The 65,608-nt window shown below is 33.5% G+C and overlaps 2 protein-coding genes and 2 long non-coding RNA genes across 4 annotated transcripts; 2 read left to right on the top strand and 2 right to left on the bottom strand.

Annotated features, from left to right (window-relative positions):
- Positions 1-14,064: 14,064 nt before the first annotated feature.
- On the bottom strand, positions 14,065-15,519 carry LOC136979961 (general transcription factor II-I repeat domain-containing protein 2A-like). The gene has a single exon (XM_067275989.1). It carries the CDS (start codon positions 15,517-15,519, stop codon positions 14,065-14,067), a length of 1,455 nt encoding a protein of 484 aa, XP_067132090.1.
- A 17,006-nt stretch (positions 15,520-32,525) lies between these two features.
- LOC136979960 (uncharacterized) lies at positions 32,526-33,300 on the top strand. The gene is made up of 3 exons (XM_067275988.1): positions 32,526-32,933; positions 33,023-33,101; positions 33,197-33,300. The coding sequence occupies exons 1-3, from the start codon at positions 32,526-32,528 to the stop codon at positions 33,298-33,300; spliced, it is 591 nt and encodes a 196-aa protein (XP_067132089.1).
- Positions 33,301-33,509: 209 nt separating this feature from the next.
- Positions 33,510-33,807, top strand: LOC136979962 (uncharacterized). The gene is made up of 2 exons (XR_010881468.1): positions 33,510-33,592; positions 33,692-33,807. It is a non-coding gene; the product is annotated as an uncharacterized lncRNA (long non-coding RNA).
- A 59-nt stretch (positions 33,808-33,866) lies between these two features.
- On the bottom strand, positions 33,867-34,276 carry LOC136979958 (uncharacterized). Its single transcript, XR_010881467.1, has 2 exons — positions 34,212-34,276; positions 33,867-34,126 (listed from the first exon to the last, which is right to left on the bottom strand). It is a non-coding gene; the product is annotated as an uncharacterized lncRNA (long non-coding RNA).
- Between the last annotated feature and the right edge of the window lie 31,332 nt (positions 34,277-65,608).

The following is a 65,608-nucleotide window of genomic DNA, read 5'->3' as shown; positions in this document are numbered from 1 at the left end:
AATGAACCTGTTTGTCTACGACCAAATACTATTATCACATCTTCTGTCAGTTGTTATAGAATAAGAGCGCACGAGTTGGTCCGTCGCTAGGTATTAGCGAATCCTATACGTGAGAAAAAAGTCAGAGATTTGCGTCGTCCAAATCTGGGGCAGCTTGCTTTATAAACCCGTCACAGACTCTCTTCAAGCTTGCCATAACTTTTTCTGTGCTAATCAGAAGAATCCCTCTGGCTGGTTCATAATATATATTTTTTCTTTGAGATTAGAACTGTGTAAGGTAAAGCTGGTCTTGAACGTCAAAAATCTGTTACCGTTCATATTTTACTAGAATGTTGCGTGATTGAGCACGGAGTTCTGAATAGATGCATGTCTGGCCACAGGACTAAAGGTATCCGAAATAATCGATGTTCTTGGTCTTCCGCTCGAATCCCCTTACACACAAGTCTTGCTCTTCATCCTGCCATTCCTGTTTACGACGTAAACATCCATCGTCATATAACAGGTTTTGCATATTTTGGAGGTTTCAACCAAGCTCAGTCTTCAATTTGATCAAGGCTGTTATACTCGTTTCGCGCATAGCTTTATAGCCATCCTTTGTCCTTCAAAAGCCTCTTTAACAGAAATATTCTCGGTTTCACCTATCATGGCATAGTTTGTGAATAAGTCCCATCTCATAATCGTTGAACCTGGTTGAAGCCTTTAGTTTTCGGCGAGCTCGTAAACTTTGTTGAATTTCCTCTAGTGGTTTTTGGTCCTTTATCGGTTTCTTTCTGGAGTGATGAGTCGTGAATGATTGTGTGAACCTCCATTATTTGAATTCTTCACGGTTTCGTCTTCAGTTTCAGGCTTCTATCTTTTCTCCTGTTCCGTTTTTCTTTCATGCAGGTCTCGACTTCGGCAGTGCTTCTTTTAGTTTCAGACTTTTCAATTGAAAATCACAGTTTGTCAGAGCAGACGATCTCCTTTCATTTCGGCAAGTAGATTATATAACAGGGTAAAATCAAGATATAATCCGATGAAGATCACTTTCACAGACTTTCTCTCCTTTCTATGATTTTCAATCAACACATAACACTCACAGCCAAAACTTCTTTGTTTTGAGATGTTTTATCATTACTATCCAAACCAAAAGCTCGGCAAGACTTTTATCATCTACAGAGTTCTTTCCGTGTTTGATTAATTGGTGAATACAGCGTAGTTAATAGCTTTCAGCCCCAAAGATTCCAGCTTAAATTCCTAGCATGTGAAACAGATCGAGCTGATTTCACTATTGGTGAGCATCTCCCTTTCTATTCGTCCATTTTGCTGTGTGTATGTGTGTTCGTTCTGGTTTGTAAAACTCCAAGCTCACTCCAATCTTCCTACTGGTAGTCGAATTTTTGACGTTCTGTCTCGTTGTCAGACCTTAGGCTCTTTTCTACTTTTCTTCCAAATTGGTTTTCAACTAGTTGTATTTACCCAATACTGGAAGGGGGCTTCATCCCAAAAAAGTACAGTCCTGAAATGAGAAATAGTCTTCCTTGAATAAGAGAAAATATCTTGCTTTTCCTAGCGATAAAATGTCCAATTCATCTAAGTCATATCATGTATCTAGATCCAAATAACTTCCTTCGCTTAGCCTTGTTTTTCTTGAGTGAGAGATATGAGGTTGTTTTGCCGTAGACACAACCAATACAAATGTTGTCTCAGTTATCAATATATTTTAATATTGTTGTCTGTCCAAAATACTTTTGCAATACTGTCACATTCTGATGTGGGCCGAGTCCTTTTGTGCCAGAACTTTGATTGAGTTGGTTATCATACATATTCCTGTGACCACTCTTTATGGAACATCATTTGTTATAATTCTTCACGTGAGTTATGTGTTACTGCTATTCGCTCCTTTCTATCAGCTGTTTCGATAATTGAAGTGTTGGCATTGGCAGTCTGAATAAATCCTTTATCCAACATTTGGGTAACGAAAATAGATTGAATGATATATTAGAAACATATAAATCGTCTTTCAGTGTTGCTGGATACCATTCCCTTCCATTAAAGATTTCGAGTTCGACATCACCTACTTCGATTCCATTGATTTCTGTGTTGTTCCCGAGTATCAGTATACTCCTCAGCGCTTTGTAGTTTGTCAGCCATTCTTTCCTGCAGGTCATGTGCTGTGTGGCAGCACTATCTTGATGCTAAATATCCTGGCGATCTCGTCTTGAGTTCTTGTCATTTATTTTCGTAGATGTCAATCCTAACAGTGATAAGATCTTGTCGTTTTCCTTTGGTCTTATCTCCTTTGTTGAATCGTCTGACGTTTCATTTTTACACTCTCTTGCGAAAATTGGCTTTTTTTGATTGCAGTTGTTTTGCCTGCAGTATTCCAAATATTTTCTGACAAGCGGCTTATTCTTGCAATATTTCTTTACGTGTCCCTTTTGTCCACATTTAAAACATTCGACTCCTGAACTTTCTGCTGACTTTTGTCTTTGTTAGTTTGCATTTTCCGCTTTGAAATGAGGGCATTCTGTGCAGTTGATTCCTTCTTGTCGTCTTCCTTCAATCTGTCTTCTTCCAGTCGAAGTCGCACAATAGAGAGGTTTCATGTCTACATCACGAGTGACGTCATGAGCATGCGCAATTGTCTCAGCGCCATCTTTGTGACTCTTTGTGACTTGTTTACGTTTTGTGTGTGTTCACGTGCGCTTTAACTGGAGTTTTTGTGTTGTTTTTTTCGTCGCGTATATCACTATGGTGATTTGTTGTGTAATTGGGTGTGATGCTAGTTCACTCAAGAACAAAGGAACATCATTTTTTAAAATTCCCGGCATTATTTGTCATCAAGGATCCCAAACTGAGGAGCTTTCACGAGGAAGGCAAACTGCATGGCTCTCGAGAATTAACCGGAAAAATTTCGATACGAATAAAGTGAATATCAATACAAGAGTTTGTCAGAAACATTTCATTTCAATATTTACATTAATAAACACTAAGTTATATTTTAAAACCTAAAAGAGTTTACTGATTTGCTTATATTAATTTATTTCGGTATAGTGCATTTATAAATGAATAACTAATGTAATTTCAAGCTTTAGCTAGTGCAAACTTATAAACGTTACACGTTAAAACTAAAAGCAAGTAGGCTTATTATATAGCTAATTTCAACTAGAAAATAAAGGAACAATTTGAATTAAAAAAATTGCCACAGCTGTTTTTAATTAGACTTTTTTACTTTCAGACATAAATTCTTAGTTAAGAAATACGTAAAAACACGAGTTTTACGTACAAACAAAAGAAAACATCTTTCTAAGCAATATTGTTTCGCTGATATTCATTACTTTTACTTTTATATCAGGAGAAACCCAGCCACTTGTTAAATAGTTATGGGCCTCTAAAGATTTATAAGCTTTCATTTGTGACAGGGTGTAGAAATTTGTTGTCAAAACCAAATAGTTTATAATGTCACCAAATTCTACTTTCGGCCACAACTCTTGATCTACGACTTAGTCTGATAAACTGGCTTCGTATGGATCGCCTTGACATAACGAAATTTTCTCTTCGTATAGAGCTGCATCTCGTCCTGTTAGACTGCTAGAATAGCCCGCAAGAAAAAATCTTTTTTAACTTAATCCATGATAATAGAACTGCAGTATTTTTGTACGTTTAAACTAAAAAAAGACGTCGAACAACAAACCACGTGCAAGCTAAGCGAGCGAAAACTACCACAAAAATGGCGAATGGGCGGAGCAAACGTGTGTTTTATCACGTGACATGCGACCGTTGAACCTCTCTATTAAAGTGTCGATGTTCTTGTCCGTTGGATTAGCATTATCCCATCACATCCTGAAGTGATATAGTTTTGGTGGCAGTATTCCAAGCATTTTTGTTATAATCCAGCTTTCCTTAATTGTTTCTCCTACAGCTTTTAAGTTTTCTGTATATTGTTGAACTGATAAGCAATTCTACACTACAGACTTGCTTAAATCATACTTATAATTTAAAAAAATTTTTCTGTAACCCTTCAATTGTGAGATCGGACCTTTTACCATACAAGGTTTCTAATTTGTGTACCATACTATATGCAGAGGTGCAATTTGCAATTTTCTTTGCGATATTACTGCTCACATTTAAACCTATACAAGTTTGAGCGTCTAAATCTCTTTTTAATCCATGCTGCGACATCTGCCGCATTACTCGCATCTTCAGATTTAAGAATAATTCCGTTCGCAACGTCATACAAATCCTTCGATCTCAACGTAAGATTTAGTTTAAATTTCCATGAAATATAATTAATATTTTCCTGCTAGTCTTCTGACAAAGTTTCCCTTTGAGATTTTACGACATCCATATTGACAGACTAAATAATTTTTTAAATTAGTTTTGTGTCTTATCTAAATACACTTACGGTGATGACGGGTAGCAATACACGATCATTTACGAACGCTGACAAGGTTGACCGACGATTGAAGCTCGTCAATGATGGCAATTGCGGACGATGAACGGAGATGTGGTTTACACGTGTCTTGAAGCGACTTGCGGTTCTCAGTTTATGCGTTTTCTTTTTTTTCAGACAAATTCGACTGTTGAGATTCGTTCACGGGACCTGGGCACATAACCTGTGGTGATTTCTTTGACCGTGAACGAATTAAAAGGCGGATAAAATTAACGAGAACGTTTATTATCTCACGTATGTCCGACTTGGATCTTACACAAAAAGCATCTACTTAACGTGAACAATCGACAAGAAAGGTGACAATGAACAAAGACTGCATTTGTAAACAATTTACCTTTTGTATATACATGTATAAACGACCGACAAGGTTATGTTTGAAGTTATAAACAGACGATCTTTCGATGGTTAGGCGCGCAAAACAAATGGACAGATAGCGCCTAACTAAAGCGCGGTTTACAATGACGAATATGATTAATCTTAACAAACAAGTCTATGATATGTTTATACTTGACTGATTTATATAAACTCTTTCTCTTGGTTTTTTAGAAGTTGAGTAGCTAGTTCCTCGATAGATTATGTCACTTTAAACCTAGTATTGGGTAAAGATATTAGTTATATGTAATCTAATTGTAATCATCTTCATGTAACTTAGTAGTTTTATAATTTAATTTGTTGGAGATACCTAAAACACTTAATCTTTCTTGTTTATGGCTGACTTTTGTTGATAAGTTCACCCATCCTTCTCACTCAGATTACATTAATTATACTTTTAAGTATTATGTGAACCATGAGACACACAAAGAATGTAGGAAGCAATCCAGTGATGAAGTGAGCAGACATCTCAGTTTTGATGCTGGAAACAGGGAGCTGAGCAACCGACCCCCGGTTTTTCACAAATGTGTATATCACTGTAGTTAACCGAATTGTGCTCTGGTGGTATTGGTGAATAAATAAAGAAAAAGAAAGTTACATACGCCTTGCAGATTCGGAGAGCAGCAATTTTTGGGAGAGATAACATCTCAAGTTTGTTTTATAATTTGGCAGGGCACATAACATAAGACATGTACGAAATAAATAAATGCAGGTTGAATGGCCACAGGTAAATGATTATGGCAGCACTGGTAGGACTCAGATCCCAAGTGTTCCTGGTAATAATAACAAAGGCACTGGTTATTTTTTAAGTTTTTTCTATAATGTATTTAATTTGTGATATGAAATTAAGCAACATCATTAACAAAAACACCTAGAATAATAATTGCCTGTGTTTGCTTTATACTGTGCTGAAAGACACATGTTCAGTTTCCTGACAACAGGATTGTGGCTATAAACAATCATGCTTTTGAATTTGTGTGTGTTAATGAGTTGTCTATCTGCAATGCACCATTGGTAAATGATTTTGAGAATGCTGTAGCATATGTCCTGTAAGTAATCACTGTTCCTGTGAAAAGCTACAAAGATAGTCTCACCTGCATTGTCATAAATGTATCAACCAGGAGCAGGGTGATGTTAATGTGGAGGATAGTGTAGTAGGCAAAATCTCAAAGTTCAGGACAAGGCCTGGATTCTTGTAAACACTTTCAAGTGATTGAGATGACAATGTTATGTTGAGTGGTTTAAGCACCTGCACTCCTGTCAGCAAAATAGGACTGAAGAAGTTTGTTAAGTATTTGAAGGCAATGAGGATTGTGTTAATATACGCAAGATAGAAGAGCACCAGGCATAATCGAAGGCACTTTTAATGTCAATTGTGATTACAGTGTTGTTCATTGTATTGCTTAACCTTGTAGATGTAACGAGTAATATGTTTAATAGTATCTACTGTGTTTTTTTCTTAGGGAAGCCAATCGGATTTTCATGCAAGCCTCTATGCTTGCATAGATACCAAGTGATCCTATTAATTATGAGACCGTCTAATGAAAATAAAAATAAATCAATAGTAAATATTTGAATTTTCTGAGATGATAAGTTTTTCATAAGTAATTGATATATAAAAAATTAATTATATTAATATTACTTTGTTTATTACTATATTCAATGACATTTTAATGAAAGTATGTAAATTAGAATTTTTTATTATAATTTTGTTAGTTTTATTACACTTTTTCTTTATATGTTATTTCTTTTTATTTTAAAAATAATTAAATTAATTTTTTGTAATATGGTGCCAATAGCTTATTCAGCTATCTGGCCCATCCATGTTGAATACTTTTTTTTATATTGCTTTTTTTCATTTATCAGTGTACTTCATGTTATATTAAAATTTGACTTTAAGTTCTATTTTATTAATCACGGAACTCTTTTCTAAGTTTAAAAATTATAATGTATTAAAAACTGGAAAATATTAATATTATTATTTATTTTCAGATGTTAATGCCTTTATCAGTTGTCTTTTAAAGTATTGTAATAACACAGGAATATACTATTTGGATGTTTTCATTTTGAAAGTAGCATTCCTTTTTAATCCAGAACATATAAAGGTATTGAATTTGTTATGCATATATTCTGTATATTTTAATAAATGTACAACTTTTCAGAAAGTGTTTTATTTGTGTATTGTAAAGTGTAAATAAACATGTAAATTAAGAGTTCCTTGCAGAGCTTTTAACCATATACTTCCAGGCCGAGAAGGACAACGTTGGCAAGGACCGCTGAGAAAATAGAGATTTACAAGAGCAAACTGGAAGGGGCGTGTATAAATGCGAGGGACACTGAGGGCCTTTCATCGGCCTGGAAGTATATGGTTAAAAACTCTGCAAGGAACTCTTAATTTACGTGTTTATCTTATGGTTCTGCATTAGTTTTAGTTGATGCTTGTATTTAGAAGTTTTTCTGAGTTTATTTTTAATTTTTATTTTGTTTTTTATTTTGTTTTTTAATTTTATACGATAATAGTTTATTATGTATTATCTTTTAATCCGTTGTTAATTTTTAAATTTAAATATTTGTATTCGTTCTTATGGAACGGAACTGTTCGATTTATTTAGCCTGATGATGGCCTATGGAATAGGTCGAAAACGTTTGTTTTAAATTAAACTTTTTCGGCAAAGATAAGGTGTTAGATTTTGTTTATATAATTTTTTTCTGAGCACGTTCTATTTAATGATATTACCTTGCTTGTAGACCTTGAATAATGTTGTCTAATTTGAAGAAGCAATATAGTTTCATGGCAGACAATAGTCAAGAAAAGGATGACAGAAACAAAGCCCAAACTGTTGCTTATAAACACAAAAAAATTTTCGAGAACTCCCTCAATTGATTGAAATTGCCAGTGGCGTGCCGTCATTGGAAGCGATGGAAGCACCGATTCCACCTTCCAATGACCTTCCCTTGTATTTTATAAAATATAAATTTTCATATTTTAACGTACAGCATTAATTAAAATTAATGTTTTATTATAACTGTATTATGTATCTTTTACAAATTTCTATACTACATGTGAGAAAAACGATAAGATTGCTATTGTATATTCGAATAATTCAGTGGCGGAAGGAATGTCGAAACCAGGTCAGTTTCCAATCAGCCAGATTATATAGGCATTGGAACATGCGGTTTACAGAGCACCAACCTCACCCGGTTTAGCTGGTAGAAGCGACACACGCGTAAAGCGTCCAATTTTATATCCCGGACCAGTTGTGGGCTGTTAGCCGCCTGCCTGATACATATTTGGCCGCCCTCGCCCGATTCTGTGAATCATGAGCAGACTAGATCAACGGCGGACAACCCCCGACCCGCGGATCAGCTACGGCTCGCGAAAAGTTTCTATCCGGCCCGCGAGATCTTTAATAGATTATTAAATTGGAAAAATAACTATTAATTAGTTATTTTTCCAATTCTTTGTAATTTTCGAAAACGATAAGAAAAATAAATGTAGTAATTAACTTTTTACTTATTTATTTCATATTTGCAGACTAAAAAAATTACAAGTCACAAAAAGGCGTCAATTGACTACTACGGCCCGCAAAAAAAAACGTAAAATTACTTCTCGCCCATGTTATAAAAAAAGTTGCCCACCGTAGACTAGATTTATAACTTAACCCAACCGATAGGAGTTTACTGGCACGTTTTTATGATAGTTCTGTATAGTTGACAAAAGTTTAAAAAAATCCATTAAAATATTTGATATATTTATTCTGCGTTTATTCCGCTCTCCCATCTTATATTACTTACGGATTTCAATGTTAAACCGGTGATATTACGATTTAGTATGTCTTATCTGTAAGGGGATGCAGAAAAACGTGTACAATTCTAGTAGTGTTAAAAAATTAACTGTTACTTTGGCTGCATCATTTACAACCAAATTTAATGAATGAGACGTACAATGGTACAAAAAAAGCTCTAGAATTTATTTTCCTTAAATTTACGATTTATGTATCGATTGTCATAAAAATTTCTTTCCACTTCTTTCCCAAGACTACAGATATTCAAGTACAAAGTAACCGGTTTCGACTTATTTCTACTTAAGTAGTAGTTAAATAATTAAGCGATTAGGGAATTAGAAACATATATAAAACCCTGATGAAAGAGCCGAAATTTTACTTAAACAGAAGCTTAACCGAACTAATCTCTTGCCGAGTACAGTGGGGTCTGTTCTCTTCATAATATTAGATGTAATAAAGACAGAAATTTTTCCAGTTCAACGAGAGTGACCGAAAAGTTGTAAATTTTGGAAATTTCCGCGAACACTTGGTCCTAAAACGAATTAGTTAGAAAACGAACGACAGACAATCTGTTAAGTTTAACATATTCAGATTTTTACAGCTATGGTGAGAAACGTTTAAAATCTACAACAACCCTGTCGCGTCCTTTGAGATATACTAGTGATGCGACAGAAGAGGCATTCGACATTGACCGGTATCGGCACCCTCGGGATTTGGCACGCACACACCTATTTGGACCGTCTCCGATTTCATTCATTAGCCACTCGTAAGGAGCTATTTCACTAAGTAGATTGTTTTAAGATTTAAAAAGTAAATAATATTTTGTTATTTTTATGTACAGTACGTTTCTTCACAAAGTTATATTTAATTATAAGTTTCTTTAAAAGTATATTTATACAATTGAAAAATTTTTTGTACTAGGTATGCATATCCATCACACGTTTTGTTTTACCGAGTAAGTTTTTCTGATAATTTTAATTTTAGCCCTTATATCGTGGCTAGTGATTGAAAAATTTATTTTAAAAAAGTTTTGGCTCGAGACCATATAACGAAAAATAAAACATTATTAAAAGAGAAAGACCGATGCCTAAATTAAATATAAATACGTCGACAAAAAAATTTCGACATTTTGACGATAAAATTCATGACGAATGACGATTCTTTCGTAAAATTGAAGCAATTTGGAAATCAAAGCGGAATAGAATTTAACATTGGTAGACAATATAAAATAAATATTGAAAATTATAACAAGATAATTACGATTAATAGATTAATATCTAATAATTAATATTAATATCTAAATTAATAGATGTTATATGTTTTTTCTCAAAGCGAGAATTGGCATTTAGAGGGCGTAGGGAATTTATTAAATCTAATAACGGAGGTAATTATATTGAACTTTCTTATTTATTAAGTACGTCAGATAATCTATTAAAAATACATTTAAAGAAGTATACTGTTTTTACTGGCTTATCGAACAAATGAATACGAACGAGTTTTGACGCGCAATTAATTGTTTGCCCCTGTAAGTCGGCTTCTTACAGAAACACAGCTTCCCTATCATCAAATGTCACGGCACGCCACTAGAAATTGCCTATTTTTGCCTAAGTCTTGTTTAATATAAATTATGGATTAGAAAACCTGTTTCTGTTCCTCACTGGCAGGAAAAGACGTTAGCGTTTTTAATGTTATTTTTGATGAAAACTATACATGATACACGTAAGCAGTTTTCACAATCATACACTTCTGTTTTTATTCTACATAGTTTTTTTTATTTATATTTTGTTTTTAAATAAATTTATCATTTCTGATTTTTTAAATAAAGAAACTTAAAGTCATCTGTAGCCTAAAGGTAGATGTAACTTTTTCTGTCTGTTTCTTTCATTTTTTTTTTTTTTTTTGCTATTTTCTGTGATATCACAAATTTATTTAGTTTATTTCATATTTCTATTATAGTGTTTGTAATTTCTGATGATTGTTTTTTTCTATCATAAATGCAATGTATAAAAGTCACTTCTATAAACTTTTTTTATTATTTTCTTCGTTTTTGTATTAATTTATCTTTTCATATATTTGTTCTTCATCTCTTTCTGTAATTTTTCACATTTTTATTCAACATTGTTAATTAATTTACAAAATATAACAGTGTAAAATATTGTAAACAACACCACATGTTGTTGCGGTCACGTGACATGTCATGTGACTGCAGAAACACCCAGTGACGCCATTCTATTTCCTGTGGTGACGTAGTAGCTATCTAAAAAATCTAAATAATTAAAAATATTAAATGTTTTCCATTATTTAACAGTATTATTTCAGTAAATGAATTTATTTCTTATTATTTAGAAATTTATGATAAAATAAATTTAAATATATTAAAATAATAAATAAACTTGATTATTATTGAATTAATAATAATAACGTTATTTCAATAAAAAATACAGATAACACATTATAATTATTGTTTCGTAATATATCGACAAATTAATTCTTCTTTATGATATATTATATATAATTCAGGGGTGGCCAACTTTTGTGTACATAAGATCTACTTTTTATCTTAAAAATGTGTTGCGATCGACTTGTTGTAGTAGACATAATTTAAGTGGCAAGGGGGAGATGTGAAATACATACTATGCTTATACACTGTTTAAGTACGATGTGCACTCCTGCAAGCTATGGGTAGATAAGCAAAAGGGTTAATGTTAATGTTACCTATGGTAGCCAAGATGGCGACGGGGAAATTCTGGACGCCGACGGGGAAATTCTAGACCGCGGTGGGGAAATTTTTTCACTCTCCGTTCGAGATGGCGACCGGGATTACGTCATGATTTCGTCATCAACTGAAGATATCCGTAGAGGGCGCTTTGATTATTCGAATTGCGTCTTATCGGAATTATGCAAATTTTTCTTCCGAGTATGAGTGGGCGTCTTGTCGTGCCGAGAGATTTCGTCGATTTTTTCTTACTTTTGGAATTTTTCTATTACGAGGTAATTTGTAATGTTCTTAATTTTTATTTGCGAATTTCGGCTGTTGGAAAAGTTGTTTATATCGAAAAGTAGGCTAAGCGTTTTCTGTGTTTTTTTTTGGAATAGATATTTCGCGACCGAGTCATGGCGGATTGTGATTTAGAATCGGACGGATTTTGGAAACAGTGTACTGGACGACGTTTTTATCAGTTAATCGAAGCGGAGTATTCCGAGTTGGGATTAGACGAGAGAATTGATGGCGGACTGAAATTCGCCGTGAAATTAGGCCTCCAACACGCCGAGGAAGTTTGCGAGGAATGCGGCCAAACATGCAAATTGATTTATCGCAGCGACCGGAATTCTTGCGCGATGCGTTGCCGAAAATGCAGGCGGAATAGTTCGGCTTTCGATGGAACGTTCAAAGGGAAATGCGGCAATGTTTCGTGGGCCAATCTGTTGGCATTCATATGGCACTATATTGGTTTAGAGTGCACGACGAGTAATTCGGCAATTTCCTCGGGCGTTTCTAAAAAGGCAGGAATAGACTGGGCTAACCACGTACGTTTCGTTATGTTAGTGTCCTTACACAATCTGACATCGTTTAAAATAGGAGGCGTCGGCAAAACAGTGGAAATAGACGAAACAGTGATATGTAAACGAAAATACGAGAAAGGAAGAAAGATGAAAAGCTCTAAATGGGTCGTCGGAGGTTTGTGCCGGGAGGACAAGACTTGTTTTATATGCCAGGTTAATGACAGATCTGAAATAACTCTCAATTGGATCATTTCGAAATACGTTAACTCCGGCAGCGCAGTGTTCACAGACGAATGGAAGGGATATAACCACATCGACGATTTAGAAGGTATAGAAATTTCTCATAAAACAGTAAACCACTCTGAAAATTTTGTCAACCCGATTACAGGCGTTCATACTCAGAATATCGAAAGATTGTGGGGTCACTTAAAAAACAAGAAGAATTTGCCGAAACATTACACAGAAGATTTGTCGGATTCGTATATGTACGCATTCATGTATAAGAAGTATCACAATTGGACGTTAAAAAATCCCGGCGAAAAATTCCACACCTTTATCAAACACGTAAGAATGATATTTCCCGGTCGCGGAAAAGTTCCTAGTTGGAAAGAACCGGAGACCATTCCGGCCGCTCCCGCACCTATTGCCAAGAAGAAAAAGGTGGAAAAAAACGAGAACATTGTTAAAAGAAAAGCGCAAAAGAGATCCTCTTCTCATGCCGGAGAATCAAGTTCAGTCGACGGGAAACGAAGAAAAAGAGGAAAGGCTCAGTAACAAAGTAAGTGCTCTTTTTTTTTCGGTCGTGTTTTTTAGTATTCTTAATATAGACCGTCGGGTAGAAATAACCTTCACGTCGCCGTTTAAATGTACGGTAGAAAGAAAAAAAATCGCGGTCGCCGCGTGCAATATACGGGCGGGGGGAAAAAATCCCTGCCGCCGTCTAGGTTGTAGGGTAGAAAAATTTCCCCGTCGCCATCTTGGCTACCATAGGTAACATTAACCCATTCTGTAATGATTTTCTGTCCTGGTAATGCGAAATGGGGGCAGGACATGTACAAATTTTCATTCATAAAGAAAATAAATTTCCAGACTCAACTTTTGATATTTGTAGGTACGAGTTCATTCATTTGCAGCTAATTCGATTTTTCGACACTTTTTCAAGATTATATTTTAAGTTACTAAAAATCTATTTAATTTTTTTATCAACTGCGATGTATAAGTTGTGGTACTGTTTGTTCTTAAATATGAAAAAGTTGTTATAAAAATGCACAAAATGGCAGATAATTTGATTTTAAGATTTCACTTTCGCGATTTTATTTTATTTTTTTTGCGCCAGGAAAATTTATCGTGGTAGAATGATATAAGATTTTTAGACTTATTTTTTGCCAATTTATCAATTGTTCGCGGGAGTGCACCTCGTTCTGAAACAGCCTGTATATCTACCTACGTAAAAAACAACATAATTATTTAACGAGCCAAAAAAATCACTTCCAAGAGAATTAAAACAACACGAGTAATTATTAACAATATTTATTAATTCAAATTAGCTACAGATAAAGACACATTTAGAATTTATTTTATTACCTTAACATTAATGAGAGGACTGAGTTTGCGTGTCTCTAACCAAGAAATCATAATTAGGTGTATATCCTGACAAAGATAATAATAATGAGTCTTCAGTATGGGAATCAGTCAGGACGGAACGTTGTTTAGTCTTCGTTAACTTTAAGTATGAAAATGCCGATTCACACAGATACGTAGATCCGAAACAAGAATAAATATATTCGCTACATTTGGTGATACTGGGATATTTTTCTCGTTTGACGTATTTCCAAAATTTTCTTCAAATTTTCTGGCTTGTAAGATTAAATCAGTTCGTAAAATTATAATTTCATTTTCTAATGCCTTTTGCTTCATATGAAATATGTCTGAAATTTTTTGGCTAATGCGTTTCACACTTAAATTTTTTTAAAAGGAAAAGAATAAATTCCACAATTTCTTTAATTTTTTCAAAATCTTGGAACAAATCTCAAAATTTTTAATTACTTTTTGGATTTCCGTGATGTATTTGTCGATCTTATAATTAATATTTTTATGTTTTTGTATATTATCCGCCATATTTGGAAAATGATTCAGATTATTTTGTTGCAGATCTTCTATTAGCAAAATAAATTTTGTTTTATATGCATCTATGCAGCTGATCATATCAATTACTGTTTTATTTTTACCTTGTAATTCTAAATTTAAATGACTTAATATTGAAGTAAAATCGGTAAGAAATGCTAAGTCACTAAGCCAAGTTTCATCATTTATATTTTCACATTTTCCACCTTGCTCATGAAGAAAATCTATTATTTCAGGCAATAAATCACGAAATCGTTGCAGAAATTTACCTCTGCTTAGCCATCTAACATCGGTATGTAGTAATAATTCAGGTTGACCTTCGTCAAGCTGCAGTTGGAAGAGACGCCGTTTGAGGGAACTTCCTCGAATTGAATTAACAATTTTAAACGCTATGTCCATTACCTCTTTTGTGTTTAGTCTCTTGCTGGCTAACACTTGCTGGTGAATTATGCAGTGGTAGCTCAAAAAGGCTGGGAATTTATCTTCATTTTGACATAGGGTTATAAATCCATTTATGCGACCTATCATTGCAGCTGCGCCATCCGTTGTTATTGAAACTAATTTAAAAAGTGGTACTTTCAAATCATTGAGCAAGTTTTTAAAGGCTTTGAATATATCTACACCTCTAGTCCTTTCTTTCAAAGAAATCATACCCAACAATTCTTCTTTACATGTAAAATCCTTAAAAACCATACGAATGAAAACAAGTAATTGTGCTGTATCACTTATATCTGTCGATTCATCACATTGAAGGGAAAAACAAGAACATCTATTAATATCGTTATATAACTGTTCTTTTACATTTCCACTCATCTTCTCAATTCGTCGCATCACAGTGTTTCGAGACAGTTGTAGATCTTGAATTGCAGCAATAATTTCACTCTTGTTCTTAAAATCATTAAAAAGTGAATCTGACATTTCCAAAAAAATTTCCTTTACAAATTCACCGTCAGAAAATGGTTTACAGTTTTTTGCTAAGAGGTAGCTTACTTTGAATGATGCAGTAGTTACTGCTTGTGACTTCAACATTGGCTTTTTGAAAACATTTTGTTGATTTGTTAATTGAGTTTTAAGACCCCTAACTTTATGTTTTCTCAGTTCGGAATTTGGTGGATAATCTGTTTGATACTTGTTATGTAAAGCTAAAAAATGTCTCTCCAGATTACCCTTTTTAGCGATGGCTATCGAAGTAAGGCATATTAAGCAACGACATTTATCATTCACCATTGTAAAAAAGTAATCGAGTTCCCATTCTTCATTGAAATGATAAGTTTTCGATTTTTTTGGTTTACTACTCATGTTCATGGGTATACTAAAATGCAAAAGAAATACGACAATAAGTATTGAATTAAATATTTTCCTAGAAAATTAAGAAAATAGTTTAGAGGTCTGTTGCGGAGAACGCTTACTTATCAAGTAAATAGATAGGTAAGAAAAGCCACAATTTAATTTAAAACATAAAGAAAAGGTACTTACATTTTAAACAGAAAAAAATTGAAACTCAACGTTATCACTTTCGGGGACCACCACTTCACCCTTCCTCTCTTTACCGTGTTTCGACCTACTCTCTCCGCCCCTCTTCCAGCCTTTCTTTATTTCGGTTTTATGACCCTTTGTCTACATTTCTTATTCCCTTTTTATAACTGTACTCAAATGGATTGCACATGGACCGACAAAACCACAACTCAGGGAGGACGCGGAGGGTCCGATATCACTACAGTTGCGTTTGCGCGTTATGTTCACGCGTTGCGTTCGGTTACAAGTGTAACACATTAAATCAAGACATCGCAAAAGATCGACCAAAATTGGCTTCGCGATCGACCGGTCGATCGCGATCAGACTTGTTGGCCACCCTGACCTAGAATATTTTGTATCATGATTCCGATCCCAGTCCTCAAATTCATTGTCTGTATCTGCTGTCATAGCCAGGGCTCCATGAGTTGGTCTCCCATCTTCATAAAGAAATCTTGCTGAAATATCGGATTTCTTTTGTTTCTAACGTTATTAGAGACCTAGGTGTAGACAACCACTTATGTTTATTTTTTCCATATAGAAATCAGATAGTTGCCTGGAGAATATGTGGATTGCTGTTACGAGTATTTGAGTTTTGAAACTTATTTATGCTGATATCCTGACCTCAAGAGTTATTTGATTCTATTATTTGAGTTCTTTGCTTTATACTAGCGTCACACTCTGAGGAGCTACTCTGAAAATTGGATTTGCTGCTAGTCTGCCAGTGTATTTCTTCCTCTAAATTATCCGCGACTTTCAAAAATGAGTTGTTAGATTCCTCTCCATACTTGTCTTTTGTTTTTGAATTAATGCATTGCCTTATTTCCTCCTCTTGTCTCCTCAAATTCATCTAACAATAAAAAAATATAGGCTATGATAATAATAAAAATATATTTAACAAAAACGAAAAAAAAAAACTATCATTGTATCAAAAGTACACATTATATCGCGGTCTTGAAGTATTTCATTAGACATATATTCAAATACACATAATTTATCCTGAATATAAAGAAAACATTCTGTATTAATCTATAAAACAATAAAGATAAAAAGAAATGTAATGTACATATTTTTGCAACAAAGTTATGTAGTAACTAAACTTTCATCGAGCAGACAACAGGTTAGCCATACATCAATCTCTAATTGAGATGTGAACACAGTTGCATCACACACTGCACTGTTTATTCAAATTATTAAGGTAGAAAAAGAATGACCAGCAAAGGGCACAAGAAAGTTTGTGAACTTCACTTTTGAGCAGAAGTGTACGTTGTTATCTAGGGTTAAATATTTAAAAATTACTCTTTAAACTTTTCCATAATGAATGATTATTAGCAGTGCTTATTTTTATGTTACTTGAGTCACTATCGATTCAGTTTATGATTAACGTTAATTCACTTACTTTTTTTCTTGTGGTGACAATTAAGTTTTCTCAAGAAATGAATTGTTTCAATTTTTCTATAATGGATAAAATAAAGTAAAGATAGTGAAAGTAATTTACTGGTCTTTCTTTGTCTTTCGACTCTGTCGAAATCGGAATAAAAAGGAGAATTCATTTGTAGTTCTTGGAATTTTTTTAAAAGAAAAATTTCTTAGAATTTATTAATTTCAATTTTTCTACTAATTCAGCTTCCTTTGGAAATGAAAATACTTGAAGTTTGAGTCGTGTAGGATTGTTGCCTTTATAACTGGTTTCACAGCAACTGTATGGCATTTTCCATTACCTTATCACATAAAAAATCCCTAATATTTATAGAATGCTTCTGTAATACAGTGAACAAGCAAACAAAAAAATCTATATATTCCAAAAAATTACCCAATATTTCAATTTAATTATGACAATTGAAAGCTCGAGCATTTAACGCGTTCAATCTCTAGCCCGAGTATACTTAGGTAATTCGCGTGCTTGCGTAGTTCTTTGCCCTTGTATACTCGGGCAACAATAACAAATTTCTCGTAAACGTTCTATGAGCTATATTGCTTGGGATAAGCTTATTTTGTATTCTATGGAATGAATTTTATGACCTCAGTAAATTTTAAAATTAAACATCCAATAGAAGTGGGTTTTTTTTACCAGTTTCTTTTGATACCTTCCTATAGAAACATTACAAATGACCAATAAATTCGTGACATATTTGAGTGTTTACAGTAGCTAATGAACATCTGTCTTGAAACCGTTTTTCCCCTCAGACCTTCATGGAAATAACCTGCTAACATCGACAAACAGCTTGTCTCAAGGACGTTTAGTTGTGTACACAAAACTGCGGCTCGTGTCACATGATCTGTCACGATTTTTTTGTTATGTGAAATAAAATTCGTTTCTAAATAATACATAGTAAAGAAAATAAAGTTTTATGCTGAAACCTTTTAGAAATGTATTTCATAAATTGGTGTATTATTAATTCTTTTAATTCTTTGTGGGTGTTTTACCTGTAAAGCAGAAAAAAAACAATGTTAGGTTAGTAAGATTATGCTTACCATATAATATAAGTAATACGAAGAAACTTCTTCTTAATGTGACATCTCCTGACGAAGGTAGGCGATCCATATAGCTAACGTTGTCCTCGATGTAGCAGCTCAGAATATCTCCATAGATGTTCTCCCGAACCACCTTGTGATGTCTTTCAACCAATGATTCTTTGGCCTCCCAACAGACCTTTTTCCTTGTATTTTCCCCTCTGATTTTAGTCTAAAAATTCGATATTTCTTTCCTCTCATTATATGACCAATGTATTGTGTTTTCATGATTTTGATGGTCAGCAGGAGTTCTTTTTGTTTGTTCATGTGGTTCAGGCCTTCAATATTAGTAATCTTTTGCACCTACGACATTCGAAGTATTCATCTGTACAAATACATTTCGAAAGTTTCAATTCTTTTCTCAGTTTGGGGGTCTAGAGTCCAACTTTCGCATCCATACAACAGGACAGAAAAGATGTAGCATTTTAACATTCGAATCCTCAGACATAAACTCAAATCGGATCTAATAAAAAAAATTTTCATATTCATAAACAATGTTCTGGCTTGTTCGATCCTTGATCTTATTTCTTTACGCTGGTCACATTGTTCGTTTATTATTGTGCCGAGGTATTTGAGAGATGATACCTGTTCGATAGTGTTCCTGTGAATGAGAAGCTTTGTATTTTTCCTTGTTTTTGAGAACACAAGAAGTTTGGTTTTGGTAAAATTCATAAAGAGAGCATGCAGTTCACTGTACTCGACAATACAGTCCATCAGTTCTTGTAATTCTTCAGGACTATTTGCCATAACTACTGTGTCATCCGTGTATCTAATGTTGTTAATTAATTTGCCATTTACCTTGATCCCACAATCACTGTCTTCCAATGCTTCCTTGAATATAGCCTCTGAGTATATATTAAAGAGGAGGGGGATAGCACACAACCTTGGTGCACACTCCTCTCTCTAATTAACGTAGGTTTCAGAAGTTTCTTTTTCAAGTCTGACCTCTGCTGTTTGATGCCAATAGTTTGCCGATGACACGCAGACTGCCTTTGTCAATGCCAATTGATGTTGAGATCTCCATCATCTTTTGGTGATTTACACAGTCAAAAGCTTTACGATAGTCTATAAAGCAGGCATAAACATCGGCGTTCATATCCCTGCATTTTTGAACTAATACATTTAAGCCAAAGAGTGCTTCTCGTGTACCAAGCCCATTACAAAATCCAAACTGTTTCATCAATATCTAGTTCACATTTCCGGTATATACGTCTATGGATGACTTTTAAGATTTTGAGCACTTAAGACATTAGACTTTTCAAGTGGTAGTCATCACACTGAGAAGAATCAATCTGTTTTAGTATAGGAATAAAGGTGGACTTTAGCCAATCTCTAGGTATTCTACCAGATTTATAAATGGTATTAAAGAAGTCTGTTAGTAATTTCAACCCTGTACCCTCTTGTTCTGCTATAGCTTTCAAAACTTCAAAATGAATCCTGTCATGTCCTGTAGCTTTGCCATTTTTTTCATATTTATGGCACAAACAACCTCCTGTTTTGTAATTTCAGGAATTTCTTCGTTAATGTCAATTGTAGGTGGTGGATCGTTGGTTTTCATCACAAAAAAGTTTTTTGAAAATATAGGAAAAAACTAGTATAAAAGTTATTAGAAAATAATGAAACATTTGAGTACTTACAGTAACTAGATCAGACATGTGAAAAAACCTACTCCCTCTCGAACGTTATTGGGAACATCCCGCGAAAGTTTACAATCAACTGATTTCAAGGACATTCAGCTGTGTATCATTACTGCAGCTGGTATAAGTGTCTTCTTGTCAGTTTTGTTTTACATGAAAAATAATAAGTTTCTAAATGACACATAATAAAATAAATGATGTTTTATACTAAAATTTTTTAAAATGTATTTTATTATTGTTTTTTTATATTCAGTTCATAAACACAGTACATTCAGGTTTGATTTTATAACATTGTATTTTGTAAATATTTTTTATTCTTCTTAATACTTTTAATAATTTAAATTATGTCTTTATGTCAATAAATTATTTTCATTTTTGTTTTGTCATGTTTTATTTTTTAAATTTTTTTTCACCTACTCTACCCACAAACGGCAGCTTCACAGCAAATAACGAACCTATAAGTAGAAGCTGACGTTGCAGATGGGATGCCCCAATAATGTTGGCTATCATGATGGAAAAGAACGATTTAGAGACCATCGAAAACACGAACACAAAAACTGTTTAGAACTTTTTTTTAATTAAAATAAAATATTTTTGTTTAATATTTAATAACAACATAGATTTTCAAGTGTTTTTCCCCCTGAAACAGGACGCTAAAAGGGATAACCACTTGCTGTCCAAACCCAAGTTATCTTGGGCAAGGTTTTTATTAGAAGCTGTCTGAACCCCAGATAACTCAGGCTAATTTAAATAATCGTACAGAAGAACTCCTTGCTCGAAATAATTCAATTAAAGCTTATTTACATTCTATTGGATGTTGTTTATGACCTCAGCAAATTTTTAAATTTTACACCCAATAGTAGTTTCTGTTTGGGACCATTTTCTTCGTTTTATCTACAGAGATATTATATTTGGATCGAAAATCTTGTAATGTATTTGAGTATTTACAATTATTAATGCAGGGCTATCTAGAAACCTGCATTTCCTGCGATCTGTATAAGAGTAGTCCACCAACATCAAAAAACAGCTTTTATCAAAGACATTTAGCTCTGTACTCCGAAATGCGGCGCGTGTCACGTGATCCGTTGCGATTTTTTTTCTCACGTTAAAGATTTGTGTTTCTAAATAATACATAATAAAGAAAAAAAGTTTCATAATAAAATGTTTTAGATAATACAATTAATAATTTGGTACATAAACTTTTAAAAATTTTATGTGGGAATTTTTTCTGTAAAGCACAAAAATCAATGTGAGATTATGCAAGTGTACTATAGATTACCACCTATGGAATTTCAGGACTTTGAATATATATTTGAACTTAGAGGACCGAGACGGAGTTCAACGGTACCCTACTTTTGGGCCAAAGGCAAAAAATAAGAAAGTTATTATACTTTTTTCGGCGACCGCATGATGATTGGGAGTCGCGTTGCTCTTTCCGCTAAGCCTATGGCGTCACAGGCAGTTTGGCAAGTCAGCCATATATACTTTCAACAAAGGCAAATGTTGATCCACGAGCCCACTGATTATCTACAGTTCAAGTTAAGTCTTTTTTGCACACCCTCGCGCTCATCGACCTCGGGGAGGCTACGGCTCCTCAGTCTCGCTATCGCTTGTGCTTGGCTAGTACTACGAGCACGAACAGTCGCACAAGCACGAACAAGCATCGCAATCGGGAGTCGTGATGCTTGAACAAAAGGAAAAAAAGGAACTGGTGTTCAACTGTTCGTGTTCCCAATGGACTCCCCCGGGAGGGGAGCCACCGGCAGGCCGCCGATTGTTTAACGTCATTAGTTATTGATTCATGGTAGTTCATGAACAAAAGAAACAAGTGGCATTCGGCTGTTCGTGCAATTTCTTTTTTTTTAATTTGTTTGCAGACTTTACCGCGGAGATGGCAGCACTAGCAACTATGGTGCCATCTGAAAGTATTAAAAAAGTATGATAACTTAAAAATATGGATAACTTTCTTATTTTTCGTCTCCAGTCCAAAAGTAGGGTATCGTTGAACTTGTCTCGGTCCCCTCAGTTCAGATATATACTCAAAGTCTCGAAATCCCATAGGTAGTAATTTATAGTATCCCTGATTATGCTTATAGTATAAGTAATAAGATGAAACTAATAAAAGATTTATTAGAAAACAACGAAATGCATTCGAGTATTTATACTAACTATTTCAGACATGTATAACAAACCCTACTCCCCCTTAAGCATAGTTTAGAATAACCCACGAAAATCAACAAGCAGCTCTTCTCAAGGTCAAGTAAATATTTATAGTGTACTGCAAGGTGTGGTATCTGGTTGCAAATTTGTGTTATATGAATAATGAGATGTATGTAAATAATACTTAATAAAATAATGTTTTATACTAAAACTTTTTAAAATGTATTTTATTATTCTTTTCTATATCTAGTACATATAAAATCAAAGGTTAATGTACTGTATATAACATTGCATTTTATGATTATTTTTATTTTTATTATTACTCGTAATCATTTAATATATGTCTTTATGTCAATAAATTTATTTTCATTTTGTTTTATCATGTTTTCGTTTTTAAATTATTTTTAATACTAACTTACAAATGGCAGCTTCTCAGCACAATAGAACACTTATGTAGTAAAGCCACCCGTTGCCCCTGTAAGCCCCTGTAAAGTTGGCGATTCAAAGAGAAGATGCCATTTACAAACCAATATTGCAAAATTAAAAATAATTGAATAAAACTTTTTTCCAATAATATACATGTTTACTATTAAATAATAATGAAAGATTTTTTTATTTGAATTCATTTCTTTAAATAATTAGTACTTCTAGAAAATAATATTGATATTTATGTTTTTATTGTTCCACTTATAGATTTTATTGAATGATTCTAAAAACATTGATAGACCTATGATAATGAGAGGATTAAAAGGGGCAGGAGATGAATCTCTTTTAATGAGGTTAGAAAAATTTTTATACACTGCTTGAAATTTTTATAATTTATGTTGTTTTTATTAACCTGTCGTCATGTGCGTGCACAGTGAAATAGAAATCACGCGCCCTCGGTCAATAAGGCACTAATTTATAAAAATTAATAAATAAAAATTTAGTGTCAAAAACAAGTATTTTTTCTCTAATTCAGTTGTCTGATATGTTTGTAGTCGAATTCAGTCAAAAAAGTTTTAATTTTATCATAATTTATTGATCATTTCTAATTTTTTAATATTAGAAGGTAAATAGCATAAATTACAAAGTGACCTGTTTCATTTTCGCTCCCCCGTTCGAGTTTTATTGCGCTAGACATGCGCCAATGTTTGTTTTACTTCTACTGGTGATTAGGCTTCTATTTCACCCTAACCGGCTTTGGTTATAGAAGGAAAGACAAGCGTCACGTGATCGCTTACCTCACATTTTACTACAGAAATTACCTTACCTTGAAAGTTTTATTTTTCTCTCTATTTTAATTATTACAAACTATCTTTTTTCGTTGGATTCTCATATTTATGTGTGTTACGAAGTTGCAGATATTTTTTAAATTAAGTTTTATGCATTTATGTTTTTTTTTATTTTTATATATAAAACATAATAAAATTCAAAAATTAATTAAATGTTATCGGAAATGCTAAACTGTCAGTACAGTTTGTTTTACAGTAGTATTGTGAACTGACATACTCAATTATTTTGTAAACATATTTATAATTTTAATTTTTATAAATTATTTAAATTGATGCAACGCGACGCTCAGAATCACTTTATTACTGTCGCATGTCACTTAAGAGAGGCGTGGGACTCGATTCAATTACTTGTTCATTTCAGATGTTAATTAGAGAGAGTTATTTTAATGTAATATTAGATAGTGTATGTTTATTATAATTGATAAATCTATATAAGAATAATATATATTAATTACTGACTGTATTTAAAAAATAAAAAACAGAACAAAAATATAAGTATAGAAAAATATGTTTACATAATACCAAAATGTTTTACATCGTATTCTACTTTTAATACAAGATTTATATAAATAATAATTAAGATAAACAGCATAAATTGGTAATACGAAAAAATTATATTTATTTTTTATTTATACATTTACATATTATTCATTTATATTATTTAATGCTTAAAACTTTATGTAATCTTGTATTGCAAAAATTATAATTAGCGTGTGCAAAAAAGTTAATTTTTTTATTTTCTGGGTTTGGCATACGAGGTTGCTTTCACTGATTCTGCAGACAGGACCTTTTGGATGCAGTATTTAACAAATGAACAACTTTTATTGATATATATATCAATAAATGTCGTTTATTTGTTGGATACTCTATCCAAAAGGTCCAGTTTGCAAGTCTGTAGAAAGCAAACCCCTTATGTCTAACCCAGAAAATAAAAAAAATACAGAAAAATAAGTAATATAAAAAATGAATACATTCGTATAGTGTTAACTTTCTTATTCTATTTACTGTACTTTCTAAACTTTCTACACATGACTTACATAAAGTATATGAGTGCTCACCACAAAATGTATTTATTACATCGAAAACACTGATTTGTCATCTTTCTGCCCTTTTTATAACTGCAATCAGAACAGGGTGATTGCTTCCGTGATGTTATGACGCGTAGCTGCAGATATGGATGCTACTGATGTTGATGCCAATGATGTCCCTGTTGATGCTGTTGTTGATTCCAATTCCGATTCCGATGTTTCATTTTGCAACATAGAGAATTGAAACGGCTGCCGTCCTAATGTTTCTGGGTAAATTTTCTTTTTGTGCACGTAATTTTTAATTGCAGAGTCGTTAGTTCGATCGATAGCAGTTTCATTAAGTGTCTTCTGCGTTGATTTTGTGGAAGTTTATTATTCAGATAATAAATGACATGAGAATTTACGGCCGAAAAAATTTAGCAAACTATAAAAAACAACAAGGGGCCAGCATCGGCAGTATCTTTTGCGCAATTATAACGTGACGGCAGTTCATCAAAAACGTCGACGCCTTCCTTCGTAAGATTGTAACACGTTACTATTTCGGGTTTGTTTTTTTAGTGGGTTGAAGAATCAATGGTATTGTTGTGGTGTAAAGTTGATAGTAAGACAGTTACTTTATTTTTCTTGGGAGAGTATGAAACGAAAGTACACTTTTTTGGAATCCAAAAATGCTACTGAATACAGTTCTGTTTCTCAAACTAATGAACTCTGGCAGTATTTCTTTTTATTTTTTCTTCAAGTACCGACTGACTTCAGCTTAATGTCTAATAATTTTAATGCAAGTTCGTAACTCGTAAACCAATTATCATATGTTATATTTCTTCTAGAGCCTGCTACAGGCTTACATAATCTTAACGCAACATCTTTAGGAGAATTACTTATAAAATATTGGCCCTGCGGTTGCACTCCCGCATATACTTCTAAGTTGCAACTATAAAAAGTCCTTGAACTGTTAATGCAAAAATTTTTATCCCATATTTTGACGGTTTGCTTGGAATATATTGCCGGAATTGGCATCTGCCCCTAAATGCCTCCAACATCTCGTCTATAGTTAAATATTCAGATGGGCGATAATTCTTTCGGCAAATTAGTAACAAATTTCTCAAAGAAATCTCACACCGCAGCGAGTTCATCAGTATTTCGAGAATTATTTTTAGTTGCTTTATCATCAAATTTTAATGCTCTTATTTAGAAAACTAAATCTTTTCTCCGACATCACAAGTTATATAATTTCTATTCTGACACCATCGGAAGTCCAAAAATCTCGTAAATTTACTTTATTTAATTTTATCACCGCACATGTAAACAATATTCCTACAAAAGCTGTTATTTCACAAACATTTGTTGAGATTGCATCACTCTCGCGGCTAAATTTTTCTTTTATTCTCTCTATATACTTATTTGTATTTTCGAACAATATGATTTAATATATCGTCATCAAAAAATAACTTCCAGCATTCCGAAGGTGTTTTGACGAACTTTGCTTTTTAATTTGGGCCAGGCAAATGAGTTATAATATTTTCTTTTCCTCTCCTCTGAGTTTAAAGAAATATTTTTTTATTCCATTTTGTTACACGGTTTTTACCCATAAAAAATGAACCAGAAGTGATAACCTTGTCTAGGTGTAAACAATCTTGTTCAGATTCAGAGTCCAATTTTCGCTGTTCCAAAATATCATCCTCTTTCTCTGAAAGAAAAACATTATTATCATTATCACTCATCTCTGCTATCTCCGAAGATGAAAGCAAGTAAAAATTAGTTTTATCCATAGCGCTGTTTTAACACAATCATAAAAAAAAGTACTATACTCGAAATATACAACAGCAGCAAAAATAATGACAATCTAATGCGGAAAACTGCACTTATATAGTATCAGAGTAACAAGTCACGTGACAGAAAAGGGAGAGGACCAAACTTTACTAAATGTGGAAATATGTAACTAGTGTTTTTTATTCGGTAAATTTTTTTCTAGGCTCTTTCTCTGTTCTAGTGACTTAATAATTACTGCTTTAGACCAAGTCGAACCTGGTTTGGGAATCGAAGTTTTAATTCAAAAAAAATACAATTTGACAGGAGATTAATTAATTTTTTTTTATTTGTAGTTTTCTATCATCTTACGAAGTTTTATGACAGTGCGTCAAATAAAATTTTCATTTATTTAAGTAGTATAATTATTATTATGTTACCTATCATTCAGCGTTTATACAGCAAAAATTAAAAATTTTAAAACATTCCTATTTCTGGATTCATCTGAAGACTGGTACTAGAGTTATGCCAGTTATTGAAAGTCTATTTAGAACAATAATACACATTTAAAAAGATGGCAGAGAAAAAAAGCTCGTAAAATCCATATGACCTATGTGTATTATAAAACAAACAGCAATAAAAAACATTACAATTAATGAAAGACAAAACATAGGGAGGAGAAATATATTTTTTAAAACTTAACAGTGGAACAGTCACACGTGGCGCTACCACTTAGTTGTAAAAAAAAAGCGTGGTAAATTTTTTAAAAATTTTTTCAATCGTTTTTTTGTTGTCGTTTAGGAAAATAATATTTTAAACAGTTACGTCTAGTAAAAATAATAATCTTTCTTCATTGTCACATAATTTTTTTTATGTGAATTTTTTCACAGTAATTTTTTGCTAAATTTTTTTTAAAATTTATATTAAATTCTTTTTTGATTTTCCATCTGTTACAATTTTTTCAAAAGTTTTAAACTTATTTTGAATTTTATATTATTTACTAAAATTTTAGGCATTTAAAGTCATGACGATTTTTTCAACGTGCAAATCAAATGCCAAAAAAATGTAACTGACAGTTGACAAATTTCATCCACAACAGCAAATAACGGAAACGTTCTTATGTTTACAACTACGATGCCTGGCGGCCTTTCCTCCAGACTTAAATGTGGGTAAAGGTTGTCTAATGTTCTACTTGCTGTAGAAGTGACGAAATCAATTTTACATATAAGAAAATTTCAGTATATTTTTTATAATTTTCAAATTCGTTGTTCAAATATAGGCTGAAATTTTAAAACGGTTTAAAATATTAGCATTTGGAAAATAAACTTACTTTACATATAATAAATTAAATAAATTAATCTATAAGAAACAACAAAACAATAAACAATTTAGAAATATTTTTATATTTATCTTTAGATTTATTACATATGTTATTGTCATTGACCGATATTTAATTTTAAAAACAATATTCATCATTGGCATGCATCAGAAAAAAAAGCATAACTTCAATAAAACACACTTCACTGAGCGAGTCTGCTTCACTCTGAAAAAGTGAAGTCGGCAATCCAATGTGTGACCTACTTTCTCTAACATAGTAAAACGAAGTAATTTACAGTAGCACGATACACATGAACGCTAACAATAATAATCAAAACAAATTGTTAAAGTATGGGTTCTTCTAAAATCCTCAAATCGGTTTTCGATCTGGTTCTACGTTTCATGACTAAATTAATAGACATGTCTAAATAAACGCTTTTAAACACTAAAAAACGTGATGTTTCGAAATCAGAAAGTAGATAATTATATGCACAAATAAATTAGTGAACCTATAATACATGCCTCATTTATATTTAAAGATCAGTTCTCGCTAATTGTTGAAAAAATAAATTATTTTTCAACTTATCATTTTGGAAAGTAGCATATTTAGAAAAACAAGTTGTAAATTAAAACTAAGAGTTCCACCTTTTATCCGTTAAAAACAACGCAAAATGTATGGATCCACATAATGAAAATTTATCGCAGTGAACTTCAAAAAACGAGAAAACACAAAAACACCAAACCACACTCTACAAAATTTGCAAACTGCTAATTCGTATAGGATGCTACTGTAAAAAATTAAATCACATAACAAAATGTTTTTGAATAAACGCTAAAAGTTTTAAAAAATTTTTTTATGAAACTTGATGAATTTAATTAATACACAATAACTAAATTTGTTTAATAAAGATTAATAATTTACCACTATAATTATGCAAATTAGATATAAAAAAGATCACTGCGCAAATTCGCCCGCAAACTATACATCATGGGTGAACTGACTGACCCATTTAAGCTTTTCTTGCTAAAACACTAAAGTTTTATATAACTATTCAATTAATCTAGTCAAATTTAAATAATATAAAATGTCTAGATTTGTTTAATAAAGATTATCATAATATTATTACAAATATGAAAACCCGATATGAGATAGGTCACTAGGAAATTTTCTGCGAAGATAAAAATAACTTTCGGTCATGTGTTCACCAAAAAAAATGAAGAAATATCTTTAAAATTTAATTTTTCAGCTTACATTAACTACAATAAATGATTATTTCTTCGAAAGAATTTCATATATACGAATAAATAATAATTATTTAATAATGCTTTTATGCATTTTAAGGCATCAATTAACTACTACAACCGCGGAAAAAACGTAAAATTTATTCTGGCCCATGTTATAAAAAAAGTTGCCTACCCTACACTAGATTTATAACTTAATCCAACCGATAGAAGTTTACTGCATGTTTTTATTGATAGTTCTGTTTTTATGATAGTTGACAGGAGTTAAAAAAACTCCATTAACCCTTCGGGAAACACGCTTTTCAGGAGCTCAGGAGAAGGTGCATCGCGGAAATTACACCGCATCTATATATATAATCGAGACGAGTTTGGTAATAATGATAATAATAATAATAATAATAACAACTCTCCTGTGGTCACCACCTGGTCGTGGTGGGAGAGCCCAGTAATTTTACTGATCCATAGGGCAATGCAGGCTGGAGCATAAGCTCCTGGTAGGGACACCCATGCCAGTAAGGTCTATGGGGAGAAATAAAGCTAAGAGTGACCACACCCACATTCTGTGGAGATATTTATTATGGTGATAACTAGATCAAAGTGTGATACCGGCTCGGACGTCGCCCGGGTTAACAAGGTCCGCGTTCGTGGGTTAGGCAGAGGCTCACGTTCGAAAAATAGGCCACAGTCTCCCTTGGTTACCGGTGGCAAAAGCAGCACCGGCCCAAGCATGGCTACTGCAATGCCCTCAACAGATGTGAGGAACCAACCTAGCCTTGGTGTTTCTGTGGCAATGCATCCACAGACCACAAAGGCTGGAAAACCACGCCAACGGATGAAATGGACAGTAGAAATGAACGAGTTTATCATCCGTACTTATTACACAATCACAAAACTTGAAACAAACATGACAGCATACAGACAACAACTACACCATAAATTCACACAACAATATCCTCACCTCACTGTCACTGAACAAAGGGTTGTTGATCAAAAAAGAACAATTATACACAACAACCTTATTCCACAAACAACACTTGAACTTATCAAACAACAGGTTGCTGATCAAATACATCAACAGACAGAAACATCTAACATTAATGAAGATCACGTAACCTGTCAGGATAATCCAGTAACAAGCATTGATAATAACACACATACAACAATTACCACTAATGATACTACAGACACTTCCTCGTCCATCACTGATAACATAGACATGGATTTAGTTAATACGCTCTCACTTATATTTCAGGAAACACTCACTAAATATACAGGCACAGATCCCACACAACGACCACGAATACCAAAAATCAACACGTCAAAGGAAGTAGGAAAAACACTAAATTATGTAAACACTCACTTAATACCACACTACATTCATTCAATTTCTACACTCGCAGACATTCATACATTAGTTTATGCTGGGGCAGTCACAGTAGTGACACACCATGGACTGAAAGTACAGTCACAGACAAATACACAGAAAACACAATTCTATCACAAGCCTGCCTGGCAGAGAAGAATAGAAAACAAATAAATGACATTAGACAGCAATTAGGCAGGCTGACACAATACACTAAAAACAACATAACACCCAAATTAAGGAAACAGCTCAAAAACATTTTCAAGAAAATAAAAACACACACAAAACATGAACATCACAACACACACATTACAGAATACATTGATACACTAAAACAAAAACTTGCTGCCAAAGCACGTAGACTCAAACGATACAAAACATGTACACTACGAAAACAACAAAATAAATTATTTACAAACAATGAAAAACTCTTTTACAGACAAATTAATAACAAAGCAAACACTGATACACAGCACAGTGGCACACCAACAGAAGAAGAACTCACAACATATTGGTCTTCTCTTTGGTCCAGTGCTGTCACGCACAATGCTGATGCAGGCTGGATCGAGGAGGAGAACAGAAACTTGCACAACATACCAACTATGCCCTGTGTTGAAATAAACATACATGATTCCAATACACTGTTAACAAAACACACAACTGGAAGACACCTGGTGTAGACAACATTCACAATTTCTGGTACAAAAAGTTTACATCACTGCACCAGGAACTAGCTAAACACCTAACACACATTATCATCAATCCACAAGACATGCCAAATTTTTTACTCAGGGCATCACCTACATGAAACCTAAAAACAACAATACCACAGACCCCACACAATACAGACCAATTACATGTCTTCCAACACTCTACAAATTCTTGACATCCTGTATTGCAAACAAAATATACAAACATATTGAAGAACACGACATTCTAACAGAACAACAAAAAGGTTGTCGTAGAAACCACAGGGGATGCAAAGAACAGTTACTCATAGATTCAGTCATTCTACGGCAAGCACACAAACAACACAGAAACATACACATGGCATATATAGACTACAGAAAAGCATTCGACAGTGTTCCACACAGTTGGCTGCTACATGTTCTACACATGTACAAAATACATCCATCACTCATTGCATTCTTTCAAAACACTATGCAGCACTGGAGAACAACACTACATCTCAGGTTAGTAACACTTCCATACAAACAAACCAAATTTTTATTAGGCGAGGAATTTTTCAAAGAGATTCCTTGAGTCCTCTCTGGTTCTGCTTAGCCCTGAACCCATTATCCAACATGTTAAACAACACGCAATATGGTTACAATATCAGACACGAAAAAACAACACAGTTTACACTATCACATCTCATGTACATGGATGACATAAAACTTTATGCATCCACACAAAAACAACTTCATTAACTCCTACAAATCACACATTCATACACCAAGGACATACAAATGGAATTTGGCCTTAGATAAATGCAAAACAGTTCACATAGAAAAAGGAATCCTGAAGAAAGAAGATTTTGCACTTAGAAATGGAGACATTATTGAATCCATGGAAGAGGGCGAGTTCTACAAGTATTTAGGATTCCAACAGGCCAAACTACAGAACATACACAAATAAAGCAAAGATTAATTAAAGAATACCAAAGTAGGTTAAATGCTATTCTCAGAACACAATTAAATGCAAAACACACAGTTAAAGCAATAAAACACATATGTCATCCCAGTACTCACATATTCTTTTGGAGTTATACATTGGACTCACACTGATCTTGAGCAACTCCAAAAGAAAACAAGAATAACACTTACTAAGCATAAACAACATCATCCTAAATCTGCCACAGAAAGATTAACCCTTCCACGTAAAGATGGCGGACGTGGCCTGATTGACATAGTTAACCTTCACTACAAAGAAATACAGTCACTGCGAGAGTTTTTCTACAAAAAACAAGAAACATCACAATTACATAAAGCAGTAACTCTAGCAGACTCGAATAACACACCATTAAACTTACACTCACATCATATGGACACAACACAACATATAAAAAGCATAGACACCATTAAGCAATCGTGGGCTCGAAAGGCACTCCATGGCAGGCATCCTTACGATCTGGCCCAGGATTTCGTTGACAAAACTGCGTCAAACAGCTGATTAGCTCGGGATGCCTCTTTGGGGAGAGGGAAGGATTCATGATTCGCTAAACAGGAATCAGGGGCCGTATTCTGGTCACTTATCTCTCGTCTCTTCTTTCACCGACGAATGACGTCAAAGCGAGAGACGAAATTCGTCTCTCATACAAAGTGGCGATTCTGGTCGTTCGTAACGATCTCGTCTTTGTCGTTGACGTCACGATTCTATTCGGTTGATTATACATGTTCGGGTTATCTGCGCGCGCAACGCGGTATAGAATTTTAACCAATGAAATTGTACAATTTTCGAAAGTGCAGAATACGAAAATATAGAGCACGTGGTACGGCACGAGGTAATCAAGATGTCTCGACTTATGTTATCATCGGAACAAATGGAAATGTTGGTAACCGAGTTGCAAAAGCGTCCATATTTAGCTAAAGGAAAATTGGACGGAAATATTTCCAAAAATACTTTACGAGATGGATGGCAAGAAATTAGGGATAAAGTGAACTGTCTAGCTGATGGTCCACTGATCGAAGTGGAACAATTAAAAAAAAGATGGAGTCAGTGGCGTTCCCCAACGAAAAGTAAAGCGGCTGCTTTAAGGAAAGATATACTTAGAACAGGTGGAGGGAAAAGAAGTACTCCACCATTAACAGATCTTGAAGAAAAGGTGTCATTAATTGGGAACGAAGAATTTGGATTGGAAGAAGAAAATTTATACGAGCTTGGAGCTTGCACTACAAGTTCCGTTGAACCTTTACATAATGTAAGTAATACCTTTTTATTTATAAATTCATTTTTTATATATTAAATATAGTCTATATATATATATATATTTATATTTATATATCGTAGATACAGAATATAGTTTCCGAAGGAAATGATGTGGAACCACATCGTGAAATAGTTGAGAGGGAAGATCTTGAATCTGCAAGTAAGTTATTTATTATGTCAAGTAATTATATTTCTTGACTTCAAGTTTATTTAGTTTTAAAATTAAATGTTTTAATCTTCCCGTTGTAATGCCAGATTCTGGATGTCGTCGTCGTCGTCACCGATCTTCAAATGAAGATACTGTAACTTCATTTATAGAGCAATCTGCATCTAATCAAAATTCATTATTAACAAGGTAAACCTTATAATCTTTTTGGAATTTATTTTACTTTGAAGTTGACTTCATTGATTAAAATATTAATATAGTTAGATAAAAATATTAAAACATTTCTCTTTGATTAAATGCTTTGTCTAGTTTCATTAAAAGTATCTAGTCATTTATGTGTATATATATATATATATACATTTTTTTTATGTAGGCTTTCATCTATAGATGAAAACCTAGCAGAAAATAATGAACTAATAAGACGACAAAATAATATAATGGAAGAGAAAAATATTCTCAAAGAAATCTTGCAAACTCTGCAAAGGGTATTTATTTTATATAATTGTTTAACATTTTAATACTTTTTAAAAAATTTATTGAGTAAACAATATTTTTATATTTACATGCGTGTCTTCTTTTTTCAGTTTGCGTGATGTGTTCGTACTGCTAGCCAATTTAAACAATTTTGTCTGTCTCTTTTTTTATTTTATAATGTACTTAGAAATGAAATAAATAATAAATAAATATTTCTAAATAATAACTTAGTGTGTTTACTTATTTATTTAGTCTCTAAAGAATAAAGACTGGAAACAAAATTAATTCACTTTTTTCATTCATGTTTATTTTAACAGAATCTCTGTAATATTAACTGTTGCCTGACATTTACAGCATTCTGATTTGCAGAATGTTCCATTTTATTTATGCTATCATCATCATCATCATTTCCACAGATTTCTTCTGAAGGAATGTTAAATGCTACACAAATGTTATGTAAAATAGCACAAGCCATCACTATTTTTGCTGATTTTTCTGGAACATATTGTAATCCTCCAGCTGACTTCAAGTCAAGGCATCTGAATCTAATAATTAAAAATAAGAATTTTAATATATAATTTTGTAAAATTAGTAAATTGTTAGTAAGAAAAATGTGAGAATTTCTCATACCTCTGCTTTAAAACACCAAAACATCTTTCAATGGTGTTTCTGGCTTTTCTGTGAGCTGCATTGTAATTTAATTCTGCAGCTGCTGATGGATTACCTACAGGTGTAAGCAGCCATGTTTCTAAAGGATAAGCACTGTCTCCTGTAAACATAATTTAGAGAATGGTATTTACTTTTTCATACCAAATTAATAAGAAAATAATGTCTTTACATTTTTGTTTTAGTTTGGAATTACATGACACCGAAATATTTCAAAAGACAATATGTCTGTGAAATATATGCTTACCAAGCAACCATAATCCTCTTCCTATTACTCCATCTTCAAAGTTTTCCTGCAGAGTAGAATTTCGCCAGATAAAAGCATCATGCATGCGCCCCGGATACAATGGGTTAATATTCAAAATTCTCAACTGAGAATCACACACCTAAAAGCATAATTTTAGTCTTATTACAATTGAATAATAGTTGTTTATATCTTGTATTCAAGTGATATTGATAGTGAAATGAGTGATTTGACATAGAAATTTAAAGATACCACTTTATTAAAGACATTAATTTTATTTATAGTTAGATGGTTAATTTGTATAAATACTTACAACTTGAACATTAATAGAATGAAATCCTTTTCTATTGATAAATGATTCTTCATTATATTTGGAGGCTGGAGGTGCCTTGATTGCAATATGAGTGCAATCAATAGCTCCTGCAATAAGTAAAGAAATAGTAAAAATCATCATATAATTAAATAAGAAACTTTATCATTTTATACACTAATTTTAAAATTATAAATTGTAACAGCTATTTAAAAAAATAAAAGTAATTACATACTATATTATATTCTAATGAACAAATAAAAACAATTTACTCACCCACAACTCCTGGCATTTGACTGATGATAAAAAATCCAGAGGACACATCCAATTGTTGTTCTCTACTCCTAGGAAAAGAAATTTTGTGTCCCAATCGGCGGATGATACTGTTGACTACAGATGGCATAATTCGGGACACTGTCGACTGGGCAACTTTAAGTTGGCAGTGATCACCGACATTTCTTTGAAATCCACCAGAAGCAAAAAATTGTAAGGTTATCAATAACTAAACTTCTGGTGGAATTACGGTCCGTGACTTTCTCCGGACTAAATCATCCCGCAATTCGTTGCACAGCCACGCGGTAGCTTCTTTCATTAGACGAAATCTTGAACGAAATTCATCATCATCTAAATCAAAAGCGTTATCTCTATCGCGAAATACTCTTTCTCGAGATAGGGAACGTTTTGTGATACGATCGTATAGCACGAGTAGCATGGAGTCGTCCATATTGGATATAACGAAATCGAGGCGAAAGACGAAAGACCGGCTGAAAGACAGCTATCCGCTCGTCTCTGATAAAAGAGAGAAGCGAAGAGAGAAAAAGTTGTCCAGAATCGCGTTTAGAGAGACGCGACGATCTCTCGAGACGTAAACAAATGATTAGCCAATCAGCGACCGGCTTGGGAAAGACGAGAGACGAGAGACGATGACCAGAATAGGGCCCCAGGTCATAAATACTAAAAACTACAGAAAACACATACTCAAAGATGCAACACTCACAAATGACACATGCAGAAAATGTCACATCATGCCAGAAACTATACAACACATCACCTCTGGTTGCAAGCTCTTGGCACAGACAGATTATTTACACAGACATAACCAAGTAGCAAATATAATACACCAAGAGCTTGCAAAAAAACACAAATTAGCAGACATCCACGAACCATACTACAAATACATTCCACAGACAGTATTGGAAAACAACACGCACAAAATGTACTACGACAGAGCCATAATCACAGATAAAACAATTTACCACAACAGACCAGACATCACACTCATTGACAAACACAATAAAATCACATACATTATAGACATATCCATTCCAAACACTTACAATATACAAAACGCATGCACTGAAAAAATTAGCAAGTACACAGAACTCGCCCAGGAAATAAGGCATCTGTGGAGGATGGATAGGGTGCTTATTGTACCTGTTGTTCTCTCCTCTACAGGTGTCATACCACACACACTACACAAAAGCCTGGGCACATTAGAATTGAATAGAAACACATACATCACTCTACAGAAGGCCACTATATTGAATACATGTCATATTGTGAGAAAATTCCTGAATACAGACACACACACTGATACACTTCTTTAATTTCTGTTTTGGTTACTATGCCTTGACTTTGGTCCAGCATAGTACACAGCCACCGGTGTTAACCGAGTATATCTCACTTAACCCAACATAATAATAATCAGTGCTAGAGCCCAAACGGTTACGAGTTGATAAGTTGAAATTTGGCACACAGTTAGGGTACGTCACGAGAACGCACACTAAGAAGGGATTTTTCGAAATTCCTCCCCACGGGGAGAGGACAGGATTAAGTCTTAACACTTCCATCAACAATGGAAGTGTTAAGTAACAATGGAAGTGTCAAGTAACAATGGAAGTGTGAAGTAACAATGGAAATGTTAAGTAACAATGGAAGTGTCAACAATGGAAGTGTTACGTAACAATGGAGAACAAGAAAAAGCGATGTGCAAGATTTACGGGCGCCGGAGAAAAAAAAGAAAGAAAAATAGTAATATGTTAGAATATATTCAATTTTCAAATTTAAACACATTAGTTCGGTTTTTCTCGACCTTTCTTATTTAGAACATTCGATGAAAATCGAACGATATAATCAGAACACGTCGTGAAAATCGAACAATATTAAAACATTCGATTTTCAAATTCGAATGTTCTATAAGAAATACTTAGTTGTTGATGAAATTACTCTTTTTCTTTTGTGACTATAAGGTAAATAATCTTAATCTTCGCTATCGTTACTTTTGCCGAGCTCACGAAGGGCGCACGGGCATTACACCGCATATGGAATATTACTTGATTTAAGTCAATAATTAATGATTATTTTGAAAATATGATTGAGATATACCAGAAAACTAATTTCACGACATTTTAATAAACAAGTTGGTTATAAAATATTTAGATGAAAAAAAGTTCACTCTACTTCTTGTGATGATCACCTTCACACATGGCACATATAAGATCTATATTACTATGCTTTTTGCAAACAGTTTCTACCGCATTCCTGACAAGTCGATTTTGTCCTATTGTTTTTGTGTTTGCCACAAATAAAACAAATTTCAGGTTTTGCTACTTCTTTGGGCAACTCTTCGTTTTCTTTATATTTTTCCAAAAATGCGCGAATGTCTTTAGGAAGTGTCAGAATCATAGATCTTTCTTTCTAATGTTCTTCCGTTAGACTTAGCGCAAATTTTTTTTATAAAATGTTGTTTTTTATCTTGGTTATCGGGATTATTAAATTTAAATACAATATTTGAATTTATTCCAGCAATGTCGAGATGACGATAAAAAAGAGCTGTTGGACATCTCCTTGTAATTCGGGATGTAATGTAGGATGAACACATCTGATCTACAGTGTCTACACCACCTTTAGTAGCATTTAGTCCAAATTTATTACAGCTTTGTTAGTTTCCTGATCAACTACAGGAGTGTCATGCATGGTCGAAAGAAAGATTACAGCTTTATTTTTCTTTGGAACTATTGAAGCAATACAATAATCATACTGAAATCCAAATAGACATGAATTTATCTGTCTGGTTTTGTTTGGAAGAAATTCTGGAGGTATTTCTTGTTTGTTTTTCTTCATTGTTCCTAAAAAGGTAAGCTCCTTTATTCAATAAATCTATGGTCAAAGAGATAACTACTGTAGTAATTATCTGTAGTAACATTTTTTTGTTTTTTCTATCGGCACGACTATCTCTTTTACTATATCGATCGGCCTTGTTTGATCTCTCTACCTTGCACCTGCTTTCCACAATAAATCTCAAAATTAAAAGTATAAAAGGTTTTAGCATCACATAGAGCACATATTTTTATGCCGTATTTCGCAGGCTTATTAGGAATGTATTGTACAAATCCTGCAGCAGTCCTCTAAAAAGATGAAGCATCTCGTCAATTGTCACAAACTCACTTACATTGAAACTGCCTATACAAATGTTGACAAACTCTTGGTGAAAGTCTCAAATTAGTGCAAGCTTATCAGTTATTTTTCGTTCATCTATGGTTTCTAAGTTGTCAAATCTAAGTGCACGAAGCAAAAACCGAAAACGTTTATAACTGAAAAGGCCCCGTAAAAGGATCATTCCTGTACCATCGGAAGACCAGAGCTCACAGCAATTAGTGTGACTCTTTTTCTTATACCAATCAAATACAATGTTCCAAAAGGGGCTTTTATTTCTGTTTTGGTTGTATCTCTGCAGTCTCTATCTCTTGCATACTTGACTTCAGTCCTTTTTTCTGGCTATATCTGTTAGTATTTTCTACGATTCCTTCAATCATTTGATCAGTAATGAACAAATGAAATGCATCTATTTCTTTATTTGTACTTTTGGCAGTAGGTTTTGGTAATATTTTCATAATATTTTTTGCTTTTGTCTTACCTCGAATATAGAGATTTACTGATCCACAAAGTTTCCTTATCTTTTCCTATATAAAATCGATAATTGTCTTTTTCTGTCTGCCCATGTTTACAATTTTTCTTTTTCGACAATATTATCTATTTCATTCCCCGATCGTTTGGAATCACTATCATTAAAGTTTTCTTCTATAATTTCCTCTTCTGTCTCACTTTCAACTGTGATAATCAATTTCTTCTGCTCTTCACTTGTGACCTAACAACATCAAGCAAATACAAAGTTTTTGCTTGATGTTTTTAGGTCTCGTAAACCTTCAGAACCTGGAAGAGTTAGAAGTAGCTATAGAACAAGTATTGAGAGAATTAGTCGACAAAAGTGAAGAGCCAGAAAAAATTGATTATCACAGTGAAAAGTGAGACAGAAGAAGAAATTATAGAAGAAAACTTTAATGATAGTGATTCCAAACGATCGGGGAATGAAATAGATAATATTGTCGAAAAAGAAAATTGTAAACATGGGCAGACAGAAGAAGAACAATTATCGATTTTATATAGGAAAAGATAAGGAAACTTTGTGGATCAGTAAATCTCTATATTCGAGTAAGACAAAAGCAAAAAATATTATAAAAACATTGCTGGACCAAAACCTACCGCCAAAGTACAAATAAAGAAATAGATGCATTTCATTTGTTCATTACTGATCAAATGATTGAAGGAATCAGTAACAAATACTAACAGATATAGCCAGAAAAAAGGGGCTGAAATCAAGTATGCAAGAGATAGAGACTGCAGAGATACAACCAAAACAGAAATAAAAGCCTTTTTTGAAACATTGTATTTGATTGGTATAAGAAAAAGAGTCACACTAATTGCTGTGAGCTCTGGTCTTTCGATGGTACAGGAATGATCCTTTTACGGGGCCTTTTAGTTATAAACGTTTTCAGTTTCTGCTTCGTGCACTTAGATTTGACAACTTAGAAACCATAGATGAACGAAAAATAACTGATAAGCTTGCACTAATTCGAGACTTCCACCAAGAGTTTGTCAACATTTGTATAGGGCAGTTTCAATGTAAGTGAGTTTGTTATAATTGACGAGATGCTTCATCTTTTTAGAGGACGCTGCGGATTTGTTACAATACATTTCCAATAAGCCTGCGAAATACGGCATAAAAATATGTGCTCTATGTGATGCTAAAACTTTTTATAATTTTAATTTTGAGATTTATTGTGGAAAGCAGGTGCAATGAGAGATCAAACAAGGCCGACGATATAGTAAAAAGACTAGTCGTGCCGATAGAAAAAAACAAAAAGAAATGTTACTACAGATAATTACTACAGTAGTTATTCTTTGACCATAGATTTATTGAATAAAGAGTTACCTTTTTAGGAACAATGAAGAAAAACGAACAAGAAATACCTCCAGAATTTCTTCCAAACAAAACCAAACAGATAAATTCATGTCTATTTGGATTTCAGTATGATTATTGTATTGCTTTAATAGTTCCAAAGAAAAATAAAGCTGTAATCTTTCTTTCGACCATGCATGACACTCCTGTAAGTAAATCAGGAAACTAACAAAGCTGTAATAAATTTGGACTACAATGCTACTAAAGGTGGTGTAGACACTGTAGATCAGATGTGTTCATCTTACATTACATCCCGAATTACAAGGAGATGTCCAACAGCTCTTTTTTATCGTCATCTCGACATTGCTGGAATAAAACGTGTACAATTCTAGTACAGTGTTAAAAAATTAACTGTTATTTTGGCAGCATCATTTACAACCAAATTCAATGAATGCTACATACAATGGTACAAAAAAGCTCTAGAATTTATTTTCCTTAAATTTACGATTTATATATTCATTGTGATAAAAATTTGTCTTTCCAATGTTTTCCCAAGAATACAGATATTCAGGTAAAAGTAACTGGTTTCGACTTATTTCAACTTAAAAAGTAGTTAAATAATTAAGAGATTAGGGAATGGGGACATAAATAAAACCCTGCCGAAATAGCCAGAATTTTACTTAAACAAAAGCTTAACCAAACCAATTATTAGCTCAGTACGGTGGGGAACTGATTTCTGTGTACACTTGGTATTAAAATGAATTACAGTAGTTAGAAAAGAAATGACTATTAAGTTTAACATATTTACATCTATAGTGAGAAACGTTTAAAATTTACAACAGCCCTGTGGCGATCCTTTTTGAGATATGCTAGTGATGCGACAAAAGAGCCATATGACATTGACTGGTATCGGCACCCTCGGGATTTGGCACGCACACACCACACCTACCAGGACTGTCTCTGGTTCTATCCATTAGCTACTCGTATCGAGCTATTTGACTAAGTGGATTGTTTTTAAAATTTAAAAAGTAAAAAAATATTTTATATTATTTTTATGTACGTTTCTTTACAAAGCTTTATTTTAATTATAGTTTTTTAATTCTAGTTTTCTTTAATTATAGTTATATTAATACAATTAAACAATATATTGTACCAAGTATGTATATCCAAAGCACATTTTATTTCTCTGAGTAATTTTTATAATTTATTCTTAATTTTAGCTTTTATATCGTGCTAGCGATTCAGAATATAATTGTGATATTAAAAATACATTTAGAGAAGTCTACAGTTTTTACTGGCTTATAGAACAAATGAATACAAATGGACCCTAGGCCTAGACCAGTGATTCTTAACAGGGGGCTGCGGCCTGTGGGGGTCTGTAAGAAGTTCGCTGGGGGCAGCCAAATTATGCAAAATTTCCTTCAGAATATAATAAAAAAATTGATGTATAACCGAACATCATATTGAAAAGTGAAATAAAAAAGAAAATTTTCCTATTCAGTTTTTTTTTATTTATTTCTTATTTCTTCCTACATACAACTTTGTTTAGTACAGAAGAAATAAATGCAAATATGCTACTTCTTCTTTTCTTCTTTTATCCCTAGCTGGCATTTGGTTGCGGGTGTCCGCGCAACCAGTATGCTGCTGTGGGTGACGCAGGAAGTTGAGCTTTCTCCACAATGCCCCTCCAATGCCCCCGATCCATGCCGCCGCTTTTGCCTGGTTCAAATCAAGCCGTTGGTTCTTGAGGTCCTCCTCAACGTGTTTGGTCCACGTTTTCTTAGGTGCAGAGTGTTGGATTTTCTACAGAGTAGGTCGCTGACAGAAGAGCAATTGGTGGGGAATTCGGTTAATATCCATTCGGCACACATGGCCAAACCATCTCAGCCGTCGCTGTTGAATTTGTGTCTTAACAGATGGCTGTTGTTGGCATCTGGCCCGGACGGCATTGTTAGTGATACGATCCCAAAGGGAGATACCAAGAATCTGTCTCAAGCATTTCAATTGAAAGGTCTCAAGTTTGTCCAAGTCTGTCTTAAGCAGGGTCCAAGTTTCTGACCCATAGAGAAGGATCAGTATGACTAGTGTACGGAACAGGCGGATCTTGGTCATCAAAAAGAGATGTTATTCTTTTTCCATACACACCATTTAAGTGAGGCAAATGCATGGGCTACCTGTCCAATACGGGCATAGCAACCCAGCTTCTGTTGTGGAAGGTTGTGTCTGAGTGAGCTCTTGCTTTTTTGTGTCAAAATATCAGAAATCTTTGGCTTACCCTGTTGTGTGGCACATCGTTGGAGAGGGCTAAGTGAGCTGATTCGTTTGAGGTATCGTTTTCTTAATTAGCTTAATTAGGAGGGGAGTTAAGGGAGGTTAAAGTTAGCGAAGTTTCGGAAGCTCTTAGCGAAGAGGGGGAGTAATCGCAGGGGGTAATTTTCGAGGGTGACGTGTCCTAGGTGGTAGACTTCACTTGGTGTAAAATTGGAGGTCATAGGTGAAGAGGGCTCAAAATTACGGCGAGTTAAAATTTTCTGCATGTGCTACATAGGCTATTTTTAGACTTAACGGTTTTTAACGGTCATAACGGTCATTCGTAACAGACCGCAACAACTCTATTTATTATTGCAATTGGCTAGCGTGTTGGTTTAAAGCTAAGTTAATTGTTTTTTAGCAAGGGGTCTTGCTTTCTGGCTTAGTTTTAGAATTTTGGGGGTTTTTATAGCTTTAGTTATTTATTTAGTTATTGGTCTTGTGTTTAAGGCACAGTGTTTAAGGGAGGGTTAAGAGCTAAGGGGGTCATTTAATGGTCTAGGTTAGCTCATTTATGTCTTTCCTTGTTCATTGGAATTTTTATATTTTTATTTTTTTTTTGTTTTGATATAAGTTCTATCTATTCAATCTGCACAGTTGAGTTTTGCTTGACGGTGCAGACTTCCTTGGCACTGAGCCACTTTCCAATATACACGCCTTCCTAGGTTGTTTTTTAAGTATAGGATTTTTATACCGATTGGGGACTGGTAGGTACTAGAAGGTATGGATGTGCCACAAAGGGAACCGAAAGTCACATTGACACCCCTTGCAGAAGTTCCAGCAGAGGGGCAGCAAGAAGTAAGTCAGGAAGTAAGTCAGGAGGTGCAAGACACAGCACCGGAGTATGAGACCGACACCAAAACAAATTTAATCAGGAAAGTGAACTCCTTACTCGAAAGAGTGTTAAAACTTTGTGCTGAATGCACAAACACCAATGTGAAACAAAAAGATAGAATGAAAATTAGAAAATATGTGGCGAAATTGTATGGTTACTTACATGAGATGCACGTAATTGTTAAAGAAGTAAGAGAACAGGGGAAAACACAGCAGAACGACAGGCAACCTACATACAGTGAAGTACTTCGAAGAAGTGTAAAACAGAGTGCCACTACAAAGGATATTAGTCATTCACTCGACCAAAAAATAAACACAGAGGGCACAGGGGTTCTCATGCAGTAATCATTTATCCCAAGGAGTAAGACGATGGTCAAATAACTGACATAAAACAGGTCACAGAGAATCTACAAAAAAACATCGAACCACATAGACTAAAGATAAAAATTACAGCAGTTAAAGGAATTAGGGACAGAGGAGTATGTATCAGAGTTGGGAATCCAGCACAATGCAAAACACTTGAAAAGGCAATCAAGGAAAGACCAGAATTCCAAAATAAGATAAGATGTAAAATATCAGAAGGAAAAAGACCCAGGATTATACTCCTGGATGTGCCCCAGTCGACCCCAGACGATAGGATAACGTCATACATTTTCGACCAAAATAACTTTTGGGATAACATGGAAAAAGACAAATTTAAGGAGGAATGTAGAGTAAGCACGATACTCACAAAAGGAAAAAGGAAAGAAAATTGTAGACACGTGGTGTTATCTGTTTCCACCCAGGATAAAAAATATTTTTATAAGGGAGAAACACATTTCAATCAACTGGGCGACAGTAACAGTCGACGATTTTGTACCAATTTTAAGGTGCTACCGTTGTTGTGGAACGGGGCACATGGCAAAGAATTGCGAAGGAACACAACACTGTAGTCACTGTGGCAAAGACCACAGGTTCTCAGAGTGCGATAGACGGCAAGAACCACCCTGTTGCATAAATTGTCACAATAACAATAAAGAACTTCCGAACACTAAGAAACAACCAACGAACCACGGGGCATTTCACCCGAACTGCCCATTAACAGAAAAAATAAAGAAAGCTATTATAAAACGAACAGATTATGGACTCTGAAAATACAGTAACTAACACCAAGTCTACAATACCAACGCAACACAGAAGCACGGACATGAACATCAAAATATTGCAGATAAATGTGCAAAGAAGTAGAGCGGCCAGTTCGAATGTCATTAAAACTGCTAACGATCTGGTCATTGATATAATAACTATTCAGGAACCGCATACAATTAATAATAAGATAGTCCGTTTTAATAATTGGAGAGTTATTACTAAAAACAACAACAGCAAACCAAAATGTGGAATAATTGTGAGAAACAAAACAATTGACATTGCATTAGTGCCACAATTAAGTAATGAAATAATAACCACAGTGATTATCAATCAAGAAGAGCCAATTTACTTATTAAGTATATACCTCTCTCCATACTTGGAAGATAGAGAGTGTATCGATGAACTTGACAAAATACTTAAAAACATCAAAGGCAAAAACATTATCATCACGGGCGACGCGAACGCCAAGTCAGCAACGTGGTACCATCCACAGGAAGACGAGAGAGGTAGATTACTGAATGGTTTAATGGACGAGATGGACATGGTGTCTTCTAATATGAGCACACTCCCAACCTTCTTCACAGGGTTCGAGGAAGGATGGACGGATATATTTATAAACACGAACGACCTGAGCCATAAAATACGCAACTGTGAAACTCTGCTTCGCACCTCGGCGAGTGACCACCGGTATATCTTAGCAGAAATTCAAGTAAAGCAGAAAAAGGACAAGCACCAATGGACTTCAAGAACTCATATAAACTGGGAGCTCTTCAAACAAAAATTTGCAGGAAAAGTGGAGAACATACGACTTTAGACAAATTGACGACAAAAGAGATCTAGAAAAATAGGTTGAATTTATTACTACAATTATCAACCACACAGTAAAAGAGACAACTCAAAGTAAAAGAATTAAACGGACTACCACAATTTGGTGGACTGCAGAACTTACCCAAAGCAAAAGAGAGGTCAGAAGGATAAGGAAACAATTAGAAAGATCAATCGAAAGAGAACAAAAGAAAAAGGAGTACAACAGGGCACTCAAAGTGTATAAAAAGAAAATTAACAAACAAAGGTCTCTCGCTTGGAGAGAATTCTGCAGTAAACAGTGCAAGAGAGATCCATGGAATGTGCCATATCAAATAATATTCAAGAAACGGGAGCCAACACATATTCCAGACATCCTGAGTAATAATCAGACAGTTATAAGTGTGGAAGAAAACATCAAACAGATTCTCGACTTCCATTTTCCAAATGATGACGTTACAACGGACCTACCAATTCACAAAGAAATTAGACAACAGGGCCTCCAAACTCCAGACACTAACAACGACAGACCGTTTACGTTCAAAGAAATTCAAAAGGCCATCAACTCGCTTGCTAATAAGAAGGCCCCTGGGCTGGACCAAATTACAGCGGAAATGATAAAAAGAATACACAAGCACATCCCTATTGTACTGGTCCATCTTTACAATGTTTGTCTGAGACTTGAATGTTTCCCGACGAGTTGGAAACAAGCAAACGTCAAATTAATCTCCAAGAAGGATAATCCGAGCAAGCCAGAGGACTTTAGGCCCATAAGCCTACTACCAGTGTTGGGAAAAATTTTAGATGGCCTCATAATAAAAAGAATCAATTGGCACCAATACAGGAGCAAAAACATGAATGAAAACCAAATGGGCTTTAAACAAGGGAAATCAACAATCGACGCAGCAATGAAAGTTAAAGAGTTTGTCCACAAAGCATGGAAAAAGGGACAACACGCGATGTTGATAAAAATAGATTTCAGAAAGGCATTTGACCACATGTGGTGGCCTGGGATACTACAAAGATTAAATGAAATACGTTGCCCACAAAATCTAAGAAACATACTAAAAGACTACCTGACGAACAGACAAGCAGGCTTTCATTCCAACAGTATAAACATTACAAAGGAAATAACAAGAGGGTGCCCGCAGGGTTCCAGGAGCGGACCAGGGCTATGGAACCTGTCCTTTGATGGCCTTCTAAACCGGGTCCCAAATACTGAAGAAGTCAGAATTCAAGCTTTCGCAGACGATGCTTTAGTTATGGTGGCTAACCAAAATTGTAACAGATTAGAAGACAAAGCAAACGAGATACTAAAAAATCATACAGGAATGGAGCACCAATTATAAACAGCCCATTAACCACCAGAAGTGCGAGGCGGTAGTTTGTACCAGAAAAGATAAAGGAAATCAACTTAAAAAACCCATAGGAATTAAGATAGACAGGAAAAATATAAAGAATGTCCCATACATCAAATATTTAGGAATCTACTTCGACAGACAACTAAGCTGGAAGACGCACATACAGGAAATATACCAAAAAAGAACAGAAAGGGCAAACTTATTAGAACAGCTAAGCAGGAATACTTGGGGAATGGGCCCAAGGAATACAAAACTCTTCTACAAAGGTGCCATAGAGCCTGCGATACTTTACGGAGTCCAGGTATGGGGCGAGGCTATCGACAAAATTCATAATAAACGAAGACTGCTCACAATCCAAAGGAAAGCAGCGGTACAGATAAATAGAGCTTATAGAACTTTACCAACCGACGCGTTGCTCGTCTTGGCGAAACTAAAACCAATACACTTGGTGGCTAAAGAAATAATTTGGGAAAGGAATCTACTTAAAGAAAAATTGAAAGACAAGACCGAAGAAGAAATTAAAATAGATATAAAAACTGGAAAACTCCCAGACGACAAGCAGCTAATAGAAAGGATTATTAAAAACGATACTGAGGACATAGATAAATCAAAAACCATTACAGACCCTGCAGAGATGGAAAGCTACACAGTAATAATGGACCATCAAGAAATCAACAACAAGGACAAACATATAACTATCTACACAGATGGCTCACGCACGCAAACAGGTACTGGAAGTGGAATATACATTATCAATGAAAAAAGAAGAACAATATACCAAGCATCACTAAAGATAGCAAATTATTGCACGACCATACAGGCAGAAATGTACGCAATCTACAAAGCTCTGCAATTTATACACAACAACAAAATTAGAAACCCCATCAACATTTATACAGATAGCAGAGCAACGCTTCAACTCTTGGATTCCAAAAAGAGAAAAACGAAGCTCATTAACGACATTATAGATATCTCCGATATTACAAATAGAAAGACAACGAGTTAACATATATTTGGATACCGGGCCACAAGGGGCATTCCGGGAACGAAAAAGCAGACATGCTGGCCAAGAGGAGGAACAAAACTGGAAAACCCAATCAATTATAGCAGGATTGCCGTAAGGGAAATCAAAAATCAACTAAGAAAAATCACAGACCAAATATGGCAACAGGAATGGAACACATCATCAACCGGACGTCACACTTACAAGTTTTTTCCAAAAATCAGTAACAGACTTACCAACAAGCATTACAAACCATCCTTTGGAGTCACGCAGTGCATGACAAACCATGGGAACTTCCAGGTGTATCTCTACCGCTTCAACATTACGGATAACCCCAATTGTGACGTAGACACCGACCAAGAAGGAAACATGCAACACTACCTGTTCGAGTGCACAAAATATTCCACGCACCGGGAGAAACTCATAGACGCATGTCTTAGGTCAGGTCATAACTGGCCCCCGAAAGAAACCAACATAGTGGAAAACAAAACTGTTTTTAAGGCATTTGAAAAATACATAGAAGATACAAAAATCCTCACACAAACGAACTACAAAAACGGCCAAAGAGAAGCGGTCATCAACGTAGACTCAGAGGAAAGAGGAAAACGAAGATGAAGACGCCGAAGAAGATGAAGCCAGAAGTGAAGATGAAGACAGAAGTGAAGACAAAGAAGACGAAGACAGTGAAGACGAAGAAGACGAAGACACCACGGACTCTTAAGTTGGTGCTTTTGTGCTCACTGTGACAATAGGACAATTGGTCATCAAAATTACACTGTTGATACTTTTCTTTGTAAGGGGGTCATCAGCAAGCTACCGTGGTTCCCCCTCTCTTAGAGAGGGCGAGCAATGGGCAAGTAGCCATTGCTTGTTTCACCTTCCATCAGTAGTGGTTTCCCCAAGACGGGGAACCACAAGTGTGACCAAATTGTAACTTGTCTTCTTTGTAAATAGGAAAAATGTTGTAATTGAGTAACCATTGTCGGGACTTACTGTCAGATTGAATTTTGTAAATATTTGTTATCTTTGTACATATGTTTTTGTTTAATAAATGCCGGCGCAGGCGCTCTCTGGGTCCCATGCCTTCCTTCACACTTTCCTATCTCACTTTCTTTCACACTTCAAATCTCATGCTTTCCCTTCTTTCCTATTTCCATAGGGCTAAGTCCGTCACTATCTAGACGGTCAGCTTCTCTACTCTCCTTTCTTACAGCATGTCCAATATGGGCATGAGTTTCTTTTGACGATGCCACTTTCTTCTCCTGGATCAGTGACCCAAGGTATTTGAACTCTTGTACCTGCTCGATTTGGACTCCATAAAGGTAAACAGTTGCCCGCGATCCATCCGTTGTAAGCACTTTGGTTTTGTCCACATTTATTTTAAGGCCATATGACTGAGCGGTAGTAGCTATATCATAAAGCGTGTCTGTGGCCACTGCATCGTTGTCAGCGAAGACGGCACTGTCGTCGGCAAACATTAGATCAGTTAGAAAGTGGCCATCCCCAAACTGGACCCCACGTTTCCCATCAAATGTCTTCCTCATAATTGAATCCACCACAATATTAAACAATAGTGGAGAGATTACGTCTCCCTGGCGAACCCCTGTCTGGATGGTAAACTCCTCAGACAGTTCCCCCCGGATTCGCAGCTGACTGGTGGAATCTTTGTAGGCTTCCTTAAGTAGTGTGATAACTTTTTGTGGGACATGCTCATTCTCAAGTGCTCTCCATAGCGCTGGCCTGTGCACACAGTCGAATGCAGATTTAAAATCGATGAACAGGACAATAGTCCGTTTGCCGCATCTGGTCCTTTCCTCAATAAGCTGACGCAGGGCAAAGATTTGATCGCAGCAACCACGACCAGGACGAAACCCTGCCTGTTCTTCTCGGCTGGTTTCTTCACGGTGTTTTTGTAGCCTTGATTGGATTATCTTCATAAATACTTTTCCAACGATGGAAACGAGACTGATACCGCGATAATTACTGCAGTCCCGGCTATCACCTTTCTTATGGATTGGCACGATGATAGCTTTCTTCCAGATGGCTGGTATTTGTTCTGTGTGCCATATTGCTTTAATAAGTAGATAAAGACGATGGTGCAGGATGTCACCACCAGCCTTGATCGCTTCTGTAGTGATCAGATCTAGTCCAGCAGCTTTGCCAATCTTCAGCGATCCAATGGCTGCCTTCACTTCTGTAATTGTAGGCTCTGCATCTGACATAGGTGTTGTGGGCTGATCAATCGGCGGTGGGTCTGCTAACATTCCCTGAGGAGCGTCATGATTGTACAGATCATTAAAGAACTCCTTCCAACGCTGCAGTCGTTCTGTCGACGATTTTACGAATGTTCCATCTGCTTTCTTTATGGTATCATTTGTTACTTTGGATTTTCCGCTCAGCTTTCTGAGAGTGCTGTAGAGGGTACGGTACTCATGTTTGGACGCTGCTGCTTCCAGGTCAGCGGCCACTTTGTTCCAGTACTGCTCTCGATCGATCTTCATTTTCCGTCGAACCTCATGATTAAGCTGGCGATATTGTCTATAGTTGGTCAACTTCGCTTGTTTTCGTTTGGCCACCAAATCGAGGCAGTCGTCAGATATCCAAGGCTGTGTTCGCCGGCGGACTGGTGGGCATAGGGGCTTGGCACAATCCAGTATCACCTCTGAAATCCGTCTCTCCTCCTCATTTATGTCATCAGATGTGTCCAATATGGAGAAGCGGTTTGACAAGGCGATTTGAAATTCTTGTCTGCGTGTTGTGACCATGAGTTGTTTCCAGTCTGGCTGAGGTGATGGTGGCGAGGTCCGCTTAGCACGTTGTAGTTTAAGCTGGATTTTGGCACGAACCAGGTAGTGGTCCGAGCCACAATCGGGTCCTCTCATAGATCGAACGTCCTTCAGCGTTGAGCGGAATCGGTGGTTGATTAGGAAGTAATCCAGTACAGCAGAATCCTCACCAGATGGATTTCTCCATGTGAGCTGGTGTTTTAGTGGATGCTGAAACCAGGTGTTCCCTATGATCAAACTGTTGGAGGCAGCAAAGGATAAGAGACGCTGTCCGTTATCATTGATTTCGCCATATCCAAATTTGCCCACTGTTGTCTCCCATCCGCTTCTGTCCATACCAGTATGGGCATTGAAGTCGCCGGTCAGGATAATCAGCTCAGTCTGTGGGATCATGTCCACCGTATACTGCAGTTGGTTGTAGAAATCATCCTTGGCTATGTCATGACTAGTTTCAGTTGGTGCATAGGCGCTCACGATGTGGGCCTTGATAGTACCGTGTACCGTAAGAACTGCCAAGCGGTCCGATATTGGCTGGAAGGCGATAACACTACGCCCAGCCCGGCCATCCACCATGAACCCAACGCCCGCCTCCCGGTTGTCACCTCCAGAATAGTAAAGCGTCATTGTCTTATCACTATTCGGTGGTTGTATGATCACTGTTCCAGATCCAGTGAGTCTTAGTTCTGATAGGGCTGCAATCGGAATATTGCATTTAGCAAGTTCACTTGCAATGATTTCCTTTTGGCCAACATGATGTCCTGTTCTGACGTTCCATGCAGCAATGTTCAGTCCAATTTTTGGGGTGATATATGGCCTCCGTCTCCGTCTGTGGCCCATATCCAATTTCTCACCAGCATCCTGGGACCATAGTGCTGGCGCATCGGCTGCCCCAGATGCGGTAGCATTAGCTGCAATCGGGATTCGTTCGAAATTCATGCGGTTTCTTGGCTAGTTTCCCCAGTTTCCTGGTTCTGGTCATCTCGCCAGAATGACCACCTTCCTCCTTTCGCAGCCTGGCTTAGGACCGTCAAAGGGAGTTAAATATGCTACTTACACTGCAGTATTTACTTCTTTTACTTCCAAAGTAATTCTAAGAAACTATTAATGCTTGAAATTTTAAAAATAATTATGCAAAAATAGTACGCTTAGTAGTAGACTTTGAAAATTTAAATATTTTTGCAAAAGTTATGCAAAATCTTTACGACAAGTTGTGGGTGTTTTAGTTTAGTTTTAGCATGGCTTTGGATCTAATAATAGTGCATTTATTTCTTATATTGTGTGTTTAGTTTTAATTATTTATAACTAACTCATAAAAATAAGCAAAAAACAGAAAGGAACATTAGAAAATTTTTTTAATGTAAGTAATTACGCACTGTTTCACTAGTATTTTCTTCACTATATTTTTTTTTTTTGAAATTCACCTTCAAAAAGAAAATATAGTGAAGAAAGTACTAGTGAAAGGTCTGATGATAATACAGTAATAAATGCAACGGAAAAAACCAAAAGTCCTAATCTAAAGGTATAAAATTAAGTAACATTAAAATTAGAAAATAAGATCGTGATTATATCAAATATGAATTCGTAAGCATAGAAGTACAAGGAATTACAAAATCACAAGAAATCTCATTAAATTATTTTCGAATATTTTTTTGTTTTTTCTATGAATTTTTAATTGTTTATTTAATTTTTTGTTAAAAATATATGAGCTTTTATGTTTAATTGTGAAGTTTGAATGTTATTTAAATAGATAATAAAATAAGGAAGTTATGATTTACATTTATTTTATAAAAATTAAGCAATAATATAAAAATCATTTTATTATAAATAAATTATCAAATATAAATTATTATTAAAAAGATGGGGGGTAAAAAATTATGAAATATTTGGTGGGCTGCTAGTATAAAAAGGTTAAGAACCACTGCTCTAGACCATCACTCATGCGCAATTAAATTATTGCCCCTGGAAGTCGGTTTCTTACAGAAACACAGCTTCTCTGTCATCAAGTGTCATGGCATGCAACTATTGTAAACAAATACATGTATTTCTGAAGTCACGTGACAGGTCGTGATTGCAGAAACACCTACGACAGGTAAGGTGGCGCCATTCTATTTCCTGTGACATTTCTATGATGTAGATGCTATCTAAGAAATTAAAATAATTTAAAATATTAAATGTTTTCTATTATTGAAAAGCATTATTTCAGTAAATAAATTTATTTTTTATTGTTTAGATATTTATGATGATTTAAATTTAAATATATTAAAATAATAAATATATTTATAATTATAAAAATAATCTTAAGTTATCAAAATAAAAAATATAGATAATACATCCTAATTATTATTTTGTAATATATTAATTTTAGGTAAGTCAAATGAGTTTCACCGACCCGGCATGACATTTAGTGAACATTTTTTAAAATTAAATATTTTTCAAAAAATCTGAAAAAATTAATATTCCTCTACCTTTCTAACCCGATTAACACGCTGTTAAAATTTTCTGAATAGCAACGAACATTTTTGAGAAAAAAAATATTTTGGGTCTGACAGACCCATGTGACTCACAATGGGGGTAAGAAAAATTAAATAATTTGTCGCTGTTGCTGATAACGAGTGTCGCGATAACTTTATCGCAATCAAGTTTGTGGTGCAGTATTTATTAAATCCTATGTTATCGTTATTCATTTATATATTTATATTTTTGTTTTTTTGTTATAATATTGTTTTCAAAAGTGGTGTATAATTAATTTTAATTATTATTTTATTTTCATCATATAATTTTCATCATATAATCACTTTAATTTTTACAATATCCACTTAAATTGGATAAAAGCATTATTACATATTTATTATTTATTCGTGCATATCGACGTATTTCAAAGAAATAATCATTTATTGTAGAGTTTTTATAAGCTGAAAATTATTCTGTTTTCTTTAATGAAATTTGTTACAGTTTACTAATTTTTACAAAAACATTACATTTTAAACGATGATATTAGTTAAAATTTATTGATATGTACACAAATATTAAACTTTAGACATATTTCTTCATATTTCTTGGTGATCATGTGACCAAAAGCTATTTTTTATCTTGGTGAGAATTTTCCCACATTGATCTTTGTCATGTCTAATTTGCATATTAGTGCTAGTACATTACTAATTTTTATTAAACAGATCTAGACATTTTATATTATTTAAATTTGGACTGCATTAGTAAAATAATTATATAAAGTTTTTAGTATTTTGCAGGAAAACTTCAATCCAGGTGACATAACAGTCATCCATGGTTTGCGGGAGAATTTGCGCAATGATCTTTTTTATATCTAATTTGCATAATTATAATAGTAAATTATTAATCTTTATTAAACAGATTTAATTATTGTGTATTAATTAAATTCATCAGGTTTTATGAAAGAATTTTTTAAAACTTTTAGCATTTATTCAAAAACTTATTGTTGTGGGTACCGAGAAGGGATGACGAGGTCTGACCTCTGTTTAATTTCGGCAACAAGTCAGAGGGACTTGCCCACGAGTCAGAGATGGCTTATTTGTCAATAGGGATCTTGTAGAGATGAGACTACTTTTTATCCAGTCGAGTGTAGGAGGAAAGGTGGAGTTGTGGTAAGGCGATAAGCGAATATTCGAGCAAACAAGACACCATTTAACAGGATAACAACGATTTAATGGAAAACAAAATATATGTTACAAAAATCTGACATAAAAGTGGTGACATATAAAAAGGTATATATCCCTATCACGTGAAGGGAGAGAGAGAGTTCACATAAATGGGTTCCATACCTCTTAGACAATCAGTATTTCCAATATTCTGTCGGTCACAAGGATCGATAATTTTTTTAAAGGGAAGAATCGGTAACTCTTGAGGCACAACGTAAAATATTCCCTTAAGCACAAAGAACGAAAATGAACGAGATTGCAACTCGATCTATATTGTTGAATTGACTCCCCTGGGGGGAAAAGGAAGCATCTTATATAGCTTTTTGCTGGAAAAGTTGGTCACGTGCATGTGCTTAGGCCATAGGTGTTCCCAAGATTGGAAACAATGCGGCGAATTCAAGCGCTAACTATAAATTTAAGTTGCAAGATGATCTGTACTCAGCGTAAGAACAATGGATAGTTGACAGTTATACAGCCGGGGACGCATATTTTCTTGTCCAGGACCGTTTTTAGGCAGGATGTTTATAATAGGAAAATTTTTGACTCGATATACCGAACGATTTTATTATAAGTCGTATTATATTCAGATTATATCCAGATATAAAAAAGGGGTAATTATTAATTTGGATATAATTTATTAAAACTTTCGTTCAAGGGGGTTTCCAGATCTCACAGTCATATGCTGAAATTTTTCACAGAACATCCTATATGAATCAGTTGGCTGCAGATTTTTGTAGAGTGCGGTTTGGTTTTTCTGTGTTTCTCGTTTTTTCAAAGTTCACTGAGATAAAATTTTATTACGTGGATTTATACATTTTGCGTTGTTTTTAACAAATAAAAGGTGGAAATTTTATTCTGAATATAAAACTTGTTTTTGAGAATATGCTACTTCACAAAAAAAAGTTAAAAATAATTCACGTTTTTATCAAATTAATCTGATGAAAACACTTTTAATTATAATCTGAATTTATTGTTTATTCATTTTTCATCGCAGCGCAACAATACGAACCTAAAAAGTTTTCTCGATCTACGTGAGAAGTAATTATAAATAAAATCGCTGCGTTTATAGCGTAGCGACTTTTCTAATCTGACAGATATTAATTGGCATACAATGTGATGTTTGAATTTAAGAGATCTGTGGAAGAAAAGGGTAAAAAGCAAAATTAGTATTTTGAAGAAATGAAGGTAAAATTTCTATTTGTTAATAAAATACTATTAGCTACTGCTATGGTCATCTTGACTTCTCGCACGATACACAACGCCCAACAAAAACTCATAAATAAATTGTGATAATACATATCGTGAAAATAATAATATTTTTGATGATTGCATTTTGATAACATTCACGTATTGATATGGATGCATTTTTTACGTTTTATTATGGGAAAATTAAAAATTATGAAGAAAACAAATTACAAAATTGAGAACATGTCATAAATTGCTCGATTTTTGATGGTCCTCTCATTATTTTTTCGATTGATTCATTTTGTGCAGAGAAAACATTTATATCTAAACTATCAACAAAGAATTATGATGGATTGAATAATATTTTGATCGATGTCAATTTTTGTTTTAGGTGATCGAGCTAAGCCTAACACACGACTATATCAGATAAAAATATAAAATCAAATCTATTTTAAAAATCTAACGAAATTATCAATTAAATCTTAAAGAGAACTTTTTAATAGATAAAACAAAATAAAAACTTTGACAATTAGTCAATTTGAATCCCAGAGAAAAGAATTTGTTATAGAGCCATAAAAAAATTAACATTTATTGACTTTCAAGGTAGGAAATAATGCAAGGTCTATTAAAAAATGTTTAAGCAATAGCACTAAATTTCTACTAACTTCACAGGAATGAGTCATCTGTTTTTCCTATTTGCAAACAAACCCAATGACGATTGGTAAAATGTCATATAACTTACAGCGAGTTGAAATTTGATGTGTTTATTATTTTGTTTTTTTTTATCAAATTACATAAAAATAATTATTGTAAAGACAATTTTGTGAATATAAGAGTAACTTATACTACAAGATAGAAAAATAAACAAAATTTATCAAAAGAATTGTAGTTTTACTACGTGATAGATAAACTTTATTAACCTCTTAACAGTGATACAGTCAGACGTGGCGCTACCACTTAGTTGTGAAAAAGAAGCATGGGAAATTTTTTAAAAATTTTCCCACGCGTTTTTCTCGTTTCCTTTCAGGACAAAAAATTTAAACAGTTACATCTAGTAAAGAAAAAATCGTTCTTTATTGCCACATAATTTTTTTATATGTAAATTTTTTTCACAGTAATTTTTTGCAAAATATTTTTTTTCAAATTTATATTGAATTCTTTTTTGATTTTCCATCTGATACGATTTTTTCAAAACTTTTTAATTTATTTTCAATTTTATATAATTTTTTAAAGTTTTAGGCATTTAAGTAATGACGATTTTTTCCAACCTGCAAATCAAATTCAAGAAAATGAATTTGACAGTTAACAAATTTCATCCACAACAATACATGACATAAAGGTTGTTACGTTCACAACTACGATGCCTGGCCTTTCCCCCAGACTGAAATATGAATAAAGGTCATCTGGTGTTCTACTTTCTGTAGAAGTGACGTAATCATTATAAATAAAAGGAAATTTCAGTATATCTGTTACTTATAATTTTAAAATTCGTTGTTCAAATATACACTGAAATATTAGAGAAAATTAAAATATTGGCATTTTGTAAATAAACTTAATTTACATATAATAAATTTAAATACATTAATCTTTAAGAAACAACAAAACAATAAAAAAATGTAGAAATATTTTTATATTCATGTTTACATTTATAACATATGTTATCATCATTGACTGATATTTAATTTGAAAAACAATTTTCAGCATTGGCATGCATCAGAAAAATAAGCACAACTTCCCTAAAACACACTTCACTGAGAGAATCTGCTATACTCTGAAAAAGCCGACAGTTTTATGTCAGAAATCCAATGTGTGACCTACTTTCTCTAATAATTTAGTAATAGTTAATAATAATAGTAAAACAAAGTAAGTTACAGTACAACAATACACATAAATACAAAAAAATTAGTAGCCAATAATACATACTTTCATTTATATGCATGTTAGATCCAAAGGTGAGTTCTCCCAAGTTGTTGAAAATGAATTATTTTCAACTTTTCTTTTTGTGAAGTAGCATATTCCAAAAACAAGTTCTATATTCAAAGTAAAATTTCCACCTTTTATTCGTTAAAAAACAACGCGAAATGTATGGATCCACGTAATAAAATTTTATCTCAGTGAACTTCAAAAAAACGAGAAAAACAATAAAACACCAAACTGCACTCTACAAAAATCTGCCGCCAACTAATTCATATAGGATGCTCCAGTAAAAATTTTATCATATGACGAAAAATTTTTGAATAAATGCTGAAAGTTTTAAAAAATTCTTTCATAAAACCTGATAAATTTAATTAATACACAATAACTAAATCTGGTCAATGAAGATTAATAATTTTCCATTATAATTATGCAAATTAGATATAAAAAAGTCCATTGTGCAAATTCTCCCGAAAACTATGGATGACTGTTACGTCACCTAAATTAAAGTTTCCCTGCAAAATACTAAAAATTTTATATAATTATTTTACTAATCCAGTCAAATTTAAATAATATAAATTGTCTAGATCTGGTTAATAAAAATTAGTAATGTACTATCACTAATACGCAAATTAGATATGACAAAGATCAATGTGGGAAAATGCTCGCCAAGATAAAAAATAGCTTTCGGTTACATGATCACTAAGAAATATGAAGAAATATGTCTAAAGTTTAATATTTGTGTACATATCAATAAATTTTAACTAATATCATCGTATAAAATTTAATGTTTCTGGAAAAATTAGTAAACTGTAACAAATTTCATTAAATACAACAGAATAATTTTCAGCTTATAAAAACTCTACAATAAATGATTATTTAATCGAAATACATCGATATGCACGAATAAATAATAAATATGTAATAATGCTTTTATCCAGTTCAAGTGAATATTGTAAAAATTAAGCTATTTAATTTGTTTGGCCTTTATAATTTAGTTTTCGAATATTTTATAATTAAATTCCATTTAGTAAACACAAACAGAGACAAGCTATTAATTATAAACAGAACAATAACATAATTTTTACGTAAATTGGGTGTAAATACAAAAAAAAACTAATTACATTAAAGATGAGACAAACAAGCTTACATCCCCAGAAGAGAGCTTATAATTCGTTGTCATTTTTAGCCTGTTCCTACTTCAACTGTTTTATGTTAGTAAAAAGTTAATGTTTTAGGATGTTCTTAATGAAGAAAGATAAAAGTATCGAAATATAATATTCACACACACAAAACTATTCATGTATGTCTACATTAAAAATTTAAATGAATTATAGAATTTCCTGGATACACATATCGTGTGATTGTCTGTTTCTTCTGTTTTATATTGTTTTTCTACGTGAAAATAAGATATCTTTTAGAACTATTGATAATATAAACATTTTGTTTCGTTATATATTACCTTCAATTACATATGCAAACTTTAACACATGGAGCATGTAAGAGTGTGTTATTGTATCAATTATTACATTTTTATAAATACACCTGAGACTCATGACAATATATATTAACCTACTTTAAGTGTCAATATTTTATTTAAAATTATTTTAACGTTATCATTACATTAAATTATGAAATGGAATATTCCAAGTATAAGAGTAAGAAATAGGAAAAAGAAGCCATGCAAGGGATAAAATGTGTTTTTATTTAAATTATAATAAAATTTACTTATATTTACCAGAAATATATCAACAATTTTCTTCTAGAGAAATGTCTCTTGATAAAATTAATTATCTATATGAATGAAACTTTTAATAATACATTAGTTACAATGACTGACGTTCTTTTCTTACTTGTTCTGTAATATGTCTTGTGTATTAAACAAAGTTTCCTAGATTATGGCGTAATAATGTGTAAAAAAACGGAAAATTCTGTTAATTTGTAAACGCAGATACTATCACATAACAAGCATACTGTATCTCTCAGTATAATTAAAGTCAGTTATTTGCCATTGAATTTTTCTAAATGAACCTGTTTGATCTGTAATTTGTTTGACAGAATTAAATTGTTTATGGTTGTATTTCATATATCTAAAGTTTTTGTCGTGATATTATTTCAAATATCGCAAAAAATATACATTTCTAATATGGACACACATCAATATTTTTACTTCTGAATATTATATTTCGATACTTTTATCTTTATTCACTAAGAACAATGTACTTTTATTTTGAAAAATTAACTTTTTACCAAGATAAAACAGTCGAAGTTGGAACCAGGCTGAGAATGACAATGAGTAAAAGAGCTTTGTTTGAGGGATGTCAGCTTATCTGTCTCATTTTAATATAATTCGTTTTTTCTGTATTTACACTCAATTTACATAAAAATTATTCTATTGTCCTGTTCATAATTATTAGCTAGTCTTTGTTTCTGTTTACTGAATGGAATTTTACAGTAAAATATTCGGAAATTAAATTATAAAGGCATAACAGATTACATAGCTTAATTTTTACAATATCCACTTAAACTGGATAAAAGCATTATTGCATATTTATTATTTATTCGTGCATATCGACGTCTTTCGAAGAAATAATCATTTATTGTATAGTTTTTATAAGCTGAAAATTATTCTGTTGTCTTTGATGAAATTTGTTACAATTTACTAATTTTTACAGAAACATTAAATTTTAAATGAGGACATTAGTTAAAATTTATTAATTTGTACACAAACATTAAACTTTTTGACATATTTCTTCGTATTTCTTGGTGATCACGTGACCGAAAAGCTATTTTTATTTTGGCGGGAATTTTCCCACAGTGATTTTGTCATATTTAATTTGCATATTAATGATAGTACATTACTAATCTTTATTAAACAGATCTAGACATTTTATATTATTTAAATTTGACTGGATTAGTAAAATAAGTATATAAAATTTTCAGTATTTTGCAGGAAAACTTAATTCAGTGTGACGTAACAGTCATCCATAATTCGCAGGAAACTTTGCACAATTGTCTTTTTTATATCTAATTTGCATAATTATAATGGAAAATTATAAATCTTTATTGAAACAGATTTAGTTATTGTGTATTAATTAAATTCATTAGGTTTTATGAAAGAATTTTTTAAAACTTTCAGCATTTATTCAAAAATTTTTTGTCATCGTGATAAAATTTTTTACTGGAGCATCCTATATGAATCAGTTGGCGGCAGATTTTTGTAGAGTGCAGTTTGGTGTTTCTGTGTTTCTTGTTTTTTTGAAGTTCACTGAAGATAAATTTTTATTACGTGGATCCATACATTTCGCGTTGTTTTTAACGAATAAAAGGTGGAAATTTTACTCTGAATATAGAACTTGTTTTTGGAAGATGCTACTTTACAAAAAGAAAAGTTGAAAATAATTCATTTCCAACAATTTGGGATAACTGACCTTTGATATAACATATGGATATAAATGAAGGTATGTGTTATTGGGCTACTAATTTTTTCGTGTTTCATGTGTATTATTGTACTGTAATATACTTTGTTTTACTATGTTAGAGAAAGTAGGTTACACATTGGATTTCTGACATAAAACTGTCGGCTTTTTCAGAGTGAAGGCAGATTCTCTCAGTGAAGTGTGTTTTAGGGAAGTTGTGCTTATTTTTCTGATGCATGCAAATTCTGAAAATTGTTTTTCAAATTAAATATTAGTCAATGACGATAACATATGTTATAAATGTGAACATGAATATAAAAATATTTCTACATTTTTTTATTGTTTTGTTGTATCTTAAAGATTAATGTATTTAAATTTGTTATATGTAAATTACGTATATTTACAAAATGCTAATATTTTAATTTGCTCTGATATTTCGGTGTAAATTTGAACAACGAATTTTAAAATTTTAAATAAAAGATATATTGAAATTTTCTTTTATTTGAAATGATTACGTCACTTCTACAGAAAGTAGAACAGGAGACAACCTTTATACATATTTCAGTCTGGGGGAAAGGCTGCCAGGCATCGTAGTTGTAAATGTAACAACCTGTATGTCATGTATTGTTGTGGATGAAATTCGTTAACTGTCAAATTCATCTCCTTGAACTTGATTTTCAAGTTGGAAAAAATCGTCATCACTTACATGTCTAAAACTTCAAAAAATTATATAAAATTGAGAATAAATTCAAAACTTTTGAAAAAATCGTATCGGATGAAAAATGAAAAAAAAAAATTATTATTAAATTTGAAAAAAAAATTTTAGCAAAAAAATTATTGTGAAAAAAATTCACATATACAAATTTATGTGACAATAAAGAACGATTTTTTCTTTACTAGATGTAACTGTTTAAAATATTTTTTCCTAAACAGAAAACAGAGAAAAATGCGTGGGAAAATTTTTTAAAAAATTTTTCACGCTTCTTTTCCACAACTAAGTGGTAGCGCCATGTCTGACTGTTCCACTGTTAAGAGGTTAATTCTTTATAAAATGTTACGCTATCGATCTGAATCAAGTGTAGTATTTTTATTTTTTATTGGATGTCATTGATTATACCATAGAATTTTTTAAATTTATATACAATAGAAGTTTATGTTTTTGAACTTTTTTACTGCTTCTCACTTAAAGCAATCGTAGATATGATCGAAAAATACGTGATATATTTCTGTATTTATGGTAATTACTGCAGATATGTCTAGAATCTTATTTTTTCCTAATGCGTGTTTGGAAACAACCCACGATTGTAGACATTCAGCTGCTCTCAAGGTCAACTACTTGTAAACACAGTACAGCTGTGTGTGTCATGTGATTTGTTGCAGTTTTTTATATCATAAAGACAATGAATGTAATTAACATATAATGAAAATACAAGTTTCATATAAAATATCTTAAAATATGTATTTTATAACATAGTGCATTTTTTTTATATTTCAATTTTTTTGTGGGAGTTATTCCTGCAAAGCTCATTATGTAATCAAGATACGTTCAGCATATAAGAACATGAGCACTGGACTATTATAAAATAAGAACTTTATTAGTAATATATTATATTTATATTTTGAAAAATTACAAATAAATGTTTTTACAGGTTTATACATGAATAAATAAAAAATAAATGGAATATAATATATTTTTGTATGTTTGCATAAGATTTGAAAAAAACTATAATATACAAATTAAAGATTCAACTGCGTGTGATATATTTTTAAACAGGGCACTGCGCATAATGCAACATTACATTCCTTGCAGAAAATCCGTGTTTTTTTTTTTCTTGTACTATCACGTTTTTTACAACATACAGCACAGTACCTAGTGGGAGCTGCTTTTTCTCGATTGACAGAAAGAAGTTTAGGAAATGTCTTTTCGTTAATATTTGCAGACCTATTGTTCTCAGCCGACCTTGATGTGTTACCGTCGTTTCCGTGTAATAAGTTTCTATTAGTTGGACAATAAGATCCATTCGAAAACATAAATTTCTTTTTATCGCAAATATTTTTTTAATACATAAAAAAGCATTAAAAAAAACAAAAATCAACTAAATGAAAAAATAATTTTCTATAATACTTCTTACCACCTTTTCTCGCCACTGGATAGTCATGTAGATGTTGATCTAAAAGGACAACACCTCCCATTGTGTCGTTGTAGTTGACAATGAACTGTGGCTTTAAAACTGACTTACCGGCATGTATGTCTGTTGTTACCATGGCAGGATTGTAAACTGTAAACAGTAAAGTTACACTTCGCTTGTCCTGCGTTTCATTACCATAAGCTTACCTCTCTGATAAGCCATTGTCTCTCCTTTTTTCAATTTCTGTCTATGGATTGCTGGCAGAATCTTGTGTCTATTTGTGCATACATTTCCATTAATAAGTATTTTTTACTCCCATTGTGAGTTGCATGGGTTGGTACAGACCCAAAATATTTTTTTCTCAAAAATGAGCGTTTCTATTCAAAAAATTTTAACAGCATGTTAATCGGGTTAAAAAGATAGAGGAATATTCATTTTTCAGATTTTTGAAAAATATTTAATATAAAAAATGTTCACTAAAGTCACGCCAGGTCTGTCAGACTCATTCGACTCACGTAGGGTTAAAATCCATTTTGCACAAATAAGATGATCTGCCAACTATGGGGAAGAGTAAAATCTATATGTTGTTAGACCATAGCCTTTGTCAAACAATGAATCAGCTAAAGTTCCCACAATCTGTAAACTGATTGACATATGTTTATATTTATCATCTAAAACTGTAGACTTTCCAGTATATATTAGAAATTCGTATAAATATCATGATTCGAACTTACATAGATTACAAAATTTCACACCAAAATGAGCCCATTTTTATAAGAATGTATTGTTTCCACGCAAGACAGCCCTTGTATAGCAGCAAACTTTCATTAATGGATATGTTTCTTTTTGGTATATAACATCACGAAAAAATTTGAAATTTAGGTCTATAATTATCGGCCAAATTTTGTGTAATTTAGCATTTGGGTTTGTGTCTGGGTTGTAAGTGTCATCATTTATAATATGTAAATTTTTTTTTTAAATTCTGCATATCTCTTTTTGAAAAATCTCTCTTTTTGAAAATCACTCTGCCAAGAAATAGGGTGATGTAATTTGGCGTCTTGCATGCAATACATCTTCTCCTCGGGTTTTCTGAGTATATCTTGCAATATACATATTGCCAAAAATACAAAAAATTCATTTGCAGTCAGTGCATTCCACCGACTGCTTGAAGATTGGTGGTCGTTAGGATTGAAATTTATTTGTTTTTGGCCACAATATCTTTTACAAGTTTTTTTTCCAAAAAATAAATAAAAGTATTCTAAGGAGTCTGATGTGTTCCCAACATTGACTTTCATGCCAGGGTTTTCCACAAAAGGAAAATGCGGAGGAGCCAAAAACGAGTTATTTACATCTAGTGGGCACCATGCCCTTATTGTCAATGTTGATGGGATATCTTGGTCGCACCTGTCTAGCTGGTTGTGTGAGCTGCAAGATTCACTCTCCTCAGACCCACATGATAACACAAGGGCATATTCAAAATTTAAAATCGGAAGACATTCTGCAAACACAATAAATTATCTGAACTCTGTCATTTTATATTACGTGTGTTAATCCTAGTCTTAGAAACTATTATAATTGTGGGTACCGAGGAGAGACGAGAAGGTCAGACCTCTGTCTAATTTCGGCTAACAAGTCGGAGGGACTCGCCCACGTGTCAGAGATGGCTTAATTGTCAATAGGGTTCCCATAAAGACATGGACTACTTTTTCGTCCTGTCGAGTGTAGGAGGAGGGTAAAGTCGTGGTAAAGCGATAAGAGAATATTCGAGCAAACAAGACACCATTTAACAGGATAACAACGATTTAATGGAAAACAAAATATACGTTACAAAAATCTGATATAAAAAGGGTGACATATTAATAAAGCTTATATATCCCTATCACGCAAAGAGAGAGAGAGAGATAGCTCACATAAATGGGTTCCATACCTCTTAAACAATCAGTAATTCAAATATGCTGTTGGTCACAGTGATCGAATATTCCTTTAAGGGAAAGTGGCACTTGAGGCACAACAGTCAAATATATTCTGTAGGCACAAAAGGTAAGATCGTGACTCGATCTAAATTGATGATCTGACTCTCCGAGGGGAAAGGAAGAATCTTATATAGCTTTCTGCTGGGAAAGTTGGTCACGTGAATGTGATTAGGTCACAGGTGTTCCCAGATTAGAAACAATACGGGGAATTCAGCGCTAACTATAAACTTAAGTTGCAAGATGATCTGTACTCAGCGTAAGAACAATGGATAGTTGACAGTTATACAGCTGGGGACGCATATTTTCTCATCCGGACCGTTTGTTAGGCAGGATGTTAGTAGTATAAGGGAGAGAGACTCTGGGATAATTTGGTTAAACTGTTAAGACTTTATAACTTTTATCGTAGTAACGCTCAACATTCCGAGGGAAAGACGTCGACCAGGGGCTAAAAATGGCAATAACCGTTGAATCGTTCGAGCGTTTCTACGATATTTGCATTCCAAAAGCTCTCGTAGACATTAAAACCACGCCCATTTTTGTTGCCCCTTCGGATATACTTCACCGCGAAATGTGAGCGAGCGTTTTTACAATACGACGAACGAGCGATTGTAGAATAATTCGCCGATATTTTTGTTATATATTTTTTTAAGAGATTTTTTTGTTTATATATAGATCTCTTTACGATCGCCACCGAGTCTTAAGAGAAACGATATTTTTTTGTTTATATATAGACCTCTTAAGAGAATCAATTTTTTTCTTTATTTAAGAGAATTAATATTATTTATATATAATATATAACTTTAATATTTAAGATATTTTTTTCGTTAAGCCAATGCCATCTGTTGGAAAAATATTAAATTTTTATTTGTTAAGCTGGTGCCATCTGTCAGCAAAATATTAAACTTCATTTTCCTTCGAAATTTCGAAGCCGATTAAAAAAATAACAAACAGCGCGAACCGTCCGTCGCTATTTGGATCGCACCATTTGCTATTTGGTGTTTATCGATTCATTTACGATATATATATTTTTTCCTCTTTCTTTATTTAT

This window comes from Centruroides vittatus, unplaced genomic scaffold (genome assembly GCF_030686945.1).
Source record: "Centruroides vittatus isolate TY-2023 unplaced genomic scaffold, ASM3068694v2 contig_655, whole genome shotgun sequence".
Taxonomy (NCBI): Eukaryota; Metazoa; Arthropoda; class Arachnida; order Scorpiones; family Buthidae; genus Centruroides; species Centruroides vittatus.
The sequence above is the reverse complement of the archived record's forward strand: the minus strand, read 5'-3'. Positions and strand labels throughout refer to the sequence as shown.

Excerpts from the sequence above, each read along its gene's own strand:
- LOC136979961 (XM_067275989.1), bottom strand. The coding sequence starts at position 15,519 with ATGAGTAGTAAACCAAAAAAATCGAAAACTTATCATTTCAATGAAGAA.
- LOC136979960 (XM_067275988.1), top strand. The coding sequence starts at position 32,526 with ATGTCTCGACTTATGTTATCATCGGAACAAATGGAAATGTTGGTAACC. Across the intron at positions 32,934-33,022 it reads CCGTTGAACCTTTACATAAT|ATACAGAATATAGTTTCCGA; the intron begins GTAAGTAATACC and ends TATATATCGTAG. Across the intron at positions 33,102-33,196 it reads GGAAGATCTTGAATCTGCAA|ATTCTGGATGTCGTCGTCGT; the intron begins GTAAGTTATTTA and ends TTGTAATGCCAG.